Source organism: Macrotis lagotis, chromosome 3 (assembly GCF_037893015.1).
Source record: "Macrotis lagotis isolate mMagLag1 chromosome 3, bilby.v1.9.chrom.fasta, whole genome shotgun sequence".
NCBI lineage: Eukaryota > Metazoa > Chordata > Mammalia > Peramelemorphia > Peramelidae > Macrotis > Macrotis lagotis.
This window is the reverse complement of record NC_133660.1, coordinates 25743690-25815778: the sequence shown is the minus strand read 5'-3', so window position 1 is coordinate 25815778 and position 72089 is coordinate 25743690. Positions and strand designations below refer to the sequence as shown.

The 72089-nt window shown below is 39.1% G+C and overlaps 1 protein-coding gene and 1 pseudogene across 1 annotated transcript; both read left to right on the top strand.

Moving 5' to 3' along the window:
- Nucleotides 1–30497: 30497 nt before the first annotated feature.
- On the top strand, nt 30498–42354 carry LOC141516018 (interleukin-21-like). The gene is made up of 5 exons (XM_074227372.1): nt 30498–30949; nt 31077–31112; nt 39240–39386; nt 42093–42170; nt 42257–42354. The coding sequence occupies exons 1-5, from the start codon at nt 30806–30808 to the stop codon at nt 42314–42316; spliced, it is 465 nt and encodes a 154-aa protein (XP_074083473.1). The 5' UTR covers nt 30498–30805; the 3' UTR covers nt 42317–42354.
- Nucleotides 42355–65846: 23492 nt separating this feature from the next.
- LOC141519075 (ubiquilin-1-like) overlaps nt 65847–72089 on the top strand; it is a 9561-nt pseudogene continuing 3318 nt past the window's right edge.

The window sequence follows — 72089 nt, the reverse complement described above, 5'->3', positions numbered from 1 at the left end:
AGAGCTAGAAGGGACTTCAGAGATCATTGAGTAGAACACCTTCCTTTTATAAATAAGGAAACTGAGGCCTGGAAAAGCAAAGGATTTGTTTAGAATGATAAATGACAGATTATACGTGACATAGTTAATAAGTGACAGAGATAGAATTCCTGACCCCAGGACCAGAGCTTTATGTTAGCAAAAACTGGAAACTGAGTGGATGTCCATTGTTTAAGAAATATATCCAACTGTGGTAGAGGAACATAATGGAATGATATGGAACCATTAGAAAGAAGGAATTTAAGGAAATGTGAATTGATAGCAAGAAAAGAAATCAGACCCAGGAGAACCTCTTGATTAGATGAAAACCAAACTGAAAAAGAACTGAACATCAATTAACTGCACATGCAAACCTTGATCCCAGAGAATAGAGAATTTAATTCACTTTCTTGCTATTGGTAAAAAGGTAAGGAAATATGGGAACAGAATGCTGTACACATGGGCAAGTTAGGTGATTACTTTGTTGGTTGGTTTGGGTTAATTGTTTTTCTTATAAGGGAGATCTTTAGGGGAAATATTGGTGATTCAAAACACAAAAGGCATAAATGAAAAATTTTATAACAGAAAAGCAAAGAATTAAAAATCAGAATATAGTTCCTATCACAGAGGCTTCCCTTCTCCCAAAATTTATTTGTGTTTTTCTTCCTTACACAGTTTCAATTGGTATTTTTCACATCAAACCAAAGGCTATGCCATCATCTTGTTGGACAGCCCAGAAATCCAAACAACAGACTTGGGAGCAAATCAATCCATCATTTAGGTGCTAGCTGCTGGGAATAGAAACATAAAGAATAAGACATCAGCCATCCAGAGATTTTTCTCTTTCCCTTGCTAATAGTTGGACCCTATGATCATAGGGATTGGCATCATTGAATCAATGGCGTTGACTTTATCACTCATTGGCAAACACCATAAGCTGAGGTGTTCAGGGTCCCAGGAAAGAGATAGAGGGAGTAATGGAGGAGAAGGTAAGAAGTGTTGGATGTGCATGTCTATATGGGGGCCAAGGAAGAGGGGCCCCAAATGGGGAAGGGAAAGCTTTGGGTTTGTGGTGTCCCTGCCTCCCCAATCTGGGCCTTTCTTTTCCCATAGGAGGTCAGAACAGGTTGAATGTATATTCTGAAACTTCTTTTTTTCCACTTTATAAGAAAGAAATTTATGAAATCCGAGACTGGTCCACCACAATTTTTGCATCATACAAAATGCAGGTGTCAAACCATACCATCCCTCAGGGTTCGCCCACGCAAAAAGCAGATAGGGGAGGCCAGTGCAGAGGAGACTCAAGATTATTTACCCCAGGGTCTAGAAGGGAAGGAGCCTACAGATTTCTACCTTTTCTCAAAGCAGACTGGATGGGTGGGATGGGGCAGGTGGGGGACAGGGGCAGCTGCAGCTAACCCCTTTTAGAAATTCAGTATAGGGGGTCTACCATCATGAGGGATCAGCTCTAGAGAGCAACAGTTTTAGGCTTATTAAAGTTCCCCTATTTGGAAGGTCAGAACACTATCTTAGAAGTTTTTGAGAGTCATCTATTAAATTTTGAAAGCATTTACATCTCAAAAATAAGCAAATGCTATAAATCACAACTTGACTAACAGTTTTTTCAAATGTCTAGGCTTAATGGAAAATATGGATCATCATGGAAATAATACATAAAAATGTGTCCTACATTTTCAGGACCGGTTGTTAAAACTTTACCAGCAATCTACGCCCAAAGGGTAACAAAAATGTGCATACCCTTTGATCCAGCAATACCCCTATTGGGTCTATACCCTGAAAAGATGATGAAAAGGGTAAAAACATCACTTGTACAAAAATATTCATAGCAGCCCTGCTTGTGGTGGCAAAGAATTGGAAATCAAGTAAATGTCCTTCAATTGGGGAATGGCTTAGCAAACTGTGGTATATGTATGTCATGGAACACTATTGTTCTATTAGAAACTAGGAAGGACAGGAATTCAGGGAAGCCTGGAGGGATTTGCATGAACTGATGCTGAGCGAGATGAGTAGGACCAGAACACTGTACACCCTAACAGCACGGGAGTTATGATCAACCCTGATGGACTCGCTCATTCCATCAGTACAACAATCAGGGACAGTTTTGAACTGTCTGCAATGGAGAATACCAACTGTATCCAAAGAAAGAACTGTGAAGTTTGAACAAAGTTCAAGGACTATTAACTTTAATTTAGGGGGGGGAAAACCTGCTATCTTATTGTCTGATCTCGTCATCTCTTATACTTGATGTTTCTTCCTTAAGGATATGATTTCTCTCTCATAACACTCAATTTGGATCAATGTACAACATGGAAACAATGTAAAGACTGACAAATTGCTTTCTGTGGGGGGTGGGGAGGGAAGCAAGATTGCAGGGAAAATTGTAAAACTCAAAAGAAATAAAATTTAAAAAAAAAAAACTTTACCAGCATGCCCTGTGATTCTCCCATACCTATGTGAATACCCTCCTAACTAGACTTCTGGATGATGATCAGCCAGCAGAGAAAGCTTCCCTGAACAATTCTGAAGCAAAAAACAATGGTGTATTAGATGGAATGCCAAACTCCTGTTAGGAAAACCAGAGTTCAAACTCTACCTTTGACCTAAACCAGTTTTGTCTCCCGGCAATATTCAATGAGTTTTGTAGGGAGAATGGGATATTGTCCTGGGGTAACCTGGAAAGAACTCTGGATCTCAATCAGAGAGAGAGATATAGATTCAAATCCTGCTTCAGGATACTAGCTATAGGAATATGGACAAGTCCCCTAACTTTTATAGACTCATCTATAAGAGAAGCCTGGACAAGATGACCTGCAAGGTCTATGCCAGTGCTAAACCTATGATTGTCTGATCCTTTTACAATTCTCTGATAAGTATTATCCTCATCCTCATCCTGATTATCATCATAACTAGCATTCATATAGCTCTTAGATTCTACTATTTTTCTGTTTGTTCATTCAGTTGTTTTGAATCATGGTTTGACCTTTGTCAGATAACCCATTTGGGATTTTCTCAGTAAAGATCCTAGAATGGTTTGCCATGTTCTTCTACAGATCATTTTAGAGATGAGAAAACTGAGGCAAGCAGGATGAAGTGACTTGTCCAAGGTCATATAATTAGTAAATGCCTGAGTCTAGATTTGAAACCACAAAAATAAGTCTTCCAGATCCTGGTCTGGCATTCTATCTACTGTACCATCTAATTGTACTTTTTAAATTTTTGAAATTGTATAGTTTTTATTTATTGATTGATTGATTGATGTATATATCTTGTTTATTTTTCCCACAACATGCTCACAGAGTTTTCAACAATTATTTTCCTGCAAGTTTCTGAGTCCTACATTTTTCTCCCTTCTTCCCCTCCTCCTTACCCCTGACAGAAAGCAATGCATAATAACTTTGATAAAATATAGATCCATATTAATCACATTATGAAAGAAGAATCAAATTCAAACCTGGGAAAAAATCAGAGAGAAAAAAAGACATAATATAAAAGATAACTTTTAAAAATTGAAGATAGTAAGCTTTGGTCTATATTTAACTCCACAGTTGCTTCTCTGGATATGGAAGTTATTTTCTTTTTCTTTTTTTTTAAGGTTTTTGCCAGGCAAATGCAGTTAAGTGTCTTGCCCAAGGCCACAAAGCTAGGCAATTATTAAGTGTCTGAGGCTGGATTTGAACCCAGGTACTCCTGACTCCAGGGCTGGTGCTTTATCCACTGTGCCACCTAGCCGCCCCAGGAAGTTATTTTCTATCACAAGTCTTTTAGAATTTTTTTTGATTAACATAACACTGAAATGCATAAGTCCATCATAGTTGATCATCATCCAATTTTCTGTTGGTGTGTATAATATTCTCCTGGTTCTGCTCACTTCACTCTTATCAGTTCATGCAAATCTTACCATCTAGCTGACTTTTTAACAAATGTTTTCCTCATCTTATCCTCACATCAATCCTGGGAGGTAGGAGCAACTATTATTCCCTTTTTAAAGATGAGGAGGTTAAATGATCTATTCAGGGTTACACAGCCAGTAGGTGACAAGCCAAATTTGAAACCAGGTCTTCTGAGTTCAGGTCTGTTTATTCACTGGACCATCAAATGCCAAAGCATAAAACAGGCAACTATATGGATGATTCAAGGCAACTTATAGTGCCTGTCTGGACCCCAGATTGATCGTGGGTACCGTGGAGAATATCCAAAATCCAAATGGAAGAGGGATTCCCTGAAGATGGGGACACTCCAGACATTCCTTTTGGTGGTTGGCAATATTCTGACTGCATCAAACCTTTGACACTACAGTCACACCTAAGGACACAATTTAACCATCCATACATCCAGAGCCAAGGTCTTGAAAGTACAAGAACAGCCTCAAGAGGTTGTTCAACAGTACAAGTGAACAGACTAATCATGGCAAAGGAATGAAGCAGGCTTGAACATGAAGAAGACACAGAGAGCATTCTCAGCATCCTCAACCACTCCAAAGCTTCTCCCTGAAGCAAAGCCTAAACTTCATAATATTATTTTTCTGTGATTGATTGATTTTTAATTCATTTTTTCGGGCCACAGATTGTGGACTGATGATGTTTCTGAGAAATCAAATGGGTAGGTCACCCAGAAAGTGATGAAGAGAGGAATGGTTCACTAGTGACCATAAATGGTGGGTAAAGAATGGCATTCAAGATGTCACCAAAGAGCTATGTGACCATCAAAGGAAGTGGGCACCTTGGTATAGTGGGCACATGGTATAGTGGGCACATCATTGGTCTAGAACCAGATTCAAATCCCACCTTTGGCATGTATTATTTTTATAATCATGGACAAACAGTTTAACTGCCCTGGGCCAGAATTCATTTCCTCATCCGTAAAATGAAGGGGGATGGCCTAGATGGTTGCTTGTCTGCATCTTTGTGACCCCCATTTATGGTTTTCTTGGCAATAACACTGGAGTGGTTTGTCACTTCTTTCTCCTGTTCATTTTATAGATGAGGAAACTGAGGCAAAAAGATTAAGTGACCTACCCAGGGTCACATAGTAAGGGTCTGAGGCCAAATTAGATTTCATGAAGATGAATCTTCCTGATTCCAAGCCCCGCGTTCTATACATATGGTGCCACTTAGCTTCCCCCAGATGGCTCCTAGGTTCCTTCTAGGCCTAGAATGAGAGATACACAGCCCCATGCTCTACTGGGATCTATGTAATGGCAAGTCATCAGGTCTTCAGTATGGCAAGCCCTTCAGGTCCTCTTGAATCCCTGTCTGTCCACAGGAGTCTTATAGGCATGATTGAGCTGTCACCTCCTTGAGATCACAGGTCCATTGGAATCTTATTAGTGTACCCCCAGGATTTGTCAGATCCCCCTTGCAAAGGTAGCACCTCAGCCACCACCACCACCCCTAATCATTACCTAAGGTAGTCAATAGAGTCTCTTGTTCCTGATCTGCAAAATGAGGGAATGATCTATGAGGTCCTTTTCAATCCTACCATTCTATGTGAACTCTATTTGGTTTTAAGGAGAAGGAAAGAACTGGTCTAAAATGTCCATAGGATCTTAGATGGGTCCCAAGGACCATCTGGGTCAGTCCCCCCATTTTACAGATGATGAAACTGAGGTCTAAGGAAGTAAGATGACTTAACCAAGATCTCACAGGCAATAAGTATCAGAAGTGGCATCTGAGACCATGTCCTTTAACCTCAGAGTCAACAGATACTCTTTCTATCAGATTATCTCAAGAACAAGTTTGAGAAGAAGGAAAGACTCAGATGGTCTTATCAAAGATACAGTTGTCACTGCTCTCATGATACAATCATTGGGGCAAGAAGGAGACATCGGGGTCCATCTAAGTCATTTGACCAGTGGGGAAGTTGGAATCCTAGGAGGTGAAGGAACTACCACACAAGGTCACCCAGGAAGTAGCTACGTTTGGATTTGAGGTTGTAGTTTAGTGTGCCCTAGAATTCTAGCCACCATCCATACTTCCATTCAACTGTTGGGTGTCTTCAATGCTTAAGGCCTCCACTGAAAGTTCACTGCAAGAGAGTGGCCCCAAGGAGCACATGCATCATAGATGAAAAGCAACTGTGGAAGTCCAACTCTCTAGAGGTTCACAGCTTAGTGATTCAGAAGTTCCTCATTCTGTTGGTGGTCAGATCAGTAGAAAGAGGGCAAGAATCTGGGGCAACAGGGGCAGCTAGGCAGCACAGTGGGTAGAATACTTGCCCTGGAGTCAGGAGGACCTGAGTTCAAGTTCAGCTTCAAACAATTAATAATAACCTAGCTGTGTGACATTGGGTAAGTTACTCAACCCCATTGCCTTGCAAAAAAAAAAAAACAAAAAAAGTAATAAATTAAAAAGAAGAAGAAGAAGCTGGGGCAACTTCTATAGGTCCAGACCTGCTGCCTTGCCAAGAAGAGAGGACTATCCCTCATCAAACAGTGCTGTTTTCATTTCCCCCCCTAACCTGGTGCCCTCTGCTTCTCTGATTGGTGGTTGGAGAAAAGCACTCTTCCCAAAGCCTTCTTGGAAAGAGAGCTTGCAAGCCATTTCTTCATTTCCCACTTGACTCCAGGCTATGTTCCTTTGGCCTAGACTTCATCTAACCCCTTGAATTTGTTGCTTCTCCCTTACTCCCCTTTTCAGTTTATTTTTAAGTACCTTCCCCTATTAAAAATTGTGTGCTCCTAAATAAAAAGTCAAGAATTTCCAGGGATCCAATGAAAAAGAAAAGTGCAAAAGAAGGTGACTTAGCCCTACCAGATCTAAAATTATAAAGCAACAATCATCAAAACTGTCTGGCTTTGATTAAGAAATAGAGTAGTGGACCAGTGGAATAGACTAGGTACAATAGCAGGAAATGATTACAGTAATCTGCTGTTTGATAAACCCAAAGAGTCCAGCTATTGGGATAAAAACTCTCCCTTTGATAAAAACTGCTGGGAAAATTGGAAGTTAGTATGGCAGAAACTTGGATTACACCAACACCTCATATCCTTTACCAAGATAAGATCAAAGTGGATATAAGATTTAGACATAAAAAACATATTATAAGCAAACTAGAAGATCAAGGAGTAGTTTACCTGTCAGATCTAAGGAAAGGGAAGCAATTTATGACTAAGGAAGAAATGGAGAACATCACTAAAAACAAACTAGATGATTTTGATTACATTAAATTAAAAAAACTTCTGCACAGACAAAACCACTGTAACTAAGATCAAAAGAAATGTAGTAAATTGGGAAACAATTTTCACAACTAGAATTTCTGACAAAGGACTCATTTCTAAAATATACAGAGAACTGAGTCAAATTAAAAAAAAGCCATTCTCCAATTGACAAATGGTCAAAGGATATGCAAAGGCAATTTACAGATGAGGAAATCAAGGAGATCCATAGTCCTATGAAAAATAGCTCTAAATCATTACTTCTTAGAGAAATATAAATTAAAGCTTCTCTGAAATACCACCTCACACCTCTCAGACTGGCCAATATGACTAGAAAGGACAATGATCAATGTGGGATCCATTGTTGGTAGAGCTGTGAACTCATCCGACCTTTCTGGAGAGCAATTTGGAATTACACCAAAGGGCAACAAAAATGTGTGTACCCTTTGATCCAGCAATACTACTATTTGGGGAGGGGTGGCTAGGTGGTGCAGTGGATAGAGCACCAGCCCTGGAGTCAGGAGTACCTGAGTTCAAATCCAGCCTCAGACACTTAATAATTGCCTAGCTGTGTGGCCCTGGGCAAGCCACTTAACCCCATGACCTTGCAAAAACTAAAAAAAAAAAAAAAAAAAGACAATACCACTATTGGGTCTTTACCCTGAATAGATTATGAAAAAGGGTAAAAACATCACTTGTACAAAAATATTCATAGCAGCCCTGCTTGTGGTAGCAAAGAATTGGAAATTAAGTGAATGTCCATTAATTGGGGAATGGCTTAATAAATTGTGGTATTGTGATAGAACACTATTGTTCTATTAGAAACCAGGAGGGATGGGAATTCAGAGAAGCCTGGAGGGATTTGCATAAACTGATGCTGAACGAGATGAGCAGAACCAGAAAAATATTGTCCACCCTAACAGCAACATGGGAGTGATGATCAACCTTGATGGACTTGCTCATTCCATCAGTGCAACAATCAGGCACAGTTTGGGGGTATCTGCGATGGAGAATACCATCTGTATCCAAAGAAAGAACTGAGGAGTAGGAACAAAGACCAAAGACTATTATCTTTAATTTTTTTAAAAAATCATCATCTTATTATGTAATTTTGCTATCTCTTATACTTTATTTTTCTTCCTTAAGGATATGATTTCTCTCTCATTACATTCAACTTAGATGAATGTATACCATAGAAACAATGTGAAGACTAACAGACTGCCTTCTGTGGGGGGTGGGCAGAGGGAAGCAAGAATGGGGGAAAATTGGGGGAAAATTGTAAAATTCAAAATAAATAAAATCTCATTTTTTATAAAAAATCAATAAATAAATTGTGAGCTTCTTGAGGCCAGGCATTATCTTTCTTTGTATCTTTATATCAGCAGATCTTAGCATAGTACCTGGCAAGATGCTGAATAAATGTTTATGGACGGACTGACAACATATCAAAAATTCTGCCTTCCAGATTATGGGAATAATATAAAAATAGAGAGAACCTCTAATGGAAGGACCATATGCTGTTACTATCCAAGACTCTCAAACTCAGAAGTCAGAAAAAATTACTAAAATGACTTTTAGAAGAGGGAACTTAGGCACTAAAAAAAAAGTTTAAAGAGAAAACTGTCCAGGAAAAAAAAAAGAGTGCAAGAAAAGGGTTCACTGATGATGATGATGATGATGATGATGATGATGATGATGATGATGATGATAAATTATTAATATAATAATGGGAAAAGTCCATAATATAAGAAAAATGCTTAGCTTAACATCTCATTGAATCCTTCACAACAATCTGATGAAGTATGCTATTATTAATCCCTTTTTACACATAAGAACACTGAGACTGATAGGGTAAGTGACTTGTCCAGGGTTATCAGTCATTCTGAGGCTAGATTTGAACTTGGGTCTTTCTTGCTCTAAGTCCAGAGTTCTACCTACTATACTAAGACACTTGGAACTCAGAGGAAGAATAGTAATGTGTGGTTGACTAAGGGTAAGACTATTGCATGGACTCATTCTAACCTTTTCCTGCTCCCAAGACTGATGATGCAAGTGAGAAAGATGACACTGGTGCTATCCAAATAATTAAATTGGGGATAAATAGAGGCAATTCAAGAATAGACAGGGCATTTTCCTTGGACTGAGGATGTCTCACTGACATGCTAAGAAGAAAAATATGATAACAAGGTCAGTCACATATAACCTGCACTTGCTATTTGTGCCAGGGATATTCAGGAAGCTAGATTAGGTAAGACTACAGTTTCAAGGAAGCAAAAAGTATGTTACTCTGTAGAGAGCAAAACAAAGACTCTATTTCCTAGAACAGATCATTATTTGATTGAAGAAGCTGGTGGGACCAGCTTGTTGAATGGACCAGAGTCAGGTGGAAATGATATTGGATTTTAGAGTCAGAAGACCTGACTCAAATTCTGTTTATTCATTACCATTGTGACCTTTAGTAAAACATTTTCAGTATAAGGAGTCATATGGACTAGAAAGTGTTATTTATTGTACAATATATACAGAGAAGAAAAAGTTGAAAGACTAGACCAAAAGATGAGTAATTTATGAAAGAACATCTTCTTGGAGAAAGTTCTTTAATAGAATGACCTAAGGTACCATCTTTGAGCTCATGTTGTATAACTCTTTCATCAGTGATTTGGGTAAAGATGACATGTTTATCAAATTGGTAGAAGGATGCCAGAGTAGAAGGAATAAAGTCATAATGCAAAACATTATCTTGAAAGCTAGGAATAACAGATTGAATGAAATAAAATCATATATAAGGGAGATAAATGTAAAGTTCCTATATTTGGGGTCCAAAAACTCAATTTTCCAAATCCGTAGAAATTATGATTGGGTAACAACACGAAGTCAACAGTTTATGTGACCTGGCAGGCCCAGAGTACCAGATAAACCTAAACTGTATTGAGAGAGGATTAGACTATTGAAGAGATTAGTGAACTGAATCCATTTTAAGAAAAACATAGCAAGTTGAAGGCTATCCAGGAGACCACAATCACAATGATGAATGGATTGAATAATATATTACATTCAAGGATCAAATGAAGGAAATGGGAATGGCTGGCCTAGAGGAAGTGATGATTTTGACAATTAGGTAAGAAGGATGAAGTTTATAAGACATAAGGTTATACACTCATGGAAACCCTGTTCCTCTACAAACATAGAGAGAAGAGGCTAAAGCAAGAATTTTGTAGACTTCAGAGGGCCAGGAGAAAGGTCTGAGAATTGTAGTGGACCCAACAGTGAGGGCAATGAGAATAAATTTCTTTTATTTAGAGAATATACATACTGACACCCCAATTTTCCCCATTCCTCAAACTACTGAACTACTCCATGACATATGAGATATCCCAAAAGTCTTAATTCAATTGTAAATGTAAGTAACTTGGCCTTTGGGGGAATCTGATTTCCATCTGTATCTTGTTTATACATAACTGTTTCATAATGATTGGGAGCTCCTCAAAGGTAGGGACTTCTATTCTATCTTTTTGTCTCTCCAGCACTTAGGACAGTTCCCAGTACATACTAGTAGCTATTCTCAAACTTGATCTTTCTAAACAGTTGCTTATATCCCAAATCTTCTTCTGTCTTCTGAAGTTCTTGTGTTTGATTACTGATATTGTTGAAAACACCATCTATGCTTCTAAAGTTTTTTGTTTTCTGTTCAAGATTTCATGTTGCAGTTATTCAGTCATTTCAGTCATGTCCAACTCCATGATTCCATTTAGGGTTTTCTTGGTAAAGATCCTGGAGTGGTTTGCCATTTCCTTCTCCAATTTATTTTATAGATGAGAAAACAGAGGCAAGTGAGGTTAAGTGACTTGTCCAGGGTTACTCAGCTAGCAAGTCTCTGAAGACAGATTAGAACTCAGACCCTCTTGACTCTGGGCCCAGTGCTCTATCCACTATGCCCCCCACCACCCCAAGACCTAATCCTCTGTAATTCTTTCTATATTACTTCTGGCGCTGTCATTTGTACCCATATGAATCAAGAGAATTGTGTCAAACCTTCTTTTTTGGTTTCTTCTATTTTTTTGACTCTTACTGAGACATAGCTCCAGAGGTATGCTAATAAATGTTTATGAGCCAGCCTTTCAAAAATACGACACATTTTAGTCTAACTTGTATTATTATTTTCTCTTTCTCTTTCACTTTCCTTTCTTTTTCATTTCTAGATAAGCAACAAAATAATAAACCAAGCCTCAATTTGGGTTTGCTGCTACTGACATGTAATTGTTCACATTGAAAATTTAATAATCAGCTCTTGGGTTCATAATAGCTGGCTCCAGCAGATTCCCTCCTGGATCCCTCCTGTTGACACTGATCCCCACTTTTCTAGCACTTATTGCAGTCTCATTCAGACTTCCTGATCCTCTGGTCCTAATTGGAGATCAGGATGCTCCTTGCTCCCTATTGACATTCTCAGTCTCTCCCTCTATTAGAATCTCTCAGCATATACTCCTTGGAATTTCATTAATATCCACATTTGTCACCCAGTTCTGAGTCTGGTGGTTAATATCTGCCAATTCCAAGGACATGCTCTCTCCTTTATCAATAATTTAAGGGTTTGTCTCATAGATACCCTTTTCTAGTCCAATTTCTTCTCTCATGATAGTAACTTCAACTTACATACTGACACCCCAATTTTCCCCATTCCTCAAACTACTAAATTCCAAAGAACTACTCCTAATCTTCACCTCAGACACACATAGGAATAGCCCTACCCTTGAGCTTTCTCCATCAATTACCCATGAGTGTTCCACTTCTGTGTCTAAAAATTCGGAAATGCTTTTTATAATCTTTTTTTTCAAGGCAATGGGGTTAAGTGGCTTGCCCAAGGCCACATGGCTAGGTAATTATTAAGTGTCTGAGGTCAGATTTGAACTCAGGTCCTCCTGACTCCAAGGCCAGTGCTCTATTCACTGTTCCACCTAGCCGCCCCACTTTTTATAATCTTAATGTTTATCATTCCATCCAATCACTTAAGTCCCCAGTTCTAGACTTTGTCTTCACATGTGCTCTTCTATATATTCCCAGGTTATTTTGTTGAGGATATATGATGCTCTTTTTTTATTTTAGCCTTTCAAAGAATCAGATTCATTCTGTGCTGTTTTCTACTCCTGAATCAAGTGAACTTCCTCATCCTACCACCAGTCACACCTTGGTAAACCCAACCCTATATTACTTCCCTCATGTGTCTCTAGTGAGATTCACACATTAATGAATAAAAGCAGGATAACTCAAAAAACATACTAGTTGAATTCTGCATGAATGAATGAAGGAATGGATGGATGAAAAAGTATCAAGTTTAGGGAGTGTAATGTGATCTAATTTATGTAATTTAATCTAAACCCAATCCTCACTATACTTGTGCTTTCTACTCTTCTCTGAAACCTAGTAAAATGCTTGGGGCATAGTGGGTTTGTTGATTGCTGGTTGGATGGATGGATGGATGGATGGATGGATGCATGGATGGATGCATGGATGGATGCATGAGCTTTTCTATGACTGGTCCTTAGATGGCAGACCTGTGATCCATATCTACACCTGTGAGCCAAGTCCTCCTAGCTTGTTGGGATCTTTCAGAGTTTATCATTTCCTGTCAGGAATTTTGAAATGGAGGTTCATCCTCAAATACTCCTCAGTTAGAATCAGGTTCTACTAAAGTTTACCAGGGCTCTTGAAGGGTTGCCAAAAAACAATGTTTCATGAAAAGCCTGAAAAATGTTTTCAAATATATTTCAGTTGCATTCTAGTATAATGAAATTACATGATGTGTGTGAAGCAATTTACATAGCATACCCCATGGATGCTAGCATTACAATGAAAAACACAAACATGGGATAAATTGTGAAAAGTACTCATTCCACAACCATCTCTCCAAATAATTTACCAGGACTGAATTTAATATAAGTAACTCCCCCACAATCACATCATCTTCCCTTGATTTGGTAAAGTCATGACTTCCCTGATGTGCTGATCCAGATCACAACCCTTTCCCTCTTCTGATTCTATGCATACAGATCCACAACAAAAGAATTAGGAGTAAATGATAAACAATGATGTAGATTCTCTAAAAACTAAAATTATATTTCTATGCAGATATACTTAGTCCAACTTCTCTTTTCTAGTTCAGTTAAAGCATGAATTTGAATCCAAAGTCTCAGATTTAACAGATGTAATACAAGTCCTGAAATTTCATTCTCCAAAAACAGAAAATTGAGTTTTGGCCAAGAACCGTGGGAGTGGCTGATCATAAGGGAAAGGGATCAATTACTCAATAATCCTCAGTTTCCTCATCTGGAAAATGCAAACAACAGATTTTAACAGCATGTGCAGAATGGTATCAGAATGACATAAGAAAACATAGGTCAGGAACATAGGGCAGTTAGGCAACTCAGTAGATAGTGTGAGACTCAGAATGCAAATCTGACCACTGTCACTAACTGTATGACCCAGGGCTTTCTGCCTCAGTTTCTTCATCTCTAAAATTGGAATAATGTTAACACCTACCTCCCAAGATTGTCATGAGGTTAAAATGAGTTAATATTGCAAAGCAATATTGCAAGTCTTAAGTATTATATAAATTTAACTTTTAATAATTAATGATCCTGAAGAATAACTGATGGGCAATCTAAATATTCTATTACTACCTATGTAGTAATTTTTTTTAAATGCAAGGAATCAAATGCACTCCTTATGAGTGATGCACAGGAGAATGCAAGAGTCCTCTGCAGGATGGAATGGGACCTGCACTACTGGAGAAGGTATAAACACATATGAGATCCCAGATTCATCCAAATATTCAAGCACAAAGATGTTCATTTCACAGGAAAAACATGAGTTCTGGGGTAGCCAGAACCAAGCCAAATCCAAGACCAGTTCATCCTCTCATCATTGAATTTAATTTCATTAGCATTTACTAAGCAACTCTTATGACCTGGTCATTGGACCAGGTGATAGAAACAGAACAAAGTCATAAACAATTCTCACCCTCAAGGAGGCTACATGGAGATGGAAAGAAGGTCAACATAAACCCAGCTAAGAAGAAAAAGGGGGGGGGGGGGAGAAGAGGGAGAAAGAGGAGAGAGAGAAACAGAGCCAGAGAGAGACAGACACAGAGACAAAGACAGAGAGACAGAGAGAGAATTCAAATAGAAATACAGACTATTTTTAGTGTAAGAGAATTGCTGACAATTATAGGAGATATATTCATATACTCATGTAAGGATTCCAAAAGACAGAGAAAAGGAGGGAGAACATTCCAGACATGGAAGGGCCTATTCAAAGATTTGGAGGTAGAATTGAGGAACAAACAACTTGAGACAATTTACCTGGAACAGAGAATATGGGAGGGAGAAGAGTGTAAATAAGTCTAAAAAGTTGAAAACCCCCAATAAGGAGTTGGTGATTGAGGAATGGCACTTAGGAGAGAGGGGAGCATAGATTCATGTCACAAGGGTAATGGGTCAGTAATGTAAAGAGTAAGTGCAGACACATTGTCATCGCTAGGTGAAAAACTTATGACATGCCATACTGAAATGGGACCATGGTCATCTTTATAGGTAAAGAGTGGCACAACATATTCCAAGCTCTAAGTATGTTTGCAGTTTTAATAAATAGAATGTTGACTTTGGAGCCAAGAAGATCTGAATTCAAGTCTCACCTCTGCCACATATGGGTTGTAAGACCCTATGCAAGTCCCCTAACCTCTCAGTGTTCTAGGCAATTCTCTAAAACTAGGGTGTTTTTTTTAAATCAAACATGGTTAGGTGACTTGTTCAGGATTAAACAGCTAGGGGGTGGCTAGGTGGCACAGGGGATAAAGCACCAGCCCTGGAGTCAGGAGTACCTGGGTTCAAATTCGGTCTCAGACACTTAATAATTACCTAGCTGTGTGGCCTTGGGCAAGCCACTTAACCCCATTTGCCTTGCAAAAGCCTAAAAAAAGGATTAAACAGCTAGTAAGTGTTTGAGGCTGGGTTTGAATTCCAATCCTACTGACTCTACAGCCAGTGCACTATCCATTGTGTCAACCAGATGCCCCCAGACTAAGGTTCTTAATCATTTTTTGTGTTTAAGACCCCCTTTGGAAAGTGGGTGAAGTCTCTGTTTCCCTTTTCAGAATAATGTTTTTAAGCATGAAATAAAATATAAAGGATTACAAAAGTGATCAATTGTATTAAAGTACAGTTAGCAAACTATTAAAATAAAGCCAAGTTCTTAGCCCCAAAGTGAAGAGTCAGTCGATGGAAGGAGTTTTCTCACTTGGTAGTCCATACTATCCCTTTCTTATTGGCTCATTTCAATAGAAGCTCTTTGAGGAAGTGAGCTCCTCTATCCTTTGTAACCCCAAGATATCTAGAATGGTGTGAATCCTTAATATGTATGCAAAAGGGAAGAGCAGCAAGGGATCATGAAAGGAGAATGGGATCTGGAGGCAGAAAACTTGAGGTGAAATTTCACCTTTGCCCCTTAATCAGTAACCTTGGTCAATTTATTCCTCCTTCCAGGACCTCAGTTCCCTCCTCTGTAAACTAGATGATCTTCAAGGTCACTCTCAATTTTAAATTTATGATCCTATGATCTCAGTCCCAAGGGGCTCACTTTACTCATCTCTATTAATGTGGGTGATTGAAGACATAGGAGGGGTGTGATATAGAAGAAAGAAGGAGACTTAGAGGGCATTTCCCTCCTCTGAGTCTACTTACTTGACTGGGCAGGTCACTTCATTTCTCTAGGTCTAGGTATTTCTCATCTGAAAAATGAGGGAGGGGGTCTCAATGCTCCTAGGACTCCTTCTAGATTAAGGATACTATAATATCGAGATACGTAACTTCCTTGGATCCTAGTTTCCTCAACTTTAAAATGAGGGGTTAGAACAGATGACCCCAGGGGCAGCTAGGTGGCATAGTGGATAAAGCACCAGGCTTGGAGTCAGGAGTACCTGGGTTCAAATCCGGTCTCAGACACTTAATAATTACCTAGCTGTGTGGTCTTGGGCAAGCCACTTAACCCCATTTGCCTTGCAAAAACCTAAAAAAAAAAAAAAAAAAGAAGAAAAGAACAGATGGCCCCAAGGTCTCTCCCAGCTAGAGAGGTAGGATTTTAAGTTTTTGATAATGTAATCTTTCTACTTGCTTTTTTCACTAGAAGGGTATTTTGTCATCTTGCTCTGGTAAACTTTTCCAGTAAACACAGAGTCAAGTCTCTGGTAGCCTTTCCTGAAGCTAAGGGAAAAAAAAAAAAGAAGAAAAAAAATTCCTTGAAAGCAGGTCACCCAAACTTCCCTCTCAATTGGCAGAATTCTATGTACTCAATCAGTGACTAAGCTATAGGAAAAGCTTTTATTTCAGTGTTATGTAAAGGAAAATGTGGGTGGGGGAACCAGGCCTACGTTGTGTATGTATTGGACTGTCAGAGGAAAAGGAAAAAGGAAGTCCGCCCTCATCAGGTAAGGAATCTAGAGTTGTCCAGAATTCCATCTTTGGGGAAGTCCGCTGTCAAGGTGATGTCAACTATAGAGTAACCAAGTTGACTCAGCCTGTGCCTAAGCCGCAGACTACCTAAGTGACTGAATCTACAAGACACACTGTCAGCCATTGGCTGTAAAAGAGTGTGATTTCCCCACCACATACACACACAAAGTGGAAGTATACTGGCTCTCCCAAATAGTTTGTGTTCTTGGTCACCTCTTTTCATTCTTCTCCTACCATTAAGATTTTCCAAGTATGATCATGTCACCCCTCCATTCCCATTCAACAAATTCTGATGGCTACAAACCCCTATTTCCTCCAGAATCAAATATAACATCTTCTGTTTGGCTTTTTAAACCCTTCATGACCTGGTCCTTTTGTACTCTTCTACTCCTTTTATACCTTAGTCCCTCCCATGACCTCTGTGACATGGCAGACCACCTCCTGGCTCCAGGCATTTTCCATGACTGTACCCCCATGTCTGCAACTCCTTCCCTCTTCATCTCCACCTCCTGAGTTCCTTGATTTTCTTCAAGTTTTAGCTAAAACCCTACTTTAGTAAATAGAGGCAAGAAGCCTACATTAATCCCCATTAATCTTAGTGCCTTTCCTCTGTTGACTACAGCTTATCAGGTCTGTATTTATTTGTACATAGCTGTTTGAATGTTGTCTCTCTGTGAGTTCTTTGCATGTAGGAACTGTTTTTATCTTTCTTTGTATTTCGGAGTTTCCAGTACTTAGCATAGGAATGGGCATCTAGTGGTTCAATTGCTTCAGCTGTGTGGCTCCATTTGGGGGTTTTCTTGGCAAAGATACTAGAATGGTTTTCCATTTCCTTCTCCAGTTCATTTTATGGAAGAGGAAATTGAGGCAAAGAGGATTAAGTGACTTGCCCAGGGTCACACAGCTAGGACGTATGTTAGGTCAGACTTGAGCTTACTAAGTTGAATCTTCCAGACTCTACCCACCAGACACTAGACTTGACCAGAGTGGTTCATGAGAAATTGCTCTGTATCCAAATACCTGGGTTTTTTCACTAAGTTAACAATGGGGTCAGTACTTCAGCCATTATCCAAGTATCTCTCATCTTGCTGACATCTCAGATAGCCTACACATCTTTAATATTGCATTGCTGAATGAGAAACCAGGTCAGAGGGAAAAGGATGGAGTGGTCAGAAGAGTCCTGGAGTTGGCGGCAGGATCCTTGTGTTCCTATCCTAACTCTGTTACTAATTGCCTGTTTGACCTCAGGAAAGTGGCACCTCTCTGGGCTTTATCTGTTCCCTCATGAGGAAAATTTCCATTCAAACACTGAATCAGGGAAAGATCATTGACTCTAGAGCCGCGGTTTTGAGTCAATCCCATCTGTGCGACCTCGAGTCATTTCACTTCCCTGGGTCATATTTGGTACAATATGGGTTTTGGACTACATTTCTTCCAAGATGCTTTCCAACTGTAGACTTGTGATGAATCATGGATCTTGCCTCTTCACTAGGCAATGACTGCCAATACTCAGCGAGAGTTGGAGGATTTTTAACAATAGTCATTACTAATCTGACTAGAATTATTCCTCACTGTACAGATCTACATCTTGGCTCTGCTCTAATTGTGTCAGTCCGAGAGCCAGTCTCCTAATATGTATTGATTTGTGGTTGTTCAATTGTTTCAGTCATATGACTCTATGACCCCCATTTGGCATTTCCTTGGCAGAGATGCTGGAGGTGGTTTGCCATTTCTTTTTCCATCTCATTTTACAGATGAGGAAACTGAGGCTAACAGGGTGAAGCTAACAGGCTCATATAACTAGTCATATCTGAAGCTGGACTTGAACTCAGCAAAATGAGTTTTCCTGACTCCAGGCCTAATATTTTTATCCACTAAACCACCTAGTTATCCCAAGAATTGATTGAGCACCTTTTTGCCAGACACTATGCTACAAAGAAAGACAGAAGACAATCCCTTGCCCTCAAGGAGTTTATAGTCTCATGGGGGAGATAAGATGCAAACAAGTCACAGAAGAGATAAATTGGAGATCATCAATAAAGGGAAAGCATGAAGGTGGATTAGGAAAACCTTAGAAAAGGGGAATTTTAACTAAAATTTGAAGGAAGCCAGGAGGTGAAGATGAAAAGGAAGAGTTTTATATTCTATATCAAATGAACAGTCACCCAACCTTTCCTTAGTAACACCTATAGAGTTAAGAGGAACTTTGAAGAAGCTCATGTATTTGGATAATTTTCTTTCTGTGAACTCTTTTTATCTGGCACGAAAAATCAAATTTACATGTAATTCCTATTGAATGAATTTGCATCTTCCTACTTGGGAGGGCTTTCTCCCCAAAAAGTGGATTTATCAATGATTTTTAAAAGCTTATCTTTATAACTCATATTTCTAGAGAAGCTTAAAGTTGACAAAGATTTTTCCACACGGTATTTTTTTTCCACATTCTTTTGCCTAGAGATTTTCTAGTAAAGTAAGAGAAGTTAGAGACCATTTTGGGGACTCCGATTCCATAAATGCATGATTCAAACACTGGGATGCATTCCCAATAACCCTGTGACAGGCATTATTAACCATTTTTCCTAATGAAATTGAAGACTAAAGAGGCCAAGTGATGCCAAAGGATACAGAAGTAGATGGCAAAGTCTAGCATTCTTTCCACTACAACAAGCTAGAATGAAAATCTAAATCTAACCAAAACTTGGTACGTTGCCATGCCCTCTGCAGACTGTACTGGGTTTGATGAGAAGGAGGATGAGGATATGACTTACCCAAGGTTACCCAACTACTAAGTGTCTGAGGCTGGATCTGAATACAGGTCTTCCGCCTTCAGAACTGAAGCTTTATGTCAATTTGAAAAGATCAGAGACTCTAGTTGGAGTAAAAGGAAGCAGAAATTGTCTACAAGGTAGGGTCCACAGGGGGCTCACATTAAGTGTTTATAAATCCTCATTGATGGAGTCGGCATTGAATTCAATCTTCTCATTTTATAGATGAGGAAACTGAAGATCCTCATATGGAATGGGTCACCAAGGATTCTTTAGCTGGTAAGTACCTCAAATGGAATTTGAATATTGGTCTTTCTGACTCCGAGTTCATCACCCTGTTCAAGTACAGTCAGACTACCCAGCCTCTGAAGGTCTCTTTTAGCTCCAAGACTGTCCTTCTTTGATTCCAATTTTTTGCCCCATTTTTTCCCCAACTATGGGGAGATACAAAAACAGCCTCAGAGAATAAAGTTCAAGTTGCTCAAATTTCTCCATCAAATTCATCGCCAAAAAAGTTTGCTTTAATAATAAGCAATGTCCACTTTGTGCAATACATTAGAAGAGGACTGGATGAAAAGATGGAATGATCCATAAATATGCCTCAGAAACAGTGGTGATCACAATGAAAGAGCAAGACTATAACTATAATTTCAGTGGGATAAGCCAACTCTCAAATGAGGAAACTCCCTCTTGAGACATAAATTGGCATTTTTTTCTGGAAACGACAGTCCTAAAAGACTTAGTCATCTATGGTCCTAAATGGTTAATGAATTTGCCAAGGGTTACACAGGCATTATGTATCATCAGCAAGACTTGACTCAAATCATCCTGTCTTCTGGGCCAGTTCTCTAGATACTGTACCATGCATTGCTTCTCAGCAATGACTAATGAAACTCTTTTCTCTGTCCTTTCTCCCTGACTCCTAGGTGCCATCTTACATTTTGAAATTTCCTTCTATTCTCCTCTTTCTTCCCTTGATTTCAAAAACATCCTTTCCCTCTCCATATTGTCCTTCTACCTCTTGGACCTCTCCTCAGCTGCTTTCAAAGTTTTCCCTTACATGCTCTCTTTTTTTTTACGTTCTTCTTGGCCATCTCATCTATTACCCTGGCTTCAACATCTCTTTGATTTACATAAATCTCTATTTCAAACCCTAGTCTCAACCCTCATTTTCTCATTTTCACACCTCCAACTACCAACTAGACATTACCTCAAAGAAGATCATACCAACATCTCAAACACATCATATCTCAAACCAAATTCATGTTTCCTGCAAAGCCCACACCTTCTTTCTAACATCCCTACTTGTGCTAATGGCATCACTATCCTTCAAGTCAGTTGTTATTGTGGTTCAGTAGTTTCAATCATGTCTGACTCTTCAGGACCCCATTTGGGGTTTGTTTGGCAAAGAGTTTGGAGTGGTTTGACATTTCTTACTCCAGCTCATTTTACAAATGAAAAAATTGAGGTAAAAAGGATCAAGTGACTTGCCCAAGGACACAAAGGTAGGAAGTATCTGAAGGTAGGTTGAATTTGGGTCTTCCTAGCTCCAGCCCCAAAATCTATCCACTGCATCATCCAGCTACCCTCCTTCAAGTCACCCAGGCCCCATCCTCAGAGCTTTGTTCTTTCTCCCTTACCTCCATATCAATCTGTTACTAAATTCTATTGTTTCTGCCTTATGGACTGAAAGAATCTGAGGCATGGAAGGACTTCAGAGGTCAGAATCCAATCTCTGTTTTCACCCCCCAAAATGATGTATGGCAATGCTTAAATACCTCTACTCATCCCTTAGTTTTTCCTTACTGCTATAACCATCTACTTCTTTCTAGTTCTAACTTCTGGGGCCAAGTAGCACAAACCTGCTGTGGGTTAATGGTGCTGGTACAACTGGGGAGGTATGTACTATCCTATCCTACCTTTCTCCCCTTCTACACACACACAAACACACGCACGCGTGCAAACCATCAATAGCCAGGATGAAATGAGCAAGGAAGTAATAGTGCAGACTTGGGCCCCTGGAGATTCACTTTTCATAGTATATTGATCTAGGAACCAGCTGTGGAACCTTTTGGGTCAGAAAAGGATAAAAATAGCTTTTAGGAATTTGTGGGGAGTTCCTGAGACTTCCAGGAATGACTAATCATCATTGGTTTTTATCTTTCTGAAATTAGTTTTTCAACTGATGAGGTAACTGCTTTTACTTGAAGGTATTTGAATACCTTGTTAGATGAATTACACCTTTGAACTCTCAGGCTCTGAGCAATTCATTACAGCAGATGATGAATAGGGGATGAGGACAAACTTGAATCCACCCTCCAAATGACAGTCATTCAGATATTAGGACCATGGGATTGCAGATTTAGAACTAGAGATAATCTAGTCCAGTTTTCTCCTATGACAAATGAAGAAACTGAGGCCCAAAGAGTCTTTTACATTTAGGTGACTCAGAACAGTGTTGAACTTGGAGTCAAGCAGACCTGAGACCCAAATCCCACCCTAGACAGTTCCTGGTTGTGAAATCTTTAGTATTTCACTTAACTGCTCTCAGTCTCAGCATACTCACCTGTTCAGGATGATTGTATAATAATCATAATTATCTCACAGGATGGCCAGATTCAAATGGCAGGGAAGGCTAGAACTATGGTTGCAGTGGCATAGAGCATAGGTGAAGAACTCTCTCTTCCAAGGCAAGTCAATGTTTTCTGCCATTGATAATCTTAGAGAGTTGCCTGGGACATTAAGAGATTATATAGCCTCTTTTTACAAAACCATTTAAGCCATTAACAAGCCATAGTCAAATCAATATTACCACTGTTCCAGGAAAAGGTGTGTCAATCTGCTGGTCTCTGGTTGCATTCTCTATCCTTCTGACTTCCCAAATAAAAATAATCTTCACTAGCCACCACCCTTCTCTATATATTGTCTCCTCCTATTATCATGGAACCTCCTGGAGGAAAGGAATATGAGGATCGGTTGATTGCTAGGCTAGCTAGGCACCAGCTGACATGTTTGAACAAAAATTGAGCTGCCTTTGAACCAGGAAATTCACTTATATTCAATACAAGTTGCCAGTTATATTTAAACAAGGAACATTGGGCTTTACTAATTACAATCCAATTAGTAGAATTCATTTAGTCCATGTATGCAAGGTCAACAAACATTCCTGATCACAATGCTTCTTGTGGGAATAGTCCAAACAATCCACTGATTATCCCAAAGGTCTCCCTTCCATTCAGTTACTGTGAATCTGCTCAGCAACAATGGATATAAAGGTAGAGACTAAGAAATCTCAGCTCTCAAAGGGGTACACATTCTACTATATGTCCAGGTCATCCATTCATGGATATACCCATGAGGTCATAAGAACTACTCACTCATGATCCTCCAAGTGTCTCCTTGGTTTCTCCTCATTCACAATCTCCAGGTGAGATATGGACCTGCTTTTGAATCCCTACATAGAAGCTTTTTATTCATACTTTTTAATTCATTCATTTATTGTCTCCCCCCTATCTCATTCACAAGAATAATTTGAGATACTCTATCAAATTCTTTGCTAAAAATCTAGCAAACTATATCTACAGCATCCTCTTCTCTTATCAGTTTTATAACCCTATCAAGACTGCCCAGCATGGCATGCCCACATCTAAAAGGGCACTGTGCTCTATAAGCAAAGTAAAACCACAGCAGTTCAAAAGAAATGTGAGAAGTCAAATTAAGAAACATCTCCTCCCCAAATATTCCTATGGACTTTTTGGGCCCAACTACTATAGCGCTTTCTGAGATCATACTGACCTGATCAATCACAGACAATCATACCATATCTTGACCCCAACATAGGGATATCATTCTGGTCCTCTTCAGGGATGAAGGACAAGAACCAGCTAATCAAAGGAAATTAGATTAGCCTGTATGACATACTTTTTTTTAAAAAAAGCTGTTGGGTTTTTTAAATGCTTTTCCTTTTTAATAACAATTATTTCTAGATATACTACCCCTCTCCACTCCCAAAATTGACCCATTTTGTGTAACCCCAAAAAATAGTTAAGCAAAAATAGTCAAAATGATGACATTTTATGAGACATTTTGCCCTAGAATTCCCCCACTTCCTTCCTTAAAGGGAAAGCATCATCTATTTTCTAGGAGTAAGACTAACTGTTCAAACTACTCAAGAGCTCAGCTGCTTTTCGGTGTTTTGGGTTTTTCCTTTTAATTTACATTATGAAAAACACACACATGTTGTTCTTCTAGTACATTCTTGATAAAGTCAATGTGCTTCTTTGTATTCAGTTCTTCCTCTTCTAAATGCTCACTAACCAGTTCTACAATAATTCATTGTGGAATTTTGCCCAACAATCATATAAAAGCTCACTGTTTTCTAGTTTGCAAGTTTTACTCTTTTCCCATGTTTGAGACTTGGGCAATATTTTCCTTTCTTCTGTCCTTTGGTTCCTTTTTTACCATTCTCTTTGACCCTGGATCAATAATCATGTTTGGAGGCAGCTAAGTGGCATAGTGGAGTCAGGAGTACCTGGGTTCAAATCCGGTCTCAGACACTTAATAATTACCTAGTTGTGTGGCCTTGGGCAAGCCACTTAACCCCGTCTGCCTTGCAAAAAAACCTAAAAAAATCATGTTTGGAAGGTATTTTCAATAGCCTAAGATGCTGTTTATTTGGGACAAGTGACTTTAATTCATTAAGAGCCCTCTCTCTCATCTTGGATTTCAACTCACTGCAGGTCACTATAGTTCTGACCTTCTTGGTCAAAATTCATTCTTTTTGACAGAGAAAACAAAAGTAAAACGAGAGTTGAATATTTCTGTTTTGACTCCAATATCTATTATCATCATTCCATCCACCTCACATCTCATTGATCCTTCTCTTTCCCCCAACAAAACTAAAAAGTCTTTTTTTATTATGTATAACTTCCCTTGCTAGCCCTTTATTCCCCCTGAGTTTCAGTATTACTGATATGGTTTTATATTCTTTCTCCAGCACTTACCTTTGTTTTCTTCTTTTCTATGTCTTTAAAATTTGAGTCAGTCAATGAGTTTCTTCTCCATTTATCTTTTAGCCACTCCTCTTTTCTCTCCATTAGAATTGGTAGTCTTTTTGTCCTTAAATTTCATCATTGTAATTTTTGTCTTTGAATTTTTGTCATTGTCTTGTCACTTTTGCATTCAAAATTCCCACCTTCTCTGGACTGACTTTCCTTGTAAAATTTTAGCTCATAATCAGACCTATCCTTCTTCTGAACATTGTACAGGTTATTCTATAATTCATAGGCAAGAGTTTCTTTACCTCTAAAGTCATCATCATCACCATCATCTTCAACACCATCAACAACATCATCACCATTCTCCTCAATATTATCTACAACATCATCACATCATCATCCTAGCAGCTGAAAAGAGGCATAGCGATTTATGCTTTGCAAAATATTTTCACACAGCTTCTGATATCTCAATGCCTGAAACAACCCTTAGTCTTAAGGACTTTTATCCCTATTTTACCGATCAGGAATTTGAGGCTCAGAGAGGTGATGAAATTTGTCAGTATAATATAACCAGCAAGTGGAAGAAATAGGACTTGGACTCATCCTTACAGATGAAGAAACTGAACTAGAGATCAAATGACTTATCCAAGATCATATTGGGAGTAAGTGGATGTGAACCTGGATCTTCTGACTCTTAGGCCTTCCTTATTCTTTTTTTTTCTACCACACTTCTTCTCTGCTCTGCTTTGAGTACTAAGAAGAAGCTTAAATTCCGGAAATCAGCTTCATGTAACCAAAGGCTCGTCCACCTTCCCAAAAGTCCATGATCTTGAATGTTAGAAGGGACCCTGGGGGAAACTAAGACTCAGAGGGAAACTCACCTGCTCAGGGCCACAGACTGGGTAAGTTTTAGAATCAATAGTCAAATTCAGGTCCTCAGACTTCAAACCTTAGACTTTTCCTATTGTATGATGATGCCTCTAAAGACATAAATGTTTTTACTGCAGTTGTTCAGAATTACTATAAGCATAAGTTCCTCTGATTTAGAATGCTAGAATTAGGTCATCAAACTGCATGCAAACCACTTGACCACATTCTCTGAAACTAGGGTCCCTAGGCATTCCCAGATTTAGGTTTATAATTCTATTCTATAAATATGTACTAAGTGCCTATTTTTTTGCAGAAGTCTATGCTGGGTGCAGTGGGGAAATACAAAATATAGGTAGCCCAGTCCCTGCCCTCATGAAGCTCCCAACCTAATAGCTTGGGATGCTACATATGCAACAAATTATATAAGATATGTATCTTAGAGAGAGGCAGTTACATCAATCAATAAACATTTATTCAGAAAAGAAAATGCTTTTTTTTTTTAACAAAGAAAGTTAAAAGACATTCCCTCCCCTTGGCTGGTCTTGGAGGCAGGAAAAAATTATTTCAAATCCTATCTCAGACACTTAATGAAAAAGTGGATTAAGTCACTTTATCAATCTCAGCTTGAGTTTCCTTTCATAAAATAGGAATAAAGATAATGTCTTCATCACCCTCAAATCTCTCCTGGTCCCTCATCAACCTACTGTTTCTTGAACATCTCTATCTGGCTGCTGACCACAATGTCTGAAACAAAACTCATCATTTTTTCTCCCCAAACCTTCCATTCTTTCTAATTTGCTTATTATTGCTAAGGGCACCACCATCCTCCCAGTCAGGTTAAGTTAATAATACAGGTGATGCTTCTCTCGCATTCAACCCTCGACCCTACCATATCCAACCTGCTGACAAATCTTGTCTGTTTTATCTTCCCAACATCTCCTGCACATGGCCCATTCTCTCCATAATCAATTAACCACTTTTGTATAGACAGACCTCATTACCTCTTGTCTAAACTGTTAAAATAACCTTTTAAAGAATAGATTATAGGGGGTGGCTAGGTGGCGCAGTGGATAAAGCACTGGCCCTGGAGTCAGGAGTACCTGGGTTCAAATCCAGTCTCAGACACTTAATAATTACCTAGCTGTGTGGCCTTGGGCAAGCCACTTAACCCCATTGCCTTGAAAAATCTAAAAAAAATAGAATATATTACTACATTTTGGTTTGGTATCACATAATTTATGTATCACCCATATCCTTCTCCCTCCCTTTTCCAGAGAGCCATTTTTATATAGAGACTAAGAAGAAAATAAAAACGAGAAAAAATTTCAGCAAAAACAACCAAAGTTGATTAAATGAGGTTAAATTCAGTGATTCATAGTCATAGACCCTCTACCTTTCCAAAGGACTAGAGTGAGATGTCTTCTCTCTTCTTTAGGGTTCAGTTTGTTCTTTGCGACATGGCAATATTGACTTTCCATTGTTTTTTGATTGTTTCAAGAAATGATATAAATGCTAGTTCTTGTCATTATTATTAGAGATGTAAAATGCCAAGGGATTTCCTGGTGTGGAGGTGGCCATTCTCACCAGATAGATTAAAAAAGGTTTCTTGAAGGAAGGTGCCTTAGATTTAGACTTTAATGGGAGAATGGGATTTGAACAAGGACAGTCAGGTGGCATCACAGTACATGCAATACTGGGTCTAGAGTCAAGAAGACTCATCTTCCTGAGTTCAAATCCAACCTCAGACACTTATTAGCTGTGTGACCTAGGGTAAGTCACTTAACCCTGTCTACCTAGGTTTCCTCATCCGTCAAATGAGATGGAAAAGGAAATGGCAAACCACTCCAGTATCTCTGCCAAGAAAACCTCAAATGGGGTTACAAAGAATCAGACATGACTGAACAACAATAATAATTGAACAAGGAGTTCCAAAGTCTGTGAATTATGATTTCTCCTAACTTCATAGTCAGTGTTCTTGCCACTATGTCAAGCCACCTCTGGCCTTCAGTAAAGACAACTAGGTCAGCAAAGGATCGTGCCATCCCTGAATTGGTCAAAGGAAGGAACTGAGGATGTTTAACCCAGAGGAGAAGAGATGTGGGAAGGATGAAGCTATTGCAAGGAGTTTTCCACAAGATAGTTCATACTGTGAACTGGAAGGGGATGTGAGGGCTTTCTTCAGAATGTGAAGGATTGTAGTTTGGCTGATTCTGCTTGGCTCCAGAGGGAAGAACCAGAATGAGTGGATCCTTGGTTTCAAACTCAAGGGACTTTGGAGGCTGGCCCTTTTATTTAACAGAAGAAGAAACTGAGACACAGCAAGGCTAAGGGGGAGATTAGTTAGTTACCTGAAAAGCTAACTAATCAAACAAACCAGCATATGACAGAAGTCCAATTTGAGCTTCCCATCCTATCTATGGTAAGTTTATAAATTAACTTTGTAGTCAGAATGAACAAGTCTCATGTAGGATCTTGAACTGAAAGAGATCTTATTGGTCAACCAAACTCAGCCTTTCGTTTACAGAAGCAGAGCCTGAACTAGATTAGGGGGAGGCCAGACATCACATTTGTAGAAAAGAATAGACCCAGGATTCTAATCTAGTTCTATTTATTCCAAAACTAGCCTTCTTTCTACCTGTAGAGTAGGTAGTGCTGTTTATCCAGATCCCCATTTTTACAGATGGGGAAACTGAGACCCATCCATGTTTGAACTCTAAAAGTAGAATTTAAATGCATATTGACTACCTCACATTTCAACACCTTGCTAAATTGTCTTCCTTTCTTCCCAGGGTTTGTCCTTGTTCATGTGGATCCTCCCTCAAACGCCCTAAACTTCCAGTTGTTCCATCTATTCCAACTCAGTGACTCCAAGGGACGGCCCCCTGAATCTCACCATTATTCATAAATGTTCCATTTCCTTGGTGTTAAAATCTGAATTTACTCTATCTGGCCATAACCATATAGAGTCAAGCAGACTCACCTTCCTGAGTTCAAATCCAACCTCAGACACTTATTAGCTGTGCAACCTAGGCTAAGTCACTTAACCCCATCTGCCTCGGTTTCCCTATCTGTCAAGTGAGATGGAAAAGGAAATGGTAAACCACTCCAGTCATTGTCTCCAATCCCCTACTCCAGCCCTCAGCACTTTCCCCGACCATCAGCCCTTTTCTGACTCTACTCTTTTCCTTTCTCAATTTTTGACCCTACAGTTAACCAACTCAACCACACACTGAGACCTTAAACTCTCGTGCTTCCATTGCTTATCCCTTGCCAGACTCAAACGCTTCCTTATGCCCTTCTTTACTCCTTGTTCCTACTCAGATGGCACCTAATAGACCTAGAGGAAATCACAACTAGATGCTAACCAGGTTTATTACAGACTTTAGTTCTCCAGCTTCAATTGGGAACTTTTACCCATCTCTAATTGATTTTCAATCTCATTCCTCATAGAAATTATAACAAATGCCCTCCTTTCTCTTTAAACTTCCTACACCCCCCTCTCATTTCATCATCTCATTGAAGGATCTTACCAATTTACTAAGAAAAAAATGAAACTATTTGATTCCCACTGTTCCCATTCTTGCCATCTACAAATCTCCCAGTCTCTCCTTCTTTGTTCCAATCTTGGGATATGGAGATGATCCATCTTCTTTCCAAAATCAACCCTTTCTCTATGTGATCTTGATTCCATTCCTTCCAGTCTCCCCAAGCATATTGCTTTCATTATCATGCTCCCTCTCTAACTTGCAATTTTTCCCTATTTACAACTCTCCCCCAACCTAAAAAAGTCTCAACTAGATGCTACCCTTCCTTGAGCTATCATCCTATTTCTCTCCTATATTTTCTCAGCTAAACTCTTAGAAAAAGTTGTCTCCATTTGCCATCATTTCCTCTCCTCACACACATTCCTCAAGTTTTTGTAATCTGACTTCCCACCTCATCACTCAACCAAACAAGTTCTGTCTGAAGTTACCTGCTCTGATGGTCTTTTCTCAGTTTCCATCCTCCTTGACTTCTCTACTGCTACATTTGTCTCTGTTGACCATTCTCTTCTCCTGAATACATTTTTCCTCTGTGCTCTTTCATCATTCTTCTCCTACCTGTCAGACTACTCTGATTTCCTTAGTAAGTTCCTCATCCATTTAACCCCCATATAACCCACACAAGCCTCTGTTCTGGGCTCCTTTCTGTGTTATCTCTATTGTCTGTAGTCTATACCAGTCTTCTCTTTCTCTCTGTCTTGGTTTCTATCTCTGTGTCTCTGTCTTTGTCTCTATCTCTATCTCTGAGTCTGGGTCTCTTGCTGTTTCTCTCTCTCTCTCTCTCTCTCTCTCTCTCTCTCTCCCTCTCCCTCTCTCCCTCGCTCCCTCGCTCCCTCTCTCCCTCTCTCCCTATCCACCACCTAGGTGAACAAGACCTTCAGAGAACATCTAACATTTAACAAAAGGAGATTTACTGGACCATCACATGGAAGGGATGCCCAACAAAGATGCTGCATTGGGTCAGGGAGGTACAGCACCTTGGATGAATGAATGAAGATTTTCAGATGCATTGTCAGAAACCACCAGCACCATCATAATCATGCCATTTCAACATGGCATATAGAGGCACTTTATTTTATAAAAGCATCATGTCACTACAATTTTGTGAAGTGATTCTGGAAATGCTATTATCCCTATTTTGCAGGTGAAGAAACTGATTCTCGGAGCTAAGTCATTTGTCCAAGTTCCCACTGCTGGGAGGTAGCACTATTAATAATAGCAAACCAAGATTTGCTATTACAAATGTACAATTTGTCCACAACAGGCACTAAATGCTGGCTGCCTAAGTCCCATATTTGAGTTAGCCAGAAGCTAGAATTTTTCTTTGGGAAATGCCCTCTCTATTCAAAACTTCCTAAAGGCTTCCTCTCCTCCTACTCCTAATGGCATACCAGCTAATTCCAAACAGAATGACAAAGTCCCTTGGGGTAAGACCTATAGGGTAACAAATGAGGACAATTGACTCATCCCTGGAGTGTCACTATGAGTGTGCCCCCAGGGTGTCAGATGGTACAGGTAAGATTCTGTGGGTGGCCTGAAAAAAAGGAGATCAAGGTGTTTTTGTTTATTGCTTTGAAGCTTATAATACCTACTGTTTACTCCTGGGCCCCTTTTGATTCATGGTGAAAACTGGAATCCACCCATTCTCTCCTTTTCCTGTCTAACATGCAGATGGGGCACATTTTGCTGTCTCCATCAATCCCTGCCCCCACACCCTCACACATGCACACGTATACCTAGCCAGTGGAAAAGAAAAAAGTTACTCACATTCATCCATCTCACAAAGATTTCCAGGCTGAAATGGGAGGGTTTTAGCTCTCCTGTAAGGATGAATAAATAGGTGAGTGGCTAGCAGCCTGTCCATTGTACCCTGGAGTAGACCCTTAGCCAAGCTAGGGATTGGCTCTTGGTAATTGGAAGCCTAAAACCTAGCCCCATGGAGAGGACAATCATCTACCTCCTGGTCATCATCGTCTCTGGGACAGCGGCCTCTAAACACAACACCCCATTCCGCCGCCAGACCAGGATACTCCAACTTCTACATATTGCTGAACAACTGAAAACCTGTGTGAACGATACGGTGAGTAGGAACTGAGCCATCACCAAGGGGTGAACAACTCAAAGCTTTGATGCTGTTTATTCTCAATCTAAAAGGAGTTCATTTTCCACCTAAAAAATCATATGAATGCCATTTTCTTTTGCTCTAGGATCCTGCACTTCTGCCAACCCCTGAAAATGTTGAGGTAAGATCAGTTCTACCTTACTCTATATGTTGATTTTTGAGTATTGTAAAAGGTTGTTGAGGAGGAAATGTCTTATCTAGGTAGAGCAAGCAAGAGTGAGGAGTAGCATCAAAATTAAATCCCGCCTCCTGTAACAGTTCATTGATTTGGAATTAAATCTTGCACCCAACAAGTTACTAAATGTTGATCTATCTTTTACTCAGTTTTCTTCTATGATGAGTGGTCAGGGATTTCAAGTTCATTTAAGGATAATCTAAGAGGTTTTTTTGTACATATACATATCCATTTGTTGAATTTGATCTTCTCTCTCTTGCAAGACATAGATAGATAGTATCTTAAATTCATGGATTTGGAACTGAAAGGGACCTTAGAGACCACAGAGTTTTCCTGATGAGGAACTTGAGGTCCAGAGATATGTCTTGCCTAAGGTCATACAGTTAAGAAGTGACCTAGATGGGATTTGAATTCAGATCCTGGGACTAAATTTAGTGACTGGGTTCCTCAGCCAAGATCTGCAAATCTACTAGGCTGGAATTAATATCACTCTGCCTTGAGAAAGGACCTGAGTAGTAAGTAACTCATCTAATTTCCAATGGAAAGAAGCGGGTAAAATTTGGGTGCATATCAAAAGAGGCTTGTCCATTAAGGGGAAGAAAAATAATTCTTAGGATGGTCAAGAACGGGGGGGGGGGGGGGGGGGGGGGGGGGGGGGGGGGGTATGGGGATAATTATACTTCTTTGGAGTCTCAGAGGAACTTTGTTAATCAGTAAGGTGTGGCTTGCACGATGAATTATGCATCCTTAAACTCCTTAAAAGAAATCCATTTGAATCCCTGGAAGGACCAGTTAGATAGATAAGCTGATTCCTAAATGGCGATAGATTGTTTTCACTGTCACCCACATGTGGTCTCAAAAACACAAATAACCTTAGAGAGATAGAAAGAGTGCTGGGAACCAGTACAGGGAGGGGTGTAGATGTTAAACCAAAGAGTAACAAGAAAGGAGTTACTGTAAATGAATATAAATAGTTGAGAAAGTGAATGAGTCATAGAAATTCATTTTCTTAAAACAACTTCTGCATGGTGTTTACTGATACACTTTACAAAAGGAATCAAACCAAGAGCTCTCTCCAACCAATTAGGAGAAGATTGTCCCAAACTGAGTCCAAGGGAGGATGCTTCTTAATAGATGTGTCTGTTGATCATGCTTTGAATATGTAAACAATGAGGCAAAATGAAAGGGTATCATCTCAGCGATGAAATCCATACTTGTCAAATGGTGTCTCGTTTCAGAAACAAATGGCATCACTGGAAGATTTAAGGTATCTTCCCAGTTGGCCAACTCAGAAAAGGAGCAAGTGCTTCAGTTGATGGATATTTCACTTTGGTCTTCCTTTTGGCTAATCTTCAGTTACAGTTGAGACCATTTGGCCTACAGAAGGATATAAAAATGAATAGAAATGAAGACACTTAAGTGTTTTCTCCAGACAGTTGGCATAGCCTGGCATACATAGGGTACAATGCACATATTTAAGTATATTTATTTATTTGTCAGTGTGTGCAGAGTAGTTCACTAGGCTTGGGTTGTAGATGAGACTCTCCAGTGGCAGTAGAACAGTAGTAGATAAGTCCATAGTCTTTGTATAGCTCTTAGTAGAGTATTAGATAGAATGTTGAACTTGGTTGCTAAGAACTGGGTCCAAGTTCAGCCTCTTATTCTTTAGTCCCTTAAATTCTGAGAACCTCAATTTCCTCATCTGTAAAATGGAGATTATAATATCTATGATACGGGCCTCACAGAATTGTCGAGAGGACAAATGAAATTACATATGTGTAAATGATATGCAAATTTTTCAAGGGATTCTTATCATGGAAAGATGGGGAATGTGCTATGTGCTAGGCTCTATGTTAAGTCAGAGGACTTAGGTTCAAACCCTGACTCTACCATTTGCTTTCCATGTAACCTTGTAGATGAGATAATTCACCCTTCTAAGGTCCAGTTTCCTCATCTATAAAATTTGAGGATGGACTGAGTGTTCTGTAAGGTCCATTCCAGTTGGAAGTCAATGATCTTTTTATAAAGTGAGTTATTGCAATCGTCAGTGTATCTCTACAACTCCCTATCTTTTCAATGATTCAAACCCTAGTTTCCATGATGTGTCCAAGGGAGCAGAGCTGCCTGAAGGACTTCTTTAGGTGTTTCCATTCTCAAAAATATAACGGAGTGACATCAGATACAGGATTCAGAGCTGGAAGGGATCCCTTATCATTCATCCAGTTCAACGCAGAGCCTCCATGGACTGTGAAATTCTATTTGAATGAAGGCAAACATTTTCCAATGTGAAATCTGAGACAGTGCATCTGGCTGCAGGCTCAGCCCTCCTCCCCATCTCTTGCTGGAGAAAAAGGAAGGAGAGTGTCTCCATGATATGTCTCTGTGGTTTTTTTACTTTTCTTGGGCTTCCCAGATCTATGACCCTCAAACAGCGGAGGATTCCATAGATAATTCCACTGAATAATTCATAATGGCAAGTGGTCAAGGAAAAGAGATACCCAAAACTAATATTCCCAATAGGTCCTGGGACCTGCCTCCTACAGGAGGCAAGACTCAGGTTCAGGGTCTCACAATCCTGGAAGAACCAGGCAACTGTAACCACACAGTGCTTCAGAGACACAGAGAATGGGCAAAGGTATGTCAGACAGTGTATGTGGAGGGAATGACCGGAGACCCCCATTTAAAAATTGTCCAGCTCATATTTCCATAATACCTTGACATTTTCAAAGCACTCTCCTTATTACCAATCTATGAAAAGGTAGTATTATAATACTCATTTTACAGGAGGGAAACTGAGGTAAAGAGGGACTTATCCAAAGTCATACAGTTGGAGCTGGAATATAAATGTGCCTTTCTTGACTATGTTCAGTTCTCCTTCCACAACACCAAGGGACTTTACACTGCAAGTTGAAAGAGGTTCAACAAGACAGTGTGGCACAGTAGATAGAGAGCTAGGCTCAGGATCAGAAAAAAAACCTAAGGTAAAATCCTAGACTCTATGCACTTTATAGTTGGGTGACCTGACTTAACTTCTCCATGCCTCAATTCCCTCATCTGTAAAACTGAGGGACTTGGAATCAACATCCCTTAGAAGCAGCTAGGTATCACAATAAACAGAGAACTGGCCCCAATTTCAAATCTAGCTCCAGACACAAGTATGCGACCTCTATCTGCCTCAGATGCCTATTTCCTTCCTCTTGGGTCCCCTCTCACTCATGTGATTCTATAAATTGGGGTCAGAAGGGACCTAGCTTCAAATTTTAGATTTCCTCCTTGGCAGCTGTATGACACTGATCAAGTCACAACGGGGAGACATAGAGGCCAAACCATCTGCAGCTAGGTTAGAAGCTAAAGAGGCTCCCAGAGCTGCAATCTGGAAAGAAACCCTTAGTCATCTCCAGCGAACTGTAATTCAGAACATACCCTGGACTTGCATAAAACCTACTTTAAAAATCAGCAAAATGAATAATCAATGGCCTTGAGCCTGCAGATCAGCAGGCTAATGAATGAGCCAAGGTCTGCAGGACTCCATTCTCTGGAGCCTCATTTTCTGTCAACATACACACCTGGAAGTGTTAACTCAGCAATCCTGGGCCCCGGTGAGAAAGCCTCGTTGGTTGTTCAGATCATCACGGATGAAACAGTTAAGGTTTCTCAGTTTCAGCTGGAAAATTTGCCTCTTTAATTATGAATATTATTTTTTTTCCAGTAAGTTAGGCCGGGTAGTGGTTAAAAAGAAAAGAAAACGAGAGAAACTGAAACAGATGCAACTATGTGGTTTTCAAGGAAAAATGCAGAGCCTAGGTTCACATTTCGAAATCTTTTCTCTTAAATAAGCATTTTGACAAGGTGCGGAAAGGGGCTGCTTGGCCCTGCTGAGAGCTGGTGGCCAGGCTGCAAGGGAGACTGCAAGGGAGACTGAAGGGAGGTCACAAGGGAGACTGAAGGGAGGCTGCAAGGGAGAATGAAGGGAGGCTGCAAGGAAGGATGAAAGGAGGTTGAAAGGAAGGATGAAGAGAGGCTGTATGGAAAGCTGAAGGGAGGCCACAAGGAAGGATGAAGGGAGACTGCAAGGGCAGCTAAAGGGAGTTTGCAAGGAAAGCTGAAGGGAGGATACAAGAAAGGATGAAGAGAGGCTGCAAGGAAGGATGAAGGGATGTTGAAAGGAAGGATGAAGGGATGTTGAAAGGAAGGATGAAGAGAGGCTGTAAGAAAGGCTGAAGGGAGGTTGCAAGGAAAGCTGAAGGGAGGCTGTAAGGAAGGATGAAGGGATGTTGAAACACAGGATGAAGAGAGGCTGCAAGGGAAGGTGAAGGGAGGCTACAAAGAAGGATGATGAGAGACTGTAAGGGAGGATGAAGGGAGACCACAAAGAGGAGGAAGCAGAGAAAAGAAGTCAATTCTTGACTTGGGAACTGAGATCACCTTGGGGTGGTTCCCCAAATAGCACACAGGGGAGACATGAGGTTCCCGCTGGAAAGCCACTGGGAACAAGGGGCCTAGCTGTGGGGTTTACCCCCTGCAATTAACTTGTTTAGAAGAAATTCCAAAGATGAAGCTTTTTTTCCATTTTTTTTTTAAAATGAACCCAAAAGTAACAATTTCATGGTATGGGAGGTAGAATATCAGGAAGATGTGGGTTCAGATCCCACCTCTGACACTTTGTGTGACTGAAAGTCAACCTCAAAGAACCTCAGTTTCCTCTTCTGTAAAATGATGAGACTTGATTCAGTAGGTCTGGCAATCCCTCTTAGCACTAAGATCCTATAAAAGTAGGGTGACTCCAGTAAAATTCTACCCTCTGAGCCTTGGCATCCTCACCTAGATGGTGAAGAGGCTGGGCCAAATGACCTTGGAGGTCTCCTAGGGCTCTGCCTTGATTTAGGATCTTACATTTTCTTAGAACCAGCTTTAACTTGATTCATTTAAATACCAAACAATTATAAATTTTATTTTTCAAGGTGAGGGCTTCCCATTTTTTCTCACTTTTGACACTGGGAAGGATTTTTTGTCTTCTTTTCTGTTGTGGATTCCTTTGGTAAAGTTTCTGAACCCCTTCAGAGTATTTTTTTTTAATCCAATGAAATTCTAAATTTCAGTTAGCTATCGCAGAAAATGAAGGTATGGGTTTTTGCATCCAAGCTGAAATCTATCTAGAGACACTCTCCCCTTGCATTCCAGAGAGCCCGGTTTAAGGAGTCCCTGCTTGGTTTCCAAAGAACTGAGTTATATAGCTCTACTACTTCATAGACTTGTAACCACCTCTCTAAGCCTCAGTTTCTTCTTCTGTAAATATGTATCTATGTGCACATATATGTATATTAGAAGAGATACCCCTATGATCCCTTTCATTGCAAAATTATGATAGTATTTGGCAAATACATTTTGACAAAGGATGGCCAGCTAATGAATGCTTCTTCAAATCATGTTAATTCATGCATTTTTTCCATGCTGTTCTTTCCTTCTATATAAAAGGAACTCTCTCTCTCTCTCTTTCTGTCTCTGTCTGTCTCTCTCTGTCTCCGTCTGTCTGTCTGTCTGTCTGTTTCTCTCTCTCTCTCTCTCTCTCTCTCTCTCTCTATATATATATATATATATATATATACATATTTATACATGTATATATATATATGTCTCTATCTCTGTCTCTCTCTGTCTCTTTCTCTCTCTCTCTCTCTCTCTCTCTCTCTCTCTCTCTCTCTCTCTCTCTCTCTCTCTCTCTCTCTCTGGAAAATACTCAATTTCTCTTCTGTGATGTTCACAGAGCACCTTAGGATTTAAAACTGGAAGGCCAAGTCCAGCCTTCTCCTTTGGCAGTTGAGCCACCTGAAGCTCAGAGAGGTTAAGTAACTTGCCCGGGATCACATAGCTAGTAAATACCTGAATCAGGGTTTGAGCCCGAGCCTTTCTAACTTCCATGGCAGTGTCCTGCCCACTATATCACGGCAGATTTTAATTGTTAGGCTTCTTTTGTAGAAAAATGTTGATGAACAATCCATCACCAAATCATCTAAAGCAAGCTGTAAACCTTAAAGGGCAGGGGCTGTACTTGGCTGTATCTATACTTCACCCATCCTTTGCCTAAAGAAATAGGCTAATTTCTTTTTTTTCCTTATATGATCTTAATTGAAACAAGACTATCAATCAGGTTCCAGAAGAACTCACTAAGAAGATAAAGTTAACCCTTAATGATAGCGCCTTTACCCTAAAACTCTTAGAGTAAGGAAACATTCCTTAAATCTAGGCAGGTTTTTTTTAATTCCTAGGCACATAGTAGTTAGAACTTTGGATTCAGCATTTGGAAGACTTGAGTTTGAATCTTACTTCAGTTATTTATTAGCTTTGTGACCCTGAGTGAGACACAAAGTTTCTGGGACTCAGTTTCCTCATCTGTAAAATGGCAATAAAATTAGTATCTACCTCAAAGAGTAATGTGAAGAGCAAATGGGATAATATATGTTGAACTCCTTATCTAAAACTTGGAAGTGTTAAATAAGGGTTGGCTCTTATTATAGCTTAACTTGCTGTCCATCACCCCAAATGTGGAGGAGACTTCAATATTAGTCCCTGAGGTTGGAAGATCAAATTACCCTCTCTGCAGAGAAAATTTAATTCCTTTCCTCTCTTCAGTCATAGTACTTTCCAGTGACTGTGATCATATAATAGAAAAAAGGAAAAAAGATTAATAGATAAAAAAAAAGAATCCTGATAAGGATTTGGAAGGAAGGAACGAGGAGCTGCTTTGACACTTTATGAATTGAAATGAATTAATTTAAAAGTAAATAGTTACAGAATCAGATTGTTTGGTTGTATTGATTTTATGACAGGGAAAAGGACTGGGCCTGTGGCTTCATTAGTATAAAGCACTCCCAGATGAGGAAACTTCCTCAATCAATGCAGACAATATTCCTTATAGTCTTAGAGAATTGCTCAGAATTGACTCAGAAGTAAAGTGACTTATTCAGGATCACATAGTAGGCAACCTTTCTATGCTTTCAACAGAATACATACATATATATATATTAGAGTATCCTGATAGCTCATTAAGTGAAAGAATGCATATTCCAGAATTCCTGGACTTTCCAGGGTGAGACACCAGGTGAATGGTATCCAAAGGTAGCTAAGTGGTACCATGGATAGTCTTGGGCCAGGAGTAAGGAAGTTCTGAATTCAAATCTGGCTTCAAATCGCTTAACCTTTGCCTGCCTTGTTTTCCCCATCTGTAAAATGGGAATAAGAAGAAGCACCTCCTTCTGAGAGTTGTGAGGATCAAATGAAATAATATTGACAAGCTCTAAAGTAGTTGCTGCACACTGGATAGGCTTCTTTCCTTCCTTTAAAGGTCCCTCCAAGATGTTATGAGAAGCCAAATAGAAAAGGGAATAGAAATTTGTAGTCCAGAAGACCTGAGTTCAGATCCTGCCTCAAATACTTACCAGCTCTGTGACTTCAGGCAAATCAGTGAGCCTTAAGGAATCTGCTGTTCAGATGTAAAATGATCAAGAAATTACTTCTAGTACCTTCCTCCAGAGGTTGTCAGAAGGAATCCAATGCAATTGCTCTATATAGCATTTTTTGAATTCTAAAATGGGGGAAGAAAGGGGAAGGGGCTCAAACCTATGATCTCATTGTCATTCCTGGATGAGGAAATTTCCTTTACCAGTGCAGGTGGGCACCTTCTCTGATTGGCAGAGAATTGCCTAGGATACTCAGATATTAAACCTGGGTCACACAGCCTTGTATGAAAGAGGCAAGTTTTAAACCTTCAAAAAACACTTTTGATTCAAAGGCACACACCATTGAATCTAATCTCCTCATTTTACAGATGAGAAAACTGAGACTGACAATGGATAAGTGACCTGCCATGGCAATACAGCTGCTATACATCTGAGGCAGGATTTGGCCTCAGGTCTTCCTGACTCCAGGCTCATTGCTCTATGTATTGTTCAATTTAGATGTCAGTTATTCATTGATAGGAATCCAAACCACTGAGAAAGATGCAATGACCAAGACAGGGATGGTCACTTTTTCTCCCTAGTTTTCTCATACATGTGTAAACATTTTTCCTTTCAGAAACACTGTGAGGAGTCTGCCATTAAATGTTTCCAGGAAGCCCCATTACAGCCCTCCAATGATGAAAAAAATAAAACAAGATTTGATTTATTAATTAATCAACTCAGAAGGAGACTGCCTTGGAAGGAAGCCAAAAAGACAAAACCAGTAAGTTTATTGTCATTTGCCATCTACCTTATTTCTGCTTGTGAACTAGATTCCCCAAAAGCCTCTTGAGTCTTCCTGGTTAGGTCTCACTTTGGAGAAAGGCACAGCCCCCAGATTTCAAAGGGCCAGAGATGCTATGCTGCCCTTAGGATTCAGGTGACCTGTGAGGATGAAAGCAATATACCCACGTACCCAACTTGCCAAGTAGTAGTCTGGGTATAAGGAAACTTGCTGTCATTGGCAATCTCTGAAATATTTTCTCTTAATTTAGACAACTATATTATCAACCCTCCTTTCTCACATTATTAGTGGTCTAGAAACAAGACCATAATTGGAAATTTGGGGTGCTGGGATGGGTACTAATAGCCACACATGAAGCATCGTGGGGAGGGAAGAGGTGGAGGAAGGGGGAAGAGAATGAAGTTAGGTTGAGAGGAAGCTAATTATTCTTATTAACTTGAAAGGCAGTTTGCCATAGTGGATGAAGAGACGGCCCCAGAGCTACAAAAAACTTGAGTTAAGACCCATTGCTGACAAGTAATAACTAGGTGACTGGTTATCCCAAAAGAATAATCCTGGTACACAGGCCCTCATCCCCATTTACTTGGGTCTTCTCCAGAAGACTGCCCATTCAATCATATCCCACTATCTTCAACTCTTTTATGTCTACTAGTTCATTCCTTGACACCTGCAAACCAATCCAAGTCTCCCCATCCTGGAAAACAAAAGCCCTCCCTAAGATCCTGAATTCATCTTAACTGATAATGTTCTTTTCCCTTTCTCAGTCAAACTGTCTATACTTCTTGCTTCAATTTCATCTCTTCTCAATCATCTTAAATCTGACTTTTCACCCTATTACTCAATAGAAACCGTTCTCTTCAAAGTTATCGGTTCTCCCAACTAGCAAATCTAACATGCTTTTCTTTGTCCTAATCATTCTGGAACTATGCCACATTTGGCTTATGGACCACTCACTCTCTTTTCCTGAACATTCTTCCTTGGGTTTTAGTGACCCGGTTCTATCCTGGTTCCTCTCCCACCTACCTCATCCTTTTCAGTCTCATTAGCTCCTCTTCATCCATATTCCATCCTCCACTGTATTTTCCTTGGTCTTCTTTTCTCTTTTTTCTTAGCACAACATTTGGATCTATATAATTGCTTCTTCCTCCCCCTCCACCTGTGGAAGGCCCCAGAATTCTTTTAGTCTCTCAGACTTGATTCTTAATTCCTTCATCCCAACTATCTGATGAGCTGTCAAATTTTCCATTTCTACCTCCACAACTTCTCCCACATGGACCCTTTCTCCTCATTCAGAGAGACACCAGATTCTGGTCCTGATCAGTTCTTGCTTAGATTATTGCAATAGCTACCTATTAGATCTCTCTGCCTCAGCATTGTCTCTCCCCTCCCCAATCTATTCTTCCACATGAATGTCCATCTTAAAAAAATACAGATATGATCATATCATTCATGGCCTTACTCAGTAAACTCTAGTGGCTCCCTATTGTCTCTAGAATCACACATTAAAGTGCTCTGTGAGCCTTTCAAAGCCCTTCATAACCTGACCAATCTTTCCAGTCTCATTGTCATGAATTACTCTTTTTCCCTCCATACCATAATCAAGTCAAATTACCCTACTTTCTGTTTCTCATATAAGACCTTCTATCTCAGACCACTGTTCACATTGGGAATGAGCTCCAATCTCAACTCTGCCTCATAAAATCCCTCTCTTCCTTCAAAACAAGCTTGACTCAAGTCAGTCCAGTGGTTTAGACACACCTGGAATGGCACAAATGGCCCCACCCAAACTCCACCTTGTACCTCAAGCTCCAACTGCTCCTGCCCTCTGTCCTTCCCTCCCAAACCCTTGGCTTTTATTCTATGCATACTTATATATGTGCAGGTCACCTTCCCCAATTGCATACAGATTTCTAAAGAGTAAGCATTGTTTCATTCTTTGCATTTAGCATCCAGTACAGGAGATAGCTCATAAATGTGTATAAGTTGATTGATAGAACAAAGATCAGGGCAGCTAGCTGGCACAGTGGATAGAGCACCAGCCCTGGAGTTGGGAGGATCTGAATTCAAATCTGACCTCAGACACTTGATAATTACCTAGCTGTGTGGCCTTGGGCAACCCACTTAACCCCATTGCCTTGCAAAAACCTAAAACAAAAATATAGAACAGAACAAAGATCATCAATCATCCCTAACTGACTTTATTGATTTTATTTTGGGAGAGAGAGGGAGAGAAAGAGAAAGGGGGAGGGGGAAGGAGGTCTAAAGAGGCTAAGTAACTTAACAAAAAATTACTCACTCTATTAGGACAAATGTGGAAATGGAATCTAGGACTCTTAGGGCTTGGCTTCATGTTCTCTCCATCCTCCTTTGCCTGTCCCTCCCTCCATCCTGCCCTCAGTAACATGACAGTACAGGATTCTGTCTTTGAGCTTGCTGGATAATAGGCAGGTGATATGCCTCCCCCCAACTAAATGAGATATTTGTAAAGAGCTTAGGGTAATGTTTGGAATGAAGTTGGAGCTTCATAATTGCTTATTTCCTCCAACTTTCCCTTTCTTCTTTTTTTTAGCTTTCCTTCCCTTCCTCTCTCCCTCCCTCCTCTCTTCCTTCCTTTCTTTCTTCTTTCCAAGAAACCATGGCCTTAAGGGTGCAAATGAATGTTTCTTTTTCTTCTTGGTTTTCCAGAAATGCCCTTCGTGTGCTTCTTTTAAGGAGAAACCACCCCAAGAATTCCTTGACAGTCTGAAATCACTTCTCCAAAAGGTATTTTTGTTTCCTATATCACTTCCATTATCACCTGGGGACTGGTTTTTCATGTTAGGCTCACTTATGTTACATTGTCTCCACAGATGATTTATGATCAACATTCCCATCCCCATCATAATCGTTGCCCTGGCCACTGCACCTAATTCCTGAGGGAAGTAAAGATGCCTGAAGCCCTAAGAAAAAGTTGGACACTATATGACAGACTCTAAAATCTTAATATTCTAACAGAGGAAATATAGTATAACCGTGATGGGGGGAAAAAAGAGTTCAAATAAGAGTTTAAAATTAGGAAGAGTTTTCCAAAATTACTTCAGATACAAACCTTCCATCCATTCTTCTATCCTGGATTTGGTTATTTGAGGACATGGTCAGCTCAGCTCATAGCTACATTACTGAGCAGATAGAGAGGCCATGTCCTCTGATATTCATCCTTCACTGTATTATCCAACCGGGATACTGTCATCAGCAAATAGAGAAGGGGGATCTATATGAAATCACTTTGGATCTGCCTCACTCTTGGTCTCTTTACCATGCTTAATTAAATCCTAGTTAGTTTATATTCCTCTTAAAAAGCTGCTCCTATTCAGTAATGAGTGAGAACATAGAAATACTAGGAAAAATTATTTTAAAAAATGAAACTTTTTTTAAAAAAAGATCTAATTTTAAAAATCTTATCTGAATAGCTTTTACCCCATCTTAGTATATTTTATGAGTCAAAAATGTAACTTATTTATGCTTTGAGGAGAATTACTTTTCTAGTTGGCTAATGATAATGTCACTTTGTTCATAAGGATCCAATGAAATATTTATGTTCTAGGGAAATGAAGAAATGTATTTATATAATTCATTATTTTTATAGGATTCAATGTATTGTGCCAGCAGAGGGTATAAAATAGTCCCCACCAAGATCTCCTTACCATCCATAGATTTAGAGCTAGAAGGGACTCAAAAGGTCAGAATCCTACCCCCTCCTTCTGTAGATAAGCTCTAGAAAAAAAGAAATGTTGTACACTCAGGGCCATATAGCTTGTAACCCTGAGAAAGGATTTGAACTCAGGTCTTCCTGACTCCAACTCAGTGTCCTATCCACTAAGTTCAGAGAAAGTATTCTGAGCCAATCGGGGCTGCCACTCTTAATTTTCTGCCTCCATCCCATTCTCCAATAAAGCCACCATGATGGACACAGGAGATGGCAGGCAGAAATAACATCCCTGGCCAACTGAACTTTGAAGTCTGAAAACTGAACTCCTATGGAGCAAACATTATAAAAGTGCTTGCACAACCTGTGTTTAAATGGTCTGGGGGAAAGAAATTTCCCTTTGTCTTAAATGTCTTAGATATACCAAGCATCCAAACAAGTATAATGGAAATAAGCAGCCTCTTCAATGATGTTACATGTGAAGCTAAACAAATTTATAGAATGGATTTAGTCTGGGGTCAGTGAACTTTTCTAAAAAAACTGAAAACTGCTTTTCCTTATACTTGGTTTCCTTTATAATTCTATGTATTTTCTTGTATGGATCAAAAAACATTACTATGAGAAGGGGTCCAGAGGCTTCACTAGACTGCTAAAGGGGACCCATGACCCCAAAAGGTTAGCATCCCTTGCTCTAAAGGAATAAAATTGTTACCACAAAGTCATAAGCTAATTCAAGAACCCTCTATCTATGTCAAAATGATCTTTGGAACATGTCAAAGAACAGAGAATGTGTGGGATGAGCAATGCTTTAGGTTAGAAGTGAGAGAAAAAGAAATCTATTGTCTGTTTTGAAAGAAAAGTGCACAGCATCCACCTACTAAGTCAAGTGGAGGATGGTTTCACTTAAATAGCTGGTTCCAAACAGAAATATTTTCAAAAGCATAATTCTTTCTTAGGACCTTGGACGAGCCTAACTACCTTGTAAATGGCTGGCATGTATGATAACCATAAGCATTCACATGTCTCAGCTCAAACTTAAAAGCTGTGGTTTGGCTAATGCTAGAGAAACCACAATAGGTCAGTAGTTCCGCAACATCTGAAACACTCTCTATGTTCATGTTTGGCAGTTGGTTGCTTCTTTGATATCATGGATCGAGTTTCAAAATCATGGATTTGCCTCAGAGTTCTCAAAAACCCACTCAGAAGCTAGTTGATCAGGTTCTTTACCTGAAATAAAAAATCTTTTCATGGAAGTTGGGAGGAAGGAACTTTTAAAAATATAAGTAAACTTGAGACTTAAGAGCTCTTTCCTGAAACACAGGGAGGAATGGTTGTTCAGAAACCAAAGAGGAAAGTGGGACCAGTGGAAAGCTCTGCCTCTATCTTATGATATTCAATGCCAATCAAAGGCAAAAGATGATTGACCTTTGGACATGACTCCACTTAGACATGGAAAGTTGCCTGTTCTCTCTCATTTTCTTCTTAAATGAAGATGAACCAGCTAGTTAAGTTCTCTTCCAGCTGAAACTTGATTGGATTTTTTAATTCTTACTGGGAAAAGAACTGGTCCTACCTTGGAATCTTAGACTCTCTTTTGATTCCCAAAGCACTCTACCACCCTCTACTGCACAAACAAGGAAATGTTTCTATAGAAGATTCCATTGCAGTATGTAATATGGACAGAGTACTCCCCTAACCCCACCTGCTCTGTATGGCAAGGGAACTCTATACCGTTTTTTAGAGAGGATCGATCATGTTTTTATGATTTTAGCTGATGGTGTCCTTTGTAGACACATGTATAGAACTGTAGCATTATTATTCTGTGTTATATTGCTCTGTTGTATTTACAATTGCCACTAAGAGTCCAATTTTAATATAAACTATGTTCTTTTTAACTTAATGATTTATTTATTATATATTTGATTTGGAACCTTTGTGTGAATGGCTTCTTATTTAAGACTGGAGTACATTAAATACTACCCAGCCAGGACGAATATCTTGTCTTAAGCCTAAATTCTTGAATTTCACTCCTTAGGGTGGGGACTACTTCCAGCCATGTATATTATTTTTCTACACATACTTATCCTGAACCATTCTTGCCCACATCTTTCCATAAGTTGTTCAAAAAAGGACCAATCAGATACCCTGTAGATCATTCTCTACATCTTTCAGTATCTTAGGGTAGCAAGAGGACATCCTAATGATGTTGCTTATGTTTCATTCTCCTTCACTAGAGATGTGCCCCATCTCTTTCTGTTTGTGCTTTAGGTCATTCCTTGCATGTAAAGCATAAGATGTGACTCCTTTATTTTCACTATAAATCTTTCCATTGTCTTTTGGATTGTCCAGCTTCCCTAGCCTCCTATCTCAGTACTGGCTGCACTTCTCCTTGGCTCGCTAATTGAAGAGAGGGAATTGGAATATTCCTTGCTCTCCTTGACCGATTTGCAGTTTCTCCTTCTACCACCATCACTTCTCCCACCTAATCATAATCATAATCCTGGTTAATGTTGTCTACAGACCTCAAAAGATTTCCCATGAGTTCTATATCTGGCTCACAACCTTTCTCTCCTCAACTCTTTCCCACATGCTAAGGACCTTCAATATACCTAATGATGTTCCTTCAAATACCTTAATGTCCCAATTCTTCCACTTATTCATTTCCCAAGACCTATTCCTTCATACCACCTCAGGCACACACAAAGATGGACATACATCACCTATAAATAAACCACTTCCATGCTCACAAACTCTGAAATAAATAAACCACTTCCATGCTCACAAACTCTGAAATTCTCTTATCTGATCACAGTCTATTAGTATTCCACTTCACCCTTTGCTTTCTGATATGAAACCCTACTTTTCATCCTCATCTCAACCTCTAGTCCCTTCAACTCTCAATTCTCTACCAGGCCATCTCTCTTGCACTAACACACTCTCTTCCCTTCCCTACCTTGACTCCTTGTTTAGTCAACTCACCTCTATACTTCTCTCTTCTTGAGTCTCGGACCCCCTTGTCATATCAGTAATCGTTCCCTCCAGGCTTTACCTTGAGTCATTTCCACCATCCAAAGCCCTCTCTCCTGCTCATGTGCTGCCGAATGAAATTAGAGAGAATCATCCAATCCTTTTGACTGGGTCCATTCTACTTTGTATTACACAACCCCTACTGGACCCTCATTGCTGCGCAGCAGTCCTATACCTCCCTTATGAACTCACTATCCCACTTTCCAGGGCAGCTCTTCAATATTTTTTATCCTTCCTCTTCTCTCATGACTCCCACTCTCTCTACTCTCTCAGTTGAGAACTTTGCATTATATTTCCTCCTTTCCCCCTCTTACTTATATTAGATGCCTTCTGATATTCCCCCCCATCACTCCTATCTCACATGAAGAGATACCCTTATTCCTTTTCATAAGTGATTCCATTTCATCTTATCTCCTCCTACAAATTGTCCCCTTCGTTATCCTCACTCTTTACTTATTTTCAATCTTTCCCTCCTTCCCTCATGCCTACAAACATGCCCACAATTCCCCCAAACCTCAAAAAAAACTCACTTGGTACTTTCATCCATGCTAATGATGTTCCTCTGTCTCTTGGCTTAACTCCTTAAGAAGATCTGTTTTAAAATTCTTTCCTCTTCTAAACTATTTACATTCTGGCATTCAACCTCATCATTCTACTGAAAGTGCTTTCTCTAAAGTTACTAATGATCTTTAATTACTAACTCCATTGGCCTTTTCTCAACTCTCATCCTTTTTAACTTCTCTGCAGCCTTTAACACTGTTGATCATCCTCTTCTCCTTGATGCTTTCTTGGAGCAATACTCTCTCCTAGTTCTCCTATTTTCAACCTGATCACTCTTCAGTTTCTTTTGCCCAGTCTTCATTCATTCACCATGGATGTCCTGGTTTCTCTTCTTCATTTATATTTTTTCCCTTGATGACTTCATCTGCTCGTGTGTACTAAGTCATCTGGTGATTCTCAGATCTACTTCTCTAGCCCTAAATTCTCTGCTGACCTCCAATCTTTCAACCACCTTTAAGGTATCTCAGACTGGATGGTCAGTAAATATCTTAAAGCTCAGCATATGCAAACTGAATTCATTATCTTTCCTCCTAATCCTTTCCTTCTCAAGACTTTCCAGTTATTAACAAAATTACCACCATTCTCCCAGTCACCCACAACTTAGGTGTCATCTACAACTTCTCCTATTTCACACCTCCCATATCTAAAATGTTTCCAAGGTCAATAAATTTCACCTTTTCTCTGTCTCTCAAGTATGTCTCCTCTCCTCTGCTCTGTTAAATACCCTGGTGTAGGCCTTCGCCACTTCTCACTGGAATTATTGTAATAACCTGTATATTTATCTAATTGCCTCAAGTCTCTCCCCAGTTCAGTCCATCCACCATTCAGGCAAAGTAATTTTCAAAGCACAGGTCTATAACACTCTTCCTTTGCCCCACCTCAATAAACTCCAGTCACCTTCTATCATCTCCAGGATCAGGTATAATATTTCTGTTTGGCATTCAAAGCCTTATCCACACCCCATCCCCATACACATACTATATCTTTCCAGACTCCTTATATTTTGCACTATTCCAAAGTTACCCATGTCAATCCAATGACACCAGCCTCCTTGCTGTTCTTTGAACAAGATACCCCAATGTTTGACTCTAGTTATTTTTACAGGTTGCTTCCCCTTCCCCTCTTTGCCTCCTGGCTTCCCTAAATTTATTCAAGCTACATCTAAAATCTCACCTTTTTCAGGAAATTTTCCCTGATCCCTCTTTTTTTTTTAGGTTTTTGCAAGGCAAATGGGGTTAAGTGGCTTGCCCAAGGCCACACAGCTAGGTAATTATTAAGTGTCTGAGACCAGATTTGAACCCAGGTACTCCTGACACCAGGGCCAGTGCTTTATCCACTGTGCCACCTAGCCACCCCCCCATCCCTCTTAATGACTTCTTTGCAAATTCCTTCTTTTAATTTCTTCATACTTCTCCCAAATGTAGCAATGTATTTGCTTACTTGTTGTCTCCCCCATTAGGTTTGTGAGTTCTTTGAGGGCAAGGACTGAAACTTTTGCATTTCACTGTAGCCCTAGCCCTTAGCATTGAGCCTGGAACTAGGAAGGGCTTAATAAGTATTTGCTGAGTGAACAATAACTCAATTTTTAATCATTTAGGAAATGTAGATTTATCTGTTGATCTATGATAAAAAAGGAATCTTGAAAAAATTTCTCATTGTCTTACGAATTATACAATTCTTTCCTCTACCATATCATATCTTTTCATATCTTCTCCTTCCCTAACATTCTTGACTCTAAAATTCAAGTTTTCTGATGACTCTTTTCAACTCCTAGTCAAGTAGAGTTTAAAGTAATAAGTCAAAAATGAGTTCATTTTCAAGGTTGTTTAGGGTTAGATAGGAAAAAATTCAATGAATCATCATGAACGGCACCATTAATGTAAATAAGCCCATTTCCACATGGGTGCCAGCTAAAGTTGCCAAGGGGACCTGCGTATGAAAAGAATGAATACATGAGCCTCAATCTGCCTCCAGTTCTCAGTTACCAGAGACGAAGGTGGTAGGTGTCAACTGGTTAACACTTATTACCTCTTTGACCACAATTACCCTCTCTGAGGTTACCAAGAGTATAGATAGAAGTTGTCAAGAGGTCAAGTTTAACTCAAAATAAGAAAACCCTTCCTAATAATTAAAGTTCTCTGAGAGTGGGACAGGAAGCCCCAGGAGATAGTAGGCTCCTCGTCATCGAAGGTTTTCAAAAAAGGGGCTGATGAATACCTTGTTGAGTATATTGTATAAAGCATGTTGGTATGTAAGGTGGACTAAGTAGCTGCTGAGGTTCCATTCACCTCAGAGATTCTAATCTTTAGATCGGAATTAGGGATTAGAGCCATGAATTCATTGGAATAGACCATTCCTAGATGAGTAAACTACAGACTAACACTAGTTAGTACCTCCTCTGCAATTTATTGTTTTACAGAGTAACCTGGATTGCTGGAATCAGGTCATCTGAAGTTATCAGATCATATGGAGTTAGGTTAAGTTATGTAACCAGGAGGACTTGAAGCTAAGACATCTAGGTTCTAAGGCTAACTATCCACCATGCCACCCTCTTAACCAGTCTCTAAAATTAGAATAATCTTTGTGTTCCCTTCATGTGCTATGATGGGGAAAAGATTTGAAAGTCTCATATAAATATGAGATGAGATGATGATGATGGTGGTGATGATAATGATGTCAAGATTATATGATTTGGGTGAAGGAATTCCATCTCTCCACTGATTCCATTTAACTTCATAAAACAATTATCAAACACTTATCATGGAACAGGCATATTGCCAGGCCCTGGAGATCTAGAAGCAACAATGGAACATTCCCGCCCTCAAGAAGAAACAAGTGAATAGAAAATTAAATACAAAATGAATACAAATTTTTCAAGTAAGTAGACACCTCAAAGTAGAGTTCCTAGACATCTTAAAATTAACATATCCAAAACTGAATCCATTTTCTTTCCCTTCAAACTTCTCTAATTGATAACTTTCCCTGTTCCTGTCATGTACACCTCCACCCTCCTAGTGAACCAAACTCACAAGCTAGGATAACATAGGGCTTGGGTCAGGCTAACTTTAGGAAATGACATTTGAATGGAGTTTTGAAGGAATCTAGAGATTTCAAGAGAGAGAGGAAAGGGGGAACTCAAACACCTAGATAAATAAATGGAAAAACAGTAATTAAGCACTGACAATATTAAGCACTGTGGTAAGTAAGCTCTGAGGACACAAATCCAAGCAAGTCTCTACCCTCAAGAAACTTGCATTCCAAACAGAACAGAAAATACACTGAAGGAGGGTGGTGGCCATTGAGGAGTGTTTCTAACAAGGAAGCCAAATGGAATCGGTCATTGGAGTCAATACACAATCGGCTGGGAGGTCCTTGACTTGTATTCCAAACTGCCTGTTAGACACCTCAAAGTGGGGTACATAGAGATCTTAAAAATCAACATATCCAAAACTGAATCCATTTTCTTTCCTTTCAAACTTCTCCACTTGCTAACTTTCCCTGTTCCTATCAAAAATACCTCCACCCCCTGGTTAGCCAAGTTCATCCTCTAGTCACACACCCCAAAACCAATCCATTATCAAGGCCATCAGTTTAATCTTTATAACATTTTTCAAATATGTTCCCTTCTCTCTTCTGATGCTTTCATCCCTGTTTTGAGTGTCTGTCTCACTTCCATCTGTCCTCCAATCTGTCTCCCTAAAGGGAGATCTGACCATGTTACCTCCCTAATCAATAACTCTGGTGGCTCCCTAGCACTTCCAATATCAAGTACAAAATCTGTTTGACATCTAAAGCCCTTCATAACCTGTCCCCTTACTACTTGCCAGTTTTCTTGTGCTTCCTCCCATCCCACCCACAATTTTTATGATCCATTGACCTTGGCTTCCTTGCTGTTCCTAACTCCTCCATTTCCTGAGTCCAAGCATTTTCTCTGGCTCCCCCAGATCTGTAACCCAGAACACTCTCTCCTAATCTTAGACTTCCCTGATTTTCTTCAAATCCCAACTAAAATCTCATTCTCTACAAGAAACTTTTCCCCATTTCGAGCCTTTGCTAAATTGACTATTTCCAATTGATGTATCTTGTTTCTACACAGTAGTTTTCAGGGGTCTCCACCATCAGATGAGCTCTTTAAGGGCAGGGACTATCTTTGTTTTTCTTTGTAATTCCCCATATTTAGCAGTGCCTAGTACATAGGGGAGTGCTTAATGAATATTTATTTCTTTATTATTTGTTTGGAGATGACAGAATTTTGTGTAAGGGGAACTACACGGAGGCCACTATAACTGGGCCATAGAATATGTGAATGTGAATAATGTGAGAAAAGCCTAAAACAGTTAACTGGAGTCAGATTGTACAAAGATTTTTAAATGTTTACTTTATCCTTGAGATACGAGGAAGCCACTGGAGTTCCTTGAGCCAGAGTCAATCTTGTGCTTTTGCAGCCTGAGCAGGATGGACCAGAGAAGGGAGAGATTGGGCCTGAGATACCAACGAAATAGCTATTGTAATGTTCACTTTTGCTAGGAGGTGTTGAGGGCCTGAACCCACAGGGGAAGAGAAAAGAACATATATAAATATATGGTGAAGGCAGAAAAGACAAGACCTGAATATGAGGGTCTTGTCTTGAAATTGTTGTTGTTTCTTTCAAACCTTCATTCAAGAGCTACAATTCTGCACAAGGTTTTTCTTGAACCCTCCTCCCACCCCAGTTGTTATTTCTCTTTTGCCAAAATGATTTTATTTTGTAAATATTTTTATTTACATATTTGCTTGTTGTTCAGTCATTTCAGTAGTACTGAGGTGATTTTACATTTCCTTCTCCAGATCTTTTTACAGAAGAGAAAACTAAACCAAATAGGGTAAAATGACTTGCCCAGAGTCACAAAAAAAGAGACCAGATTTGAACTCCAAAAGAGTCCTCCTGATTCCAGGCCCAGAACACTATCCACTGCAGCACCACCTAGCTGCTTTTGACTTATCTACATACTTTTTTCCCTCAGTAGATTGTTTGTTCCTTGAAAGCAGGCCTTTTTCATTTTTGTCTTTGTGTCTCTAGCACCTATGTCTGTGCCTGGGACACCATAGATGCTTAATAAATATGCATGTTGAATTAAATTGAATTTATGCTCCATATCTATAGTTTTGAGGTTTTCAAAAGCATTTTCTTCACAATACTATACGGTAGATCATGCAGTATGATCATCCCAATTTTGTAGATGTGTAAGTTGAGGTTCAGAGAAGCTTACACAGGAAATAGGTAGGAAATATTTGAAGGAAGATCTGAATCCAGGGAGTCTCTACTTCTCTGGCCCATACTTTCCCCACTGTTCAATCCCTCACTTTAATTTCATTTATGTTCTTCATCTCTACTGATTGTCATACCATGTCCATTCTACCCCAAGATCTATTTCATGTGTTCCTTTATCTCTATATCTTCCTCCCCCCTGCACCCCAGTCCAGGCTCCCGTCACCTGGACTCTTGGAATAGCCTCTTAATTGTTATCTCAGTCTCAAGTTTCTCCCCTTTCTAGGGACTATGGAATTAATATTCCTAAAATAGAAGTTTTGACTCCTCTACTCCTCTTGTAGTTCTTCTTGCCTTCAATCTTGTATCCTTCCACAAGGCAATTAAAAAACCATCTCAAATTCCACTAATCTACTTGACAGTATCCACTTGCATCTTGTTCTAGCTTGAGTTCAGAATAAAATGTACTCATTTCCAGTAGCATCTCTTTCCTAATGTCCATGATTTTCATTTCTTCTTCTTCTTCTTCCCCTCCAGCTTCTCTTTCCAATTTTCTTTGATGTCATTTCTCTCAAGAGTCTTGGTGAAGTTTCAACTTTAATACTTTAAATGTGTGTGAGTCTATGTGTGGATATACATATGAAGATTGAGGATTTTACTAAGTCCGCCTTCCACCCTTACTCCTTCTGTGTTCTCATTTTGTTCCCCATTCAAAGCAGAAAATTGTTGTTTTTTAAACTGATTTGGATCTAGGAATATGGATCTATCCAACAAAGTCTAAAAGCAGTTTCCTTCTCTGCTATAATTGTAGGATAATTAACATGTGTGGAAAGCAAAACTCTTTACAATCATTATCTCATTATTTCATTCCTCATTGAGGAAGGTATTATTATCTCCATCCTCTGGTTGAGGAACCTGAGTATAATATAACTGACATCACTTTCCCTGGGTCACAAAGTCAGTAAGTGACAGGGTGGAATTATAAACCCAGCCTTCTCTACATTGCATAGCAGTATCCAATACTTTCCCCAAAACACTGTGATGTCTTTGTACATTGCAAACAATAAATACAGATCTAGTTATCTGATTCAACCTCCTTATTTTAAGGAGAGAGATAACTAGGTAGCACAGTGCAAAGAGCTCATCAGTGCCTGGAGTCAAGAAGCCCTGTGTTCAAATTGAGTCCCAGATACTTATTAGCTGTATGATCCTAGGCAAGTCACTTTATTTTTTTTCAAATTTTTGCAAGGCAAATGGGGTTAAGCGGCTTGCCCAAGGCCACACAGCTAGGTAATTATTAAGTGTCTGAGGTCAAATTTGAACTGAGGTCCTCCTGACTCCAGCCACTTTGCCACCTAGCCTCCCCAGGCAAGTCACTTTAAAAAAAATTCTCTGTTTGCCTCAATTTCCCTCATACTTCCCAGAGCAACCTCTCTGGATTGTTGTGAGGATCAAATGAGATAACATTTGTAAAGTGCTTTGCTAACCTTAAACTATATCCAAACACTAAGTCTTAGTAAAGAGAAGTAAACTGAGACTCAGCTAGTTTAAGTGATTTACAAAGAGACACAAAGATATTAAGAACCAGAGACAAGATTGAAACCCATGTCCCCCAACTCATTTTCCCCCACTTCATCAGGTGTCCTGTGTCCCCCAACATTTTGGTCCAAATAACCAAATTGGGACTGTTCCTGCCATATGCTTTGCTGATTCCCTACCAGAATTGTTTTTAATCAGTATTTAGAAGCATGAAGGGACAACTAAGAGGCAAAGCAGTCAGGAGGACCTGAGTTCAAATTTGACCTTAGACACTTAATAATTACTTAACTGTGTGACTGTGGGCAAGTCAATAGTCCTATTACCTTGTCAAAAAATAAAAAATAAAAAAAGCAACAAAAAAAAGAAATATATGTTTTCTTCTGATAAAAAGTACAAAAATGGACTGATATTGGCTACATGATTTGAAAAGGGTTACATGCCTTTCTGAGAGTCAAATCTGGTCAATACCAGGTCAACAAACAGTATTTCTATGTCACCAAGAGATCAAAGAAATTGAAAGAACCCAGATAAAAACAACCCAGCTCCTTTTTGTGGTAGCAAATAATGGGAACCTTTTCCTTTACTCAAACTTCCTTTACCCCCCCCCATATCTGGAATGCTTTCCCACTATCTCTTAGAACCCTTTTTTCCCCTTTGAGTCTGGATTTAAAGGCTGACTCTTACTTGCTTGTCTTATCTAGATTTGGACAAGTCACTTAATCCCATTTGTCTCTCATCCAGGGCCATTTCCAATCATCCTGACTCATATCAGGCCACTGGACTCAAATGGTTCTGGAGGAGAAAGTGAAGTTGATGACTTAGCACAGTCCCCTCACTCAAATACAATTCATGTCATGGCATCACTTCCCCTGATGTCACAGTCTTCTAGAAAAGAGGACAACCCTCATCATCATCATCATCATCATCACTTTTTTCCCCTTTTCCTTAATACTTTGTATACCTAACACTGCAATTGTTGTTAGCATCCCCATATAGAGCACAAGAGCTTTTCATCTTGACTTGCTTCTGGAAATTTCCCCCATTTGAATTATTGAAAACAGGGATTGGCTTACTTTCTCATTTGTGTTTTTAAGCATTGTAGTCCAGATGGGAATATGAATTTCCCTTAATCACATTGGTTCAGATTAATAAGTATAAGACTCATATTTGGACATTTACTTACTTATGTTTACATAATCAAGTCAAACAGTGGGAATCCAGATAGCCAGATTACACACTGTGTTTATATAATGATACTTATATAAGTCTCAGATTTTGAATGATACTGGCTTTGTTCTAGGCCCCTATAAATGTCCAGGCTAGGGGGCAGACCATGTGGGATGGGAGGGTGGATAGGTGGATGTGAAGGGAACAGACAAAGTGGAGAGAATCGGTCAAGGAACTTGGGGAAATGATAAGCAAACTTGGACTTTGCAGATAGATTAATGTGTGAACTTTACCCTGCCGCCTCCTGCTGCTAAGGCTATGCCATAAAAAGGTGTAAATCTCTCCAAGGCTCCTCAGTATTTCTTTGATCTCTCTGAATAAAGGATCTGCAAAGCAGACAGGAGAGGAGGAAAAATCTCTAGAGCTCCTGTCTTACAATTGTTGTACCTGGCAGGACTTGTCTGAGCTTAAAACCTCCTGGACTGGTAATTGGCAATGGAAATGGAATTTGTTTGAAAGATTCTACTCTCCTCAAGTAGTTAAGGACTTATAGTTGGCATGATGATTGGATTGGGCTTCCACCCTGCTACTGTGTCTGGCATATAGTAAATATTTCATTCATTCATTCATTTATTCATTCATTTCCTCTTTAGAATGAAAGCTCCCTGATAAGTATGTGGTCTGAAGCAAGACTGGGCAGGGTTCTGAACCTCACTTTTCTCATCTGAAAAATGAAGAGAGTTGGACTAGAAGGTCCTTTTCACCTCTAGATCCTAGAACTTAATTAAATCCACTTAAGGTTTGATGCCAAAGATAAAGACAAAGAAGATATCAAGACCATTGGCCTCCAGAAAGTTGAAGAGGGAGAAATTCCCTTCAGCTGGAGGAAGGTGAGAAGGAAGGCTTCTTAGGAGAGGAGCCACCTAAGCTGGGTCTTGAAATCACATTTTCACTTAAGTTCTGCGCTTGAAGACAGTTAACAAGAGAGTGACAAATGATGTTAGTATTTGTTCTTTTTGGTTGTAAGGCTATAAGTCAATCCTGCCCAGACTAAACCAAATGTTAAGTCCTTATTTAATCAAGTCAAGGGGAGCAGGATGTTTAAAAGAAAATCCATCCTTCTCACCAATTGCAGGACTTGAATTTGACCTCAAACAAATCCTGCCAGATAAGGTAGGAGCTCTGGAGGTTTCCCTCCTCTCCTTTGTAGGCTCTTTATTCAGAGAGACTAAAGGAATGTTGTGGACTTAGAGAGATTTATACCTTTTTATTGTACAACCTTGGTAGTGGGAAGCTGCAAGGTCAAATCTTCAAATAAATCTGTCTGCACCATCCAGGTTTGCTTATTAGTTCCCCAAGTTCCTAGTCTGCTTTTCCCCCTTGTCTGCTCATAGAAAGTCTTCCTGTCTTCACTTCCATGGCCTCATTTCCATTGTTCAATCTGCTATTCCTCACATGGTCTGCTAACCCCACTATCTGCCTCCTATCCTTGACATTAGGGGCCTAGAATAGAGCCAGCATCATGCCAAATATGAAATTACATAAGCTTCATCATATAAGCAAGGCGTGTGATCTGGCTATCTGTATTCCATATAAGGATTGTATATTCAGCTTGATTAAATAACCATTACTAAATGAATATCCAAATATGAGCCTTACAGTCGGTCAAACTGAACCACTGTGATTGAGGGAAATTCACATTCACATCTTGGACCAATTACCTAACCTTACAAAGGCCAATGAGTAGCAGTGGGGGAGAAGTGAATAGAGATAAGAAGACCTGAGTTCAAGTCACACCTCTGACATAAACTGATTGGATGACCCTGGACACATTACTTCAGCTCTGAGGGTCCCTAGGAAACTAAGATGGTACTTTTTCCTTCAAATTAAAGGTATATAATAAAATAACATCATAAGAAAAGTAAAGAGAATATTCCTTCCTCCAAGAAATGGAGGAGACACTCTTATACAAATCCATACACCCTCAGTTAGATGAGTGGACAAGCAGAGAGAATCTATATGGGGTTGTATGTGTAGGGAACACCTTTGCCCAGGGATCATCTATGAATTGGCCTTCTAGTGATCACAAATCACTGCTCTTTCTAGGACTGTCCCCTGCTATGCCCACACTTGGATGGAGCACCATGTTCCTGCTGCTCATTCCCTAGGCTTCAAGCAGCAACTCTGGTGTCTCATCCTTCTGCTCCCTGTCCTCTCTCCAGTGATTTTGCACCACCCTCTCTCACTTCAATCCAATTCACTTATAAGTCATGGTATCACCTTCTTGATGCCATGGTCCTCTTTGAGACTGAAGCACAAATACCAACAACCTCTTTAGTCTTGGTCATCAGTTCCTCCATCTAAGAGGAAAAATAGGCTCTGCCATCTAGCTCTCTTTTGGTTTACACCTCTAAGTCTTCAAATTTCAGAGAAGTTGTTGACCTGAATTGGTGGAGGAAATTCCTTTTCCTGGAGTTCACTACACAAACAGCAGGAATCACAACAAGATCAGTAGGACATCTGTCCCTATCCTATGTCAAGAAAAACTACTGATTTGTGTTTTGGTATGTTTTTTTCAATTATCCTGAAGCTTTGAAGATAGTTAAAAAAATAATTATTGTCAAGGACAAACATATCCCAGTTACAGTAAGTAATTTGGTTCCCATTGACAGATATAAAGGAACCACTATAGTTGAAAGATGATGGGGCGGCTAGGTGGCTCAGTGGATAAAGCACCAGCCTTGGAGTCAGGAGTACCTAGGTTCAAATCCAGTCTCAGACACTTAATAATTACCCAGCCGTGTGGCCTTGGGCAAGCCACTTAACCCCATTTGCCCTGCAAAAATTAAAAAAAAAAAAAAAAAGAAAGATGATGCAAGGTCCCTGTAGGCATTCAGGACTATCTTCTGGGAGTTTTCTATTGCTGGAGCATTCTAACAATGACCTTACTTCATTAAAAATTAGGCAATTCATATGATGAATGACAAAGGGTTTACAATTTCATCAGCTACATTAACAATTATATATGGATCAATGCTGCCACCTGGTGATAAAATAAAAGAGAATAATAATCTTGTCTCCTAAACAGCAAAGTCACTCCCCGTTATTCCATCCCATAGAAAGAGAGGATGGTGCTGGAACTGGTGGGAGGTTTTCCCAAATTCCCCTGATCCTAGTCCTGATTCCTCTCACCATAGAATCTGTTCTTGCAAAGTTTGTTATTGAGTTAACTTCAACATTCAGAAGAGTTAAATGGCAAAGTTAGTCCTTGAAGAGGGTGTGGAAAGGAAGCAGGGCAGGTTGACAGGTATAACTTGTTTATATTTAGCAACACAGATGAAATTATTGGATTATATTCCTGATATCTCTGACTTTAATCACAATTGTTTGTTTAACTATTTTTTAAAAAAATAATTTATTAGCTTTTTTAGATAGCATAAGTATTTCAAACTCAGATTACTACCAGGTGAGGAAACCTGCTCCACCAAGTTACTCTCTCTACAACTTCTAATCTTAGGAAATATCCTGGTACACTGAGAGTTAAGTGACTTGTCCAGGGTCATACAATCAGAATATAACAGAAGCAAAACTTGGATGAAGGCTTTCTTGGTTTCAAGTTCAATTATCTGTCCATCATATCATACTTCTCATACAAACATAATTTATTGTTTCCTAGTCATAGTGTGTGTAAAAACTTTGTGACAGGACAAGACTGGAGAATGGCAAGTATCAAGATCATATGGCTTACAGTTACAGAGCTAAAAGGGATTAAAAAGGCCATTTAGTCTTATCTATCATGCTAATGATGGAGAAACCGAGGCCCAAGAATGTTAAGAGACATGCTTGATGTTGAATTCTTAACAAATAAGATCTAACTTGAACACAGGTCCATCCTCTGACTCCAAACCCAACCATTTTACCTACTTGTCCTAACTTGTTTGGAACTAGCCTAGAGGAAAGGTGGTTGTAGAGGGCTAACACATTTATACTTTATTTGGAAATTGATAGAAGCTTTTTGAGAAAGGGTGTGGTCATGTCAGTACAGAAGAAATATTATTTGGGTAAGTGGAGTGTAGGTTGGGAAGAGGAATGATCGGGGGAGAGGGGACAGGAAAGTAGGTTAAAAGTAATTCATTGGTCCAGTCCAGAGAAAATATTCAATATTACAGTGGGAGTGGAAAACAAGAGTTAAAATGGAAAGGGAAGATGTAATAGAACTATTTATTAGTCATAATGATGAGGAATAGATTAAGAGCTATCAAGAATCTAGGAAGACTGGTTCTAGGCTGAGAAGATAATGGTGTCATCAGCAGAAATGGAGAAAATTGGGCAATCAGATATTGGAGAGATATGATAGATTCAGTTTTAAGTACCAGTGAAATATCCAAGTGGGTAATGGGAAATGCAAGATAGAAGACCAGAGGAGAGATGAAGTGTAAATTTAAGTGTCATCTACAGGGAGATTAAAAAATAAAGTCACCAAGGGAGTTAATCCACAAACAGAAGAGAGAGGGCCAATGTTAAGCTTCTGGGTTAACAATATTTAGTGAGTGGGAAGAGGGAGAGAAATGAGACATAGGGAGAAGAAAAACTATTATAGTCTAATAGAGGAGAGAATATTCAGAAGAAGATGATCAGTGATCAATTCAATTCCTTCCAAGGAGATGATCAATTCAATCCCAGTCCTAGACTTCCTAGTCTAGAATCAATTTAAACCCGGTAATCAATCTTCCAGCTTTTGTTTAAATGATGAGCATTGCCACTAAACTGGGGTGGGGGGGTGTTTTTTTAAAGTTAAAAAAAATGCCCTTAAAGAGTTTATATCCAAATGGACGAGGTTCCACGTACGTGAATTGGTGATTGGAAAGTAGCCTTAAAGAATCATCAGTAGTTAAGAAATCGGGGCGGGGGGGGGGGATCTCCTACAAGAAATGACATTTGAACTGAGTTTTAAAAGAATCCATATCTTCTAAAAGTAATCAGAGACATAAAACTCTCCTCACCCAAATAAAGTCAGTTCTAAATAATTGGAAAAATGTCAAATGCTCATGGTTAGGTAGAGCTAATATAATAAAAATGATAATTCTACCCAGATTAAATGACTTATTTAGTGCCAAACCAACTAATAATTACTTCACTGAGCTAGGAAAAAAAACAGTAACAAAATTCATCTGTTATAACAAAAGATCAAGAATAGCAAGGGAACTGATGAAAAAAAGTATAAAGGAAGATGGCCTAGCACTACCCAATCTAAAACTATACAATAAAGTGACAATCATCAAAATTGCCTGCTCCTGGTTAAGAAATAGAATAATGGATCAGTGGATTAGGACAGGTTCAAAAGACAATGCAGTAAACGACTACAGCTATCTAGTATTTGACAAACTCAAGGACATCAGCTTATGGGATAAGAACTCACTATTTGACAAAAATTGTTGGGAAAACTGGAAAATAGTATGGTGACAACTGGGCATAGATCCACATCTCACACCCTATACCAAAATAAGATCAAAATAGGCACAGGATTTAGACATAAACAACAATATCATGGATAAATTAATAGACCAAAAAATACTCTATCTATCTGATCTATGGAAAAGGGGATAAATTTATGACCAAACAAGAATTAGAGCACATTATAAACTGCAAAATGAATGATTTTAACTATATTAAATTTAAAGCTTTTGCACTAATAAAATCAATGCTGTCAAAATTAGAAGAAAAGTGGAAAGTTGGGAAGCAATCTTCACAACCAGGAGTTCTGATAAAGGTCTCATTTCTAAAATATATAGAGAATTGCATCAAATTTATAAGGTCACAAATCATTCCCCAATTAATAAATGGTCAAAAGATATGAACAGTTTTCAAATGAAGAAATTAAAGCTATATATAATCATACGAAAAAATGTTCCAAATCACTGTTGATTAGAGAAATGCAAATTAAAACAACAATAAGGTATCATCATATACCTGTTAGATTAGCCCAGATGACAAAAAGGGAAGATGATCAATGTTGGAGAGATTGTGGGAGGATTGGGACATTGATGCATTGCTGGTGGAGTTGTGAATGGATCCAACCTTTCTGGAGAGTAATATGTAACCATGCCCAAAGAGCAATAAAACTGTTCATATACCCTTTGGCCCAGCAATTCCAATTCTAGGACTATATCCAGAAGAAATTATTAAAAATGGAAAAAGTCCTACATGTTCCAAAATATTCATAGTAGCCTTTTTTTGTAGTGTCAAAGAATTGGAAATTAAGGGGATGCCCATCAACTGGGGAATGGCTAAACAAGTTATGGTACATGAATGCTATGGAATATTATTGGTCTATAAGAAACTATAAATGGTCAGTTTCTAAAAAAGCATGCAACGACTTACAGGATCTGATGCTGAGCGAAGAGAGTAGAGCCAAGAGAGCAATTTACACATCAACATTATGAGATGAACAACCTTGATGTAAGCAACCCTCTTGGCAGTCCAGAGATCTAGGACAACCATATTTGACAGATTATGAACTATATTATCCCCAACCAGATGAAGAAAAATAAAACAAAACAAAATACACAGAAAAAAAATATCCCTACTGAATCTGATGAACTCTTTATAAAAATTATCTCTTTCCCTTAATCCTAATTCCTCATGCCCAAAACTACTAATTTTTAAATATGTTTAACAAAATATGTATGTAAAATGCTAACCTGACGGTTCCCAACTGAGGGGAGAGGGCAGGGAAGAGAAGGGGAAGGGAAACTTTGTAACTTGGAAATATGCGTGTGCAAATAGATGAAAATAAATTTTAAAAAGAGGAAAAAAACACAAATATGAGAGATGGAGTGCTGTTTGAGAGGAATAGCATGTGGATGGACAACAAATTACATGGAGGAGAGTATTCAGTAGTTGATATGAATAAGATATTGTGTCAATAGTACCATTCTACTTTTGGTTTTCATGAAAGAAGGTTATCCCTTTTAACCTAAATAAGAAAAGGAAAGAAAAGTGAAAGCAATGATACCTAAATCACCTAAATTCTTCCCTGAAAATAAAAAGCAAATCACTACAAAACATTTTTTATGGGACAAACATACTCCTAATGCCAAAACCAAGAAAAGATAAAGCAAATTAAGAAAAATATAAATCAATATCATTATCGAATATTGTTGCTAAATAAAATCCTAGCAAAAGTCTACATCAATTAAAAAATACTGTGATCAAGTTAGATTAATATGAGGGTAGAACACTTAACCCCATTGCCTTGCAAAAAAAAATATGAGGGTAGAAAAAATGTAAAGATTAACAGACTGCCTTCTGTGGGGGGGAAGCAAGAATGGGGGAAAACTGTAAAACTCAAAATAAATAAAATCTTTCTTTAGAATAAAAAAGAATTATTATAAATATATCTATTATAAGAATATATCAATATTGTATCTGTTCTATAATATGAAAAATTGATATCTGGAGAAACTAAATCAGAATTAAATATTCATTAAAAAATTAATATGAGGGATGTAAGAATAATTAACATTAGGAAAAATTTGTACTACAATTACTCATATTTAATACAAAAACAAATCACATGATTATATCTACAGATGCAGAAAAAGATTTATAAAAATATAACACTCATTTATGGTTTAAAAAAACTACTACAGGGGGTGGCTAGGTGGCACAGTGGATAGAGCACTGGCCCTGGAGTCAGGAGGACCTGAGTTCAAATCCAGCCTCAGATACTTAATAATTGCCTAGCTATATGGCCTTGGGCAAGCCACTTAACCCCATTGCCTTGCAAAAACTAAAAAAACAACAACAACAACAAACAAAAAAAAAACCACTACAGAAAACTACAAACATAGACATAAAAAGATTTTTAAAATATAATCAAAAGTATGAATCTAAAATAAAAAAACACAGCATTATATGAAACAAGAAAACAATAGGAACTTTCCCAATAAATCTAGTAGTCAAGCAAGAATGTTCCCTTTACCAGGATTATTTTACATGGTTCTAAAGGCACTAACAGTAGCAATAAGACAAAAAAAAATTAAAGGCACAAAGACAAGAAATAGAATTATCCCTTTTGTGGATGGCATGATGGTTTACCTAGAAATCCTTGAGGAGGGGCGGCTAGGTGGCACAGTGGATAAAGCATCTGCCCTGGAGTCAGGAGTACCTGGGTCAAATCTGGCCTCAGACACTTAATTACCTAGCCGTGTGGCCTTGAGCAAGCCTCTTAACCCCATTGTCTTGTAAAAACCTAAAAAAAAAAAAAAGATAAGCATAAATATAAGAGCTATAAATACGATTTCATACAGAAAACTCTCAAGTGAAGAGGTTTGTCTTACAAGGCAAATCATCACCTTTTCTGCAACTTGTAGTCTTAGAGAGTTGCTAAGATTCCCTGAGAGGGTAAGTGACTTGCCCAGGGTCACATAGCCAGTACGTCAGCAATTGAACTCAGGTTTCCCCAGCTTCAAGGATGTATCTCTATCCATAATGCTACACTGCTTCTTGATGATGAGACAACCATCAAGTTGAAAAGTCTTTTATCAACCAAATTAAAGCAACTAGGATAAGAAGGGAAACTTGACTGGGGAGAACTACTTCATGGATTACCTCTGATAAGGGTCTGTCTGATAGCCAAGACCAATAAAAGAAATATAAGACAAAAAGTCATTCATCAATGCATAAGGAGCCAAAGAGATATGGAAGAAAATACTTCTTAAAAGAAGTATTGTAAACTAGTGATACTCATATGAACAAATGCTTCAAATTGTGAATAATAAGAGAAATACAAATTTAAACAATTCAGGTTTCATCTCACTCCCATCAATTTGGCGAAAATTAAAAGATTGGCAAAAATAAGTCTGGAGTGGTTGCAGAAATAGAAAATACCAATAAAGCTAGAAAGTGGTCCTACCATTTTGAAAACCCATTTTGCAATTATGCATTTTTAAATGACTAAAATATTATTCACTTTGATTCAGAGATTCCACTGTTAGACATATACCCAAGAAGGTCAATGACAAAAAGAAAGCCTCCATAACTACCAAAATATTCATTGTTGTACTTTTTATAGTGGAAAAGAACTAGAAACAAAGCAGATGCCCATTGGTAAAGGAATGACTAAAAAAAGTAGTTCATGAATACAAAAGAATATAATTATACTGTAAAAATAATGAATATAAAAGCTAAAATTCACTTATGGTTTGGAAAACACTTTCATTATGTAAAGTACTGCCCCTTTCATTTGTGAACAATATAGTTATAAACTTGTGAAATAATAGTCTCTCATAAAAATATGGAGAAGAGACAGGCTGTTCTGAGAATGTCCATGTAATCTGAGAAGATCTATTTGAAGGAACAACAATGATTGAAGCACCAATGACCACAAAACAATGTATTCCCTCAGGTCACTTTTATATAACTGTTTTTAAAGTTTTAAAGATTGGAACTGGCAACCCTGTAAATCAAATAACGTTTTGGAGACAATGAAAAGATTATATAGTGACAGTTGGGTTCATACATAATAGAAAGATGGGATTTTTTCTGGGGTTTTGCAAACATCATAAGATAAGGACAAGTTCCTGATTTCTGATATGAGGTACTGGAAGATATAAAAAACCAGAGAAGTTAAAAAAGAGAGATAGAAGAAACAGGAAAGGAAGTCGATTGTAGGTAGAATCACAAGAAACCAGGATCACAAACATAGATGACTTGCAACTAAGCCTCTTCAGCTGCTTAGCTGGGAACTTGATGATTGGAAGAGAGGCATTGACTTTGCTGAGAGAATGCCTAGAGAAGTTTCCGGAAACTTGTTAGTTGAGAGTGAATCCTGCTGCTGTGTAAGGAGCTACCAGGTGTTGTTGCTCATTAAGGCCATCCAAAAACCAAGAAAAAGAATCTCTGCATTGTCCTCTGCTGTCCTCTCTGGTTTGAGAGAGAGAAACAGAGGGAAAAGAAAGGTTTTGGATCTGTTTTATGTGAGTAGTGCTTTTTTTGTGAGAAGAGACTTGGAGAAAAGAGAAACTGCTATTTGCAGATCTGCTTAAAATAACTTCTTGTCATTACAAAAGCATAACACTTTTCTTAGCAACCTGTTAAAAGTGGCTATCCGGAAGAAAAAAGTGTATCACTATTTCCTTGGTTTGAAAGCAGAGAAAGAGAAACTTAATCCGGTTCAGATTTTTCCCAAAGGGACTAAGGACATCAAGGACTAAATTTCATGGACTCATAATTTTCTTTACTCATATGCTTCCCTGTCAGATTTCTCTAAGTAGGGGGCGACTAGGTGGCATAGTGGATAAAGCACAGGCCCTGGAGTCAGGAGTACCTGGGTTCAAATCTGGTCTCAGACACTTAATAATTACCTAGCTGTGTGGCCTTGGGCCACTTAACCCCATTGCCTTGCAAAAACCTAAAAGAAAAAGAAAAAGATTTCTCTAAGTGCATTCCCAATATCTTCCATAAATACTCTGCATCAATGGAAAGAATATAACCCAATTTTTCTGGATTTTCATAAATCTTATGTTTACTCTACTGGTTTTCTACTAAGTAAATGCTGTTATTATTGAGTAAATGTCATGAAAGTGATGATGATCTTATTTATTAAATACTTTAGGTTTAAGAGTAAAAGGAGACATGAATGGTCAGACTCTAGAGAAGCCTGGAACGAATTACAGGAACTGATACTGAGCAAAGCGAACAGAACCAAGAGAACACTGGACACATCGATATCAACATTGTGTTTTGATCAGCCTTGATGGATGCAGCTACTCTCAACAGTTAGAGAGCTAGGACAACCCTAGGAGATCTTCTATGGATAATACTATCCCCATCCAGAGGAAGAAAAATAAAACAAAACAAAACAAAAAACCCTACAGAATCTGAAAGAATACTACATTCACTTATAAATTTTTTTTAAATTTCTCTTATTTTTTATTTCCCATCTCATGATTTTCTTTCTTTTCCCTTAATCCTAATTCCTCATACAGAAAATGACTAATCTGTAAACATGTTGAACCAAAATGTGTATGTACAATGTTCACCAAACTGTGGCTGAGGGGAGGGGGATGGTAAGGGAGGGTGGAAGAAAATTATGTAACTTTAAAATATGTATTTGCATGTGGATGAATGTTTGAAAACTTTCATAACATGTAATTGGAAAAATAAAATAAAATATCAATTGAAAAATAAATAAAAAGTAAAAGGGGTCATGGTGATTGATTTTGTAGAAATGGTAGGCACAGAATTAGGGGCTCAGGAGCTATAGGGATGAATAATGCAAATGTTTTACCCCACACATTAGACTTTAGGCTATACCCTAGTGTAAACACTAGAGCTCTGAGATCTAGGTCAAGAAGGAGTTATGTGACTGAAGCCATGTGTGGTCACCCAATGCTGATGAAAACCCCAGGCCTTCCAACATGAAGGCAAGTTATGATGAATAAGTGAACCCAAAGGGAAAAAAGGATGAATAGAGCCCATTTCCCATGGGGATGGGGTCCATGCCATACCTGGGCTATAGTATAGCTCCTGGGGTCCTATGGTGCTAGCATCATTTTAACAAAATTAAATAGGTTCTGTTACCTTCTCCATTTTATAAGAGAAAACAGAGATTAGAGAGAGAAAGGTTAAGGGACTTTGTGGTCCCAGAACTAGTGTCAAAATTGAAATTTAACCAGAAGGCAAACTGAGGCAATTCTATAAGCAAGATAATAGTTATTAACAGGAGCATGCCACCTGCCATTAAATGGATCAGTAGTTTGCTTTCATATATGCCAATGACTCCAAGCAATAACAGTTCCTCTTATCTGGGGTTTCAGGAATACAGAAAAAAGAACAGAAAGGGGAAATGACATCATGGCATTGAGGGTAATATGATTGGTTTACAGATCTGAAGCACAGGGAACAACATGATTGGTTGGAAGTTTGGTAATGGGGGCAAGCAACAACCCCTCTTCTTTCCTCATGAGTCTAAGAAGTGCTCATTATTCAACTGCAGCTGCAAAGTTTAGAAATAATGGACCAAATCTTCTTGGACAGAAAACCAGACATCCTTAAATGATAGCCCAGGGCTGTAAAGATGCTGGACCCAACAAGGTCAGTTAAATCCTTGAGGTAAGAACAGATCGGAAATTTCCCAGAGCTGGATCTTTAAATTTATGACCAATTGACCCAATGACCAACTGGATTCTGAGCCAAGTTAAGAGGCAAAAACTTAAACAGTTATGAGAAAAAAAGCTGTTACAGGGGCGACTAGGTGGCACAGTGGATAAAGCACCGGCCCTGGAGTCAGGGGTACCTGGATTCAAATCCGGTCTCAGACACTTAATAATTACCTAGCTGTGTGGCCTTGGGCAAGCCACTTAACCCCATTTGCCTTGCCAAAAAAAAAAAAAAAAACTAAAAAAAAGATGTTACAGGACAAAAATAATTATTTGTAAATAGGATCAACAAGAAAAACAATACAGAATTGGTCTTAATCTTTTCATTAATAAGTATGCGTCTAGATTCTTACTCAAGTCTTCTTAACTCTAAATCCAAAACTCCACTTTGCCAGTATTCTCTGATATAATGAATACAAACAAACATAAAAGACTTATTTGAATTGATGCAAACTGAATAAGCAGAACCAGAAAAACTGTATCCACAGTGATAATAACATAAATGGAAAGAACAATAATAAAAAATGAAAATTGATTCTTTCAAAATAATGATTAAGAATTAGTCCCAAAGATTTTTCCTTCTCCCCCTCCCCACTTCTCTCCTACAGTTGCTTGTAGGAGTATAGAACACTGCATAAAATGATGGATTTTGTATGTATTAGTCCATTTTGTATAACTGGTTTTTCCCCTTTCTCTTTTTTTTCTTTTGCAATAGCAAAGGTATTGTTCTCTGGATCAGGAAATAAAAATGATATAAAAACAAAAGATATTTTTGAAAATTTACAGAAATAATTTAAGAGCAAGCAGAAGCATGATCGTCACAGAGCATTAGTAACATAATATAATAGTTACATAATATTGGATTTTGTCATTTTGAAAAGTTTACAGTTAGATAGTATCTTTGAAATGGCCAAGAATGCAATGAAAAGACCCCCACAGACAATTGTCACATGAACTCAAGTCAATAAAATATTGATTTAAAAAAGTGACAGAGAAGATGGCGACATGAAGGGATCAAGTCTTGGGAGCTCTCTGATAAAAACTCATAAACTAAGGACTCTAACTAAACTTTCAAGAGACAGAACCCACAAAGGGACCCAGGGAGGCAGTTCTCCTACTCAAGGTAACCTGGAAAAGAGCAGAAAGGCTCTGCTCCCCGGGGTCGGGGGCAGCCCGCCAGAGGGGTAGCCCACCAGAGCCAAAGAACTTCAGCCTCCGGGAGGCAGCCCCAGGGCGCTGGGAGCCTCAGCTCACAGTAGCTGGGGAGTCTCCTGAGCTGCACCCGGGGGAGCACAAAGTGGGGGAACAATGGGGGACCTCTGTCAGAGCAAGCACATGGAGCCCAGCCCTCAGGGCACACAGCCAGCAGCCTAGTCTTTCCACAGCCCAGACCCGGAAACAGAAGCAGGTGGAGCTGGTAAACAGGAGCCCCCAGGGCATGAGCCCATTGAGCTGAGGGAGGGGAGTGAAGAGAGAGAGAGAGACTGCAGAGCTCTGTCCTCTGCCCCTGGAACAGGACTCTGGGGTTCTGACCACATTCAGATCCTGATCACAGTCTAGGCCCCCCAATAGAACAGCAGGGCCCCCCCCCACCTCAGCCCCGTGGCAGAGGGGGGCGCTTATGGTCATTCACAGACCAGGAGGGAGGACAGAACCTCACACACTGAGACCCTTGAGGGAGTGTCCCAAAAGCTCAGGAAGCACCCTAAAAAACAGGCTTAGGCTGGGAAAATGAACAAGCAAAGAAACAAGAGGAAGACCATTGAGAAATATTTTACAAATGAGCCCAAGAAGGATCAAAATACTCAGTCTGAAGATGAGGAAGCACAAGCTCCTGCATCTAAAGACTCCAAGAAAAACAGAAATTGGGCTCAGGCTATGATAGAGCTCAAAAAAGACTTTGAAAATCAAATGAGGGAGTTGGAAGAAAAACTGGGAAAAGAAAGGAGAGAGATGCAGGAAAAACATGAAAATGAAGTCAGCAGCTTAGTCAAGGAAATCCAAAAAAATGCTGAAGAAAATAGCATGCTAAAAAACAGCTTAGGTCAAATGGATAAAACAGTTCAAAAAGTTACTGAGGAGAAGAATGCTTTAAAAAGCAAAATTGGCCAGATGGAAAAAGAGATAAGAAAACTCTCTGAGGAGAATAAATCCTTCAGACAAAGAATAGAATTCAGGGAGATTGATGAATTTACCAGAAATCAGGAATCAATACTTCAAAACCAAAAAAAAGAAAAATTAGAAGAAATTGTGAAATATCTCATTGAAAAAACAACTGATATGGAAAACAGACTTAGGAAAGATAATTTGAAAATTATTGGAATACCTGAAAGTCATGATCAGGAAAAGAGCCTTGACATCATTTTCAAAGAATTACTACAGGAAAATTGCCCTGATATTCTAGAAGCAGAGGGCAAAATAGAAATGGAGAGAATCCACCGATCCCCCCGGGAAAGAGATCCCAAAAAACCAACCCCCAGGAATATTATAGCCAAGTTCCAGAACTCCTAAGTCAAAGAGAAAATATTACAAGCAGCCAGAAGGACACAGTTCAAATATCATGGAGCTGCAGTCAGGATCACACAGGACTTAGCAGCAGCTACATTGGAAGCTCATAGGGCTTGGAATACAATATACCAGAAGGCAAAAGAGCTTAGAATGCAGCCAAGAATGAACTACCCAGCAAGGCTGAATGTCCTCTTCCAGGGAAAAAGATGGACTTTCAATGAACCAGGGGAATTTCAAAGGTTCCTTTTGGAATGGCCAGGGCTGAACAGAAGGCTTGATCTTCAGATACAGGACTCAGGTGAAGCATGGAGATTGGAGGAGAGGGGGGAAATATGAGGGACTTAATGAGGATGAACTGCATGTATAGAAAAATGATACTGATAATATTCATATGAACCATCTCAGTTAATAGAGCAGGTAGAGAGAGCTTTTATAGTTGAAGCACAGGAGAAAGCTGAATTCGAAGATAAAATATGGTGTAAAAATGGAGTCAATAAGAAAAAAAGGGAAATGGAATGGGAGAAAGAAAAAGGAGAGGGGGAATAGTCCAAGCTATTGCACATAATAAGATTATTTTTTATTACAATGAGCTATTGCAGTGATATGGAAGGGGGGAGGCAAGGGGGAATGAGGGAACCTTTGCTCTCATCAGAGATGGCTAGGAGAGGAAACAGCAAATATACTCAATGGGGTATAGACAACTGGAGTAAGAAGGAGGGGGGAGCAGGGGGAAGGGGTGGGGATGTGAATAAAGGAGGAGAGGATGGACCATGGCGGGACAGTGGTCAGATATAACACATTTTCTTTTTTTACTTCTTGCAAGGGGCTGGGATTGGATGGCCTGCCCAGGACCATAGGGCCAGGTGGATTCTGGGCCTAAGGGGTGGTATGGGGGCTCAGGGCTTCTTGGCCCCAGGACCAGGGCTCTGTCTGCTGCGCCACTCAGCAACCCTACAGCTGAGTCAGAATGAAAGGAGAGAGAAAATATAGTACATGGTAGTGGAGAAATAAGAAAGGAGGGAGTTGCGATCAACAATGGCAACGTTGGACAAATATGGAAGTAACTTTTGTGATGGACTTATAAGGAATGTGATCCACTCACGACAGAGTTGATGGTGTTGGAACAAAGACTGAAACACATTTTTTGTTATTATTATTTGGGGGAGGGTGCAGGGCAAGTGGGGCTGGGTGGCCTGCCTGGGGCCACATAGCAGGGTGATCATTGGGTGTCTGGGGCTGGATTCAGACCCAGGTGCTCCTGGCTCAAGGGCCAATGCTCTGTCTGCCACCCAGCCACCCCTACTATTATTTTATTTTATTTTGGGTCTTTTTTTTTCTTCTTTTTGGTTTCTGCAGGGCAGTGGGGATCGGGTGGCTGGCATGTCACATGGCTGGGTGATTATTGGGTTTACAAGGCTGGATATGGACTCGGGTGCTCGTGGCTCCAGGGCTGGTGCTTCGTCCATTGCACTACCTGGCCATAGCTACAATTATTACTATTATTTTTTTTAATTTTAATTTTTTTTCTCCCCCCTTTACTTTTTTGCCCAAGCAAGTCTATCTATATTCATGGGGGGAGGGGTATTTTGTTTACTTGTAAACAAGTATATTTTATTAATGTAAAGAAAAACATTTGTACAAAATGAGAATAAAAAATAAACAAAAAAAAGTGACAGATAAGTGGATAAATCATGTAGATTCCTTTACAGGAACAAAGGATGGGAATTCAAGGCCAGTTCATCGTCACCAGAAATTTTAGACAGATTATTCTTAAGGAACCCATGCTTAATGATTAATGCAGTAAAGAAATGATAAAAAAAAACTATGTCATTTCAAAAAAGGAAAATTAAACAACAACTAAACACATGGCAAGGCCTAGTTATATACATTTATACCACCTAGTCCTTGCATGAATTTTCACTGGCATATGCCTGGAATAGTCTTCCTTCTCATCTCCACTTACTGGTTCCAGCTAAAATCTCAACTTTTGCAATAACATTTTCTCAATTCCTCCTAATTGCTTGAATTTATGCATAAATTTATAAAGTTATTTTTCTTTCAAATTTTTAAGAATAAATTTACTATTTATATTTTTTCCAAACTAATTTTTTTTAAAAACAAATTTAGTTCCAAATCCATTCCTTATCTCCTGGTCCTTTCCCACCGAGAAGGCAAGAAACATGATATCAATTTTACATGTGAAATTGTGTAAAATCTTTCCATATTGGTCGTTAACAAAAAAAAAGCAAGAAAAATAAAGTGAAAAAATTATGTTTCAAAAAGCAATTAGACTTCATCAGTTCTCCTTCTCTTGGGGTAGATAGTATTTTTCATCATAAGTCCTTCAGAATTGTCTTGGATCATTGTATTGATCAGTCTAGCTAAGCCATTCACAGTTTATCATCACATAATATTGCTGTGTACAACATGGTTCTTCTCACTTCACTTTGCATCAATTCAAGTCTTCCTAGGTTTTTCTGAAACCATCCAGCTTGTATTTTTTGTACCACAATAGTATTTCACTACAATCATATACCATAATGTGTTCAGTCATTCCCCATTTGATGGGCATCACATCCATTTCTAGTTCTTTGTCACCACAAAATGTTCTGCTCTAAATATTTTTATATAAAGAGGTTCTTTTTCCTTTTCTTTGATCTCTTTGAGATTTAGATCTGGTAGTGATAATATTGGGTCAAAGTATGTGCACAGTTTTACAGTCCTTTGGGCATTGCTCCAAATCGATTTCCAGAAATGGTTTGATTAATTCACAACTCCATCAA

Bases quoted from the DNA above. Each gene is read 5' to 3' on its own strand.
- LOC141516018 (XM_074227372.1), top strand. From the start codon at position 30,806: ATGGAGAGGACAATCATCTACCTCCTGGTCATCATCGTCTCTGGGACA. The intron at 30,950-31,076 runs GTGAGTAGGAAC...CTTTTGCTCTAG, and splicing joins AAACCTGTGTGAACGATACG to GATCCTGCACTTCTGCCAAC. The intron at 31,113-39,239 runs GTAAGATCAGTT...TTTTCCTTTCAG, and splicing joins CAACCCCTGAAAATGTTGAG to AAACACTGTGAGGAGTCTGC.